We start from the raw sequence: 72,089 nt of genomic DNA, 5'->3' as shown, positions 1-72,089 counted from the left end.
GGTCCTTCTGGCCCTCACAAAAGTAGACCTACTTGGCAGAGCAATACACAGAACAGCCTAACAGGGGTACTCAATAAGGGTATTCTAGGTCTGCTCCACAGGGAGGACCCTGATAACAGAGTCTCAGGGACTTGGCAGGTCAGGAGGACTCATGTATAGGAGAGACAGAGACTTAAAGGAGGACCAATTCCAGGAAGAATGGCCTTCTGGGGCATCCACATTTTTCTGGCTGACTGTCCATGGTGGCAATGGTTAACTGGCAATCAATGCACAATCGTTGGTGGGTCACTGAAGGGCATTTCCATGTGACTACTGGGACAATGGTTCCCAATTGCCTACCAGACTGGCCTGGTTTTAGAGAGCCTGACACAATCTGAACCCTAAGCAAACTAGTAAGAGTTCCAGGCTAACTCTGGGCACAGGGTAAATACTTCCTCTGTGAAAATGGGTCCTTGGTGTATACTGGAAAGGCAGTTGTGTCACACCATCCTTCTTCTTGCTGGAAGTCAGTGTGCTCAAGCTCACATTTCCTGGCTCCTCTCCTCTGCGGGAGGAATTGGAGAGGAACGACCTCTCACTGACTCAACTGTAAAACAACAACAACAAAAAAGTAAAGAAAGATAGAAAGAAAGAAAGAAGGAAGGAAGGAAGGAAGGAAGAAAGAAAGGAAGAAAGGAAGAAAGGAAGTGTCCCTGCCCTGGTGGGAGCTGCATTTGTAGCTTTAGGAGTAGATTCAGAGATAATGGTCTGATTACACATGCTTGATCCAACTTATTCTTTGTGCATTAGTTTTACCTTAGTCCCATAAACACTTTGGGTGGGCTCTGCCCATCACTGTTACAGACACAGACGTGAATAGTTCCAGCAGATGTACAGATCTTATCCTCATGGAGTTGTGCAGTGGCCACTTACTTCATAAGTCAGTATCAAGCATTTTCATAATGATACCTGATAAGAGAAATCACACCAAGGCTAGTTTGAGGAAAAGAAATTGTAGGGACAATATTCTTTTCAGAGGAACACAGTGCCCAGGAACTTCCTCATGGAGCCTTCAGGCTGAGAATGAAAAGGTGAAGGTAGTGAGACGGGCCCTTTAGCATCAGTCATGAGAATGTACATTCCAGGTAGTGTGATGACAGTTGCTGAAGCTCAGTGATCAGAGAATATCTGTCATGTGTGAGGAGAAGCAGCTAGGAGGGCAACATGGTTGGAGCTGATGGAGGGAGGGAGAGAACTGTGGGAAGTCACAGGGTAGTGGAGGGGATGGACATGGGCTGTCTTACCCTGACATGGCAAGTTTAAGCAGTCTTCTATATTTGTCTCCATATATATATGGAGTATGGGTTTTTCCTCCTGCCGCCTGGTCTTGTCCCGCTGCCGCGCCAGCCCCAATAACACACAGAGACTCTGTATTTGATATTATGCTATTGGCCAGGTACTAGTTTCTTATCAGCTAGCTCTGCCTTAGTTATTAACCCATTTGTGTTAATCTATGTATGTCCACGTGTTCTTCTTACCGGGAGCCAGCTGCTGCATACTGCTCTCTCCAGACCCTCCATCTTGACTCCTCCTTACTACTTTCTCTTTCCTCCTTGTCTCCTAGTCCTTCCTATCTTCCTTTCCTATTGTCCAACAGTGCTTTAATATTAACCAGTATGAGAAACATATATACATAATGGCATCTCCCATCATCTCCTCTTTTCTGTCTAAATAAAAAGAAGGGTTTTAAGCTTAACATAGCAAAATATATAACACAACAGTTATCAAATAAGAATCACAGTTAACAATATTTAGTCCATTAACATTTAGCAAGATTTAAGAAAATATTCCATCATCTATTTTATCTTGTGAGTCTAAAGTCCTATATGTACCTTATCATTGAATCCTAACTAAGGAAAACTACAACCATAACTATCTGTCTTTAACTCCTTCAAAGACCACAGAAGGATAGTATATAAACTCTAGGTATGACAGAGACATCTCATAGCCTGGTTACCCGAAGTTTTTTTGTAATCTTTCATCTTTAGCCCATAGGCCATAGTGTGTCTGGCAGACTCTTTAGCAAAGTAGGAGACTTTAAACTGTCTTCTTGTATTGGCAGTTTGTCCATCATTTTTTTCTGTGTCCTGCAGACTGTCTGGAAGACTCTTCAATGAAGCAGGAACTCTATAGCAATGTCCATCTTGAATCAGCAATCACTTTTCTGTGGGTCCTGCATGTCCAGTTTATATAGCACAAAGAAAAACAGTCCAGACAAGAGCAGTATCTTGTCCAAATGGCTAGTCTTGCCATATTGGAAGTAAACTCCATAACGAGTTTCTTCAATGTCCATCTTCCTCTTCCTTTTTGATGTAGGTGGTGTTGCCAAGAGCACTTATGTCTCACTGTCACGAAAACCCTAAACCATTTTAAATGTCATATTCTGTAGGTCTTTGAAATGTTTGAAGAATGTCTATTCATCTCAAATACGTCTCTGTATATCTAGAAAACTTAACTAACTTAACTATAATATCTGACTATCATAGATACTATCTATAATCTGTATTGAATTATACATTACATTTCTAAACAATACATATCACAAAATTGACCTTAAATTGTATCAATAAATGAAAATTCATTCCAAAACAAAGTAATCATATCTATACCACAATCCCCTTTTTACCTTTAAAAAGAATATTGGCTGTGATCATTAAACATTTATAACCAAGCCCATTTAAATGAAAACAAACATTTATAAACAATATTTGGGAATTGGGGCGTTGTTCTTTCCAAACCACTTTCTGCTGATAGGGGACATTGTCATGGGGGATCCTGAGAAGATGCAGAAATCTTGGCTGTAGCCTGCAAGGCTGCTTTGTCCAAGCTGTTTTGAATGTTGGATCATCAGAAACTCTGTTACAGGGGGTCTGGCTTGATCAAACCACATTAGTCTGGAAGGAATCCACAGCTTTTTATTTCCTGTTGAAACAAAAATAGAAATCCTTTTTTCCAGTAACTTGTCCTTAGACTTAAATTTTTGAGTCAAAGCATTTTTAAAATATAAAAATTGAATTAATTAAGCAGCATTTTTTAACAGTTATTTCCTCAACAGTCAAACAATACAAAGACAATATAATGCCATACAGTATCCATATTCTCTCTGAGCTTTTCATCTATACGTGGCTTTATTATTACTCCGTTTCGTTTACTTTTTATTTTTTATTTTTTGACATAGGTTTTCACTGTGTAACTCTTATCTGTCCTGGAATTTACTCTGCATACCAGGTTTACTTTGCAAATCACAGGGATCTGCATGCCTGTCTCTTGAGTGCTGGGATTAAAGGCGTGTGCCAACACACCCAGCTCCCCTCTGTCTTTTTAAAACCATTTTTTTTCGAAGCCTACGTATTTTTTTTTAAAAACACATCTCAGATCATATATATATATATATATATATATATATATATATATATATACACATATATATATATATACACACACAAACAAACACACACACACACACATATATATATATATATATATATATATATATATTCCATAAAATAGATATAGAGTTGAAATGTCTAGACAAGAGTTAGAACTATAAAGACATCATGATATATATCCCCAAATGTATCAATATACAAAATGTCTTGAATACAAGAAAAGTATACATACATAGAATATGGCAAGAATAAATATGCATAAAGTGTATCAATATATGAAATGTCTTGAACATAAGTAAAAGTATACATACATCGAATATGGTAAGAATAATGTGCATTAAAACATCATAATTGGAAAGATTTCACACAATATAACAAAATATAATATACAATTCTTCTGGGAAGGGAATATAAACTTAATTTTACATGGCTTATCACAAATAAGAACATATAACTATGTAAGCCATACAATAATATTATCTCACTCTTACTCAATAATTCACAGGAAGATAGGCTAATCTACCTATATCCCATCTAAACCATATATTTCCCAAACATACCCTATTCCTGCCTAAAAGATAAATCAGAGTCTAAGCATCATCTTCATCTTCTATACCCAACACTAAGTAACTAAAATCAACGCAAAGAAGATGAATATTATCCCCAAATTCTAAGAGTAGTAAAACAGGGTGTCGTTATTTTAAGGTTACTTCCTGATGAAATGGTACTCTGTTTGCTCCATGGCAACCTGTGGGAAGAAAATTTTTAGCAACAAAATTTCTCAACAGAACTGGTTGTGACACATGTAGCTAGTAACTAGTTACTGTGTAGCAGAAAATGCTTGATTGTAGTTCTATCTGAAATTCATGACAGAGGTGCACCATTACAGCTAGCTAGTCATGAGGTGTCTCAAGCAAAACAGTCTCAAACCAGTTTTAGGGTGATATTTGTAGTTCAGATGCATCAGTTTGAGTCAAGTGGAAATGACGACGTGGGGGCCCAACTTCTTTCCGGAGAGTTCAAAGATTGCAGTAAGGAATTGTTAGTATTCCTTGTGTAAATCTTAAACATCAATATTACAGTACAATTTTTAAGTTTTTAAGATATGCATTAGGGAAAGGCAACATTAAGCTTTAAAATGTATATGAGAATATTAGGATTTCAGAGAGAAAATTGCATATAAGAAATGAGTCCACAGATTTTGTTTTCTTCTCCCTTACACCAACTGGCTTCTTGATTTAAGGCAGAAACTGAATTTTTTCTTTACAACATGCTTGAATGTAGAGAAAGAAAGCCAAATCCAACTCCAAAGCCAGCATTAGTTTACATGAATTGGTAATACAGGAAAACTAGATCGTAAAGAGAAATAGATTTCTGTATACAAACAGTTTACTAGAATTAAATATTTTTACCATAAAACAGATTCGTCTTTATTAAGTGATTGTTTCTGGAGAGCTCTCTTCTCTTCTGTGGGTAACTACATGTTCAGTGTCTTTTAGCTCTTTGAAGATAGGTTTTCTCTGTTTTCCTGTAAGAACAAGAACATAACACTTCTACCATTGAGAGGTCTCTGCACATTTCATTGAACCTATTTTGTTGGAGTCATTTCACTTCATTAGGAAAGAAGCCTCAGATGAAGAGTGCCAGTTTCCAGTGAGATCCAACTATCCTGCAGAAACTTTACAAGTTTCAGCTCAGCCTTTGTCCTCTTCCGCCAGCCATTGGCTAGAGGTGAGTCTGGGCTCAATTGGGGCAGCTACTCACCTACAACCTCTCCTCGGACCCCCGAGCTCCCTAGGCTAGCCCCTGATCCCACTGTTTCTGTGTCCTGCCCCCATTGAGAGCACCCTTGGAACTCTGCCCACTCATCCCCACCGTGCCTGTCCCTCCTACCCTGTGCCCTACCCTGACAGTGTCCTGCTGCTCTGGTTGAGCACTGGGACAGTGGGTGGAGCCAACAGTTGACCCTACTTGGGGGACTTCTTAGAGCAAATCTGAACAAAGGAGACCTGCCTATCCATGCAGGACCACCCACAATCTCCACCTTGGTTTCTGACACCAACTCCAGTCCTCTGCTGGAGTCCCAGGCCCCTGCCAGAGATCCGCCTATCTCTGCAAGTGCACTCTGAGTACCTACCAGCAAGATCCTTGACCCTCAAAGCAGGGTATCTGCTAAAGAAAGAGGCCTCAGATGGAGAGTGCCAGTTTCCAGGGAGATCAGACTATTCTGCAGAAACTTCCCAAGTTTCAGCTCAGCCTTTGTACTCTTCCTCCAGCCATTGGCTAGAGCCATTGTCTATAGGCATCTTCTAATGGATCCACATCCCTGACCCCACCCCTGGGTCACTGTCTGCAGAGAGACCTCCTATAAAGCTTGGACCACCCAGAGCTACAGATATTGAATCTCTGACCCAAGTAAGCCCATCAGAGAAGTACCATAGAGAGAGGGGGAGACGCCACCAACACCTACAGGAAGAAGCTATGGGAAGACGGCAATACATGAAAACACCTAACAACAGAAAGACCAGCATGACATCACCAGAATCTAGGGAATCACCACCAACTAGAATGGAACACAACAACAAGAGGAAGCGAAGGGAACGACTTAAAAATTACCATCATAAATATTATAGAGGTCCTCAAAGAAGATGTGAGAAAATCTCTTAAAGAAATGGAGGAAAAAAAAAAACAAGAACAAAAAAGTGGACAAAATCCTTAAGGAAAGTAAAGAAAGTACAGAAAGCCAAGAAAAAACAATTAAGCAGGTGGAGGAAACAGTTCAAGACTTGAAAACTAAAATAGAGAAAATAAAGGCAACACAAACCGAAGGAATACTGGGAATAGAAAAACTGGGCAAAAAATCAGGAACTACAGATGCAAGCATAATCAACAGAATTCAAGAGATGGAAGAGAGAATCTCAGGCGCAGAAGATAAACTAGAAGAAATAGATTCATCGACCAAAGAAAATCATAAATCCAACAAATCCTTAACACAATACATCCAGGAAATGTGGGACACCATGAAAAGGCCAAACCTAAGAATAGTAGGCATAGAGGAAGGTGAGGAAACCCAGCTCAAAGGTGCCGAAAACATATTTAACAAAATCATCTAAGAAAACTTTCCGAATCTGAGGAAGGACATGCCCATGAAAATACAAGAAGCATACCGAACACCAAATAGGCTACACAACAGAAAAAAAGACTACTGGCTACTATATCCAGAAAAACTCTAAATCACTATAGATGTAGAAAACAAGATATTTAATGACAAAATCAGATTTTCCCAAAATGTATGTACAAATCCAGCCCTAAAGAAAGTATTGGAAGGAAAACGCCAACCCAAGGAAGGTAACTATGCCCACAAAAATGTAGGCAACAGTTAATCCAACTACACCAGAAACCAAGGGTAAAGCTGAAGAAATATATTCATAATACCACTGCCAACAACAAACCTAAATCAAACGAGCATCAATAATCAATGGTCTCTACTCACCTTCAACATTAATGGTCTTAACTCATCTATAAAAAGACTCAGGCTAACAGAATAGATACGAAGACAGGATCCATCCTTTTGCTGCATACAAGAAACACACCTAAGCTTCAAAGATAGACATTACCACAGGGTAAAGGGTTGGGAAAAGATTTTCCAATCAAATGGAACCAAGAAGCAAGCAGCCCTGGCTATCCTAATATCTAACAATTTAGACTTCAAACCAAAATTAATCAAAACAGATGAAGATGGTCATTTTGACTTCATCGCAGGAGAAATCCATCAACACAAATTCTCAGGTCTGAACATCTATGCCCCTAATACAAAGGCACCCACATTTGTAAAAGAAACGCTACTAAAACTCAAAGCTCATATAAAACTTCACACACTTATGGTGGGAGACTTCAATACAGCACTCTCAACACTAGACAGGACCACAAATCAGAAACTCAACAAAGAAACAAAAGAACTAACCAAAGTTATGTCTCAACTGGGGTTAACAGACATGTATAGAACATTCCAAACACAAAAGAATAAACCTTCTCTGCTCCACATGGAAACTTCTCTAAAATCGACCACATACTAGGTGGCATAACAAACCTCAACGGATACAAGAGAATAGGAAAAGTTCCCTGTACCTTATCGGACAACCATGCTTTAAAATTGGAATTCAACAACAACACAAATAGCAGAAAAATCATGCTGCAAAATCATGGAAACTGAAAAATGTGCAATTGCACCACACCTGAATAAAAGAAGAAATAAACAAAGGAATTAAGCACTTTCAATGAGAATGAGGACACAACATACCCGAACTTATGGGACACCTTGAAAGCAGTGCTACAAGGGAAGTTCATTGCACTAAGTGCCCATATGAAGAAAACAGATATAGTCACATAAGAGAATTAATTGTGCAACTAAAAGCCTTAAAACAGAGAGAAGTAGACTCACCCCATAGGAGTAGACACCAGGAAATAATCAACTTGAGGACTTGAATCAACTAAATAGAAACCAGGAAAACAATACAATAAAATCAATGCAACAAAAAGTTGGTTTTTTTGAGAAAATAAACAATATAGACAAAACTTTATCCATATTAATGAAAAAGCAGAGAGAGAACATGCAAATTAACAAAATCAGAAAGGAAAAGGGGAATATAACAATGGACACAGAGGAAATCCAGACAATTGTCAGGTCATACTTTGAAAACCTGTATTCCACAAAAAATGTAAATTCAAACGAAATGGACAAATTTCTGGATAACTATCACTTACCAAAATTAAATCAAGAACAGACAAACAGCTTAAAGAGACCTATAACTTACAATAAAATAGAAGTAGTCATCGAAAGCCTTTCAACCAAAAAAAGTCCAGGGCCAGATGGATTCAGTGCAGAATTCTACCAGACATTCAAGGAAGAACTAATACCACTACTCCTCAAACTGTTCCACAAGATAGAAACAGAAGGTTCTTTGCCAAACTCTTTATGAGGCCACAATAACCTTGATATCAAGCCTCACGAAGACACAACTAAGAAAGAAAACTACAGACCAATAACGCTGATGAATATCGATGCAAAAATACTCAATAAAATGCTGGCAAACCGAATTTAAGAATACATCAGAGAAATCATCCACCATGACCAAGTAGGCTTCATCCCTGGATTGCAGGGATGGTTTAACATACGAAAATCTATCAACGTGATCCACCATATAAACAAACAGAAAAAGAAAAACCATATGATTATCTCCATAGATGCTGAAAAATCCTTCGAAAAAATTCAACACCCTTTCATGATAAAGATCTTTGAAAAGTCAGGGATAACAGGAACATACCTAAAGATACTAAGAGCAATATACAGCAAACCAACTGGCAACATCAAATTTAATGGAGAGAAACTTAGGCCAATTCCTCTAAAATAAGGAACAAGATAAGGATGCTCTCTCTCTTTCTCTCTCTCTCTCTCTCTCTCTCTCTCTCTCTCTCTCTCTCTCTCTCGCTCTCTCTCTCTCTCTCTCTCTTCATTTCTCTTCAATATGGTACTTGAAGTTCTAGCTATTGCTATAAGAAAATAAAAGGAGAAAAAGCAGACCCAAACTGAAAAGGAAGAAGTGAAACTGCCTCTATTTGCAGATGCTATGATAGTTTACATAAGCGACCCAATAAACTCTACCAGGGAACTCCGACAGCTGATAAACACCTTCAGCAACCTAGCAGGATACAAGATAACCTCAAAAAATTCAGTAGGACTACTTTTTTTCAGAGGACAAAGAGACAGAGAAAGAAATAAGAGAATCATCACCCTTTACAATAGCCACAAGCAACATAAAGTATCTTGGTGTAATGCTTACCAAACAATTAAAAGACCTATATAATAAGAACTTTGTGGCTCTAAGGAAAGAAATTTAAGAAGATACCAGAAAATGGAAAGCATCTTATGCTCTTGGATAGGTAGGATAAACATAGTAAAAATGGCAATCTTGACAAAAGCAATCTACAGACTCAATGAAATCCCCATTAAAATCCCACCACAATTCTTTACTGACCTTGAAAGGATAATAATCAACTTTTATGGAAAAACAAAGGACCCAGGATAGCCAAGACAACCCTATAAAATAAAAGAACTTCAGGAGGCCTCACCATTCCTGACTTAAAGCTCTACTACAGAGCTATAGTTCTGAAAACAGCCTGGTATTGGCATAAAAATAGACAGGTAGACCAATGGAATCAAATTGAAAATCCTGATATTAACCCACACACCTATGTACACCTGATTTTCGACAAAACAGCTAAATTTTTACAATGGGGGAGAAGACAGCATCTTCAACAAATGGTGCTGGCACAAGTGGATGAGGGTGTGTAGAAGACTGCAGACAGACTTATGTCTCTCACCATGCACAAAACTCAATGTATCCAAATGTATCAAAGACCTCAACATCAATCCAGCCACATTGAACCTCTTAGAAGAGAAAGGAGGAGGTACCCTTGAACAAATTGATATAGGAGACTGCTTCCTGAACAAAAGTCCAGGGGCACAGACACTGAGAGCAACAATTAATAAATGGGACATCTTCAAACTTAGAAGCTTCTGTAAGGCAAAGGACACAGTGGACAAAACAAAAGGCAGCCCACAGACTGGGAAAAGATTTTCACCACTCCTATATCCGACAATGGGCTGGTTTCCAAAATATACAAAGAACGCAAGAAACTAGTCAAAAAAACACCAAATAACCCTATTAAAAATGGGGTATAGAACTGAAGAATGAATTCTCAATAGAGGAAATCAAAAAAGCTGAAAGACACCCAAGAAAGTGCTCCACATCCTTAGCTATCAGGGAAATGCAAATCAAAACAACTTTGAGATACCATCTTCCTCCTGCCAGAATGGCTAAAATTAGAAACACCAATAATGACTCATGTTGGAGAGGATGTGGAGAAATGGGAACACTCCTCCACTGCTGGTGGGATTGCACACTCATACAGCCATTTTGGAGATCAGTATAGCGGTTCCTCAGGAAAATGGGAATTAGTTTACCACAGGACCCTGCAATCCCCCTCTTAGGCATATACCCAAATGATTCACACCCATGCGTCAAAGACATCTGTTCAACTGAGTTCATAGAAGCACTATTTGTAATAGCAAGACCCCGGAAGCAACCAAGATGCCACTCAATGGAATACTACTCTGCAGAAAAATATAATGGTATCTTGAAATTCGCAGGCAAGTTGATGGCACTTGAAGAAACCATCCTGAGTGAGGTATCCCAGTCAAAAAAAGAGGAACATAGTATGTACTCACTCATATATGGATTTTAGATCTAGATCAAAGGATCACCAGCCTATAATTCACAACACCAGAACACAAGGTGTATTCTACGAGATTCTTATAAAGTCCCTCACAGAACCGGGAAGGGACATGTCCCCCAGAGCACAGGGGAAGTGGGGGTCCCAGTGAATGGAGAGAGAAGTAGGAGAAAATGAGGGGGAGAAAAGGAAAACACATGGGACCAGGAAGATTGAGCCCAGTTAGGATAGAAGACAGGAAAGAGAGGGAGAGAGAGGGAGAGAGAGTGATAGAGAGACAGAGAGAGAGAGAGAGAGAGAGAGAGAGAGAGAACATAAAAGAGGTAGCCAATATTGGTTTGAAGATAAAACTGAACTCAAAGAAAGGTCTAGAGAGCTACAAGTCTGCCGCCACCTAACAATTTGAGCTTCCGTGGAAAGGTTACAATGAATGCCCTTCCTGGGTAGTGAGCTCAACAACTAACTAATCCATGAAAACTTCAAATAATGCCTGTTGGAATTAGGAGCAAACACCACACATAAACACTGAGTTGAACTATAACCCAGATGCAGATGGAAAGTAAAAGTAAAGACCAGGTGGCAGAAAGACATAGAGACTGCTTACCTGAAAAAGGAGGTGCTAACGTGCCACCAGACTGATAGCTGGGAAACCAGCATTGGTCTGACTCAGCCCCCCCCCCCGAATATGGGTCTCAGCCAGAAGGACTGAGCAGTCTAAGGGACCTCACACAGTGGAGCCAGGATGTATCCCTGGTGCACAAAAGGACCTTGCGAACACATCCCCCATGGAGGGATAACTGCCTTAATCTAGAAACAGGAGAGTAGCCCTAGTCCCTACTTAACATGACCTGTCAGATCTACATGACCCCAACTAGATGGCATTCCCCTACATATGGAATTGGGGTGGTGAGGGTGGCTAGGCTGCATGTGAGAGGGCAGAGAGGGTATAAGGGAGGGAGGAAAGGAGATAGGGAGGGAAGGAGGGAGGGAGGGAGAGGGAACTGGGATCGATATGTAAAATAATAAATTAAATAAAAAAATGCTTTGACTCCAAAATTTAAGTTCAAGGACAAGTTAATGGGGAAAAGGATTTCTATTTTTGTTTCCACAGAAAATGAAAAGCTGTGGATTCCTTCCATACTAATATGGCAAGCAGATCTCTGTGATTTCCAAGTAAGCATGTTATACAGAATAAATTCCAGGACACATAAAAGTTACACAGATAAACCCTGTCTGAAAAAATAAAAAAAAAATACAGAGTAATAATAAAGCCACTCTGATTACTGTATGGTGTTATATTGTCTTTGTATCCTTTGACTGCTGAGGAAATAACAACTGTTAAAACAAATGCTGCTGAATCAATTCAATTTATATATTTTGAAAATACTTTGAGTCCAAAATTTAAGTTCAAGTTACTGGGGAAAAGCATTTCTACTTTTGTTTCCACAGAAAATAAAAAGCTGTGGATTCCTTCCAGACTAATGTGGTTTGAGCAAGCCAGAATCTCTGAAGCAGAGTTCCTGTTGATCCAACATTCAAAACAGCTTGGACAAAGCAGCCTTGCAGACTACAACCAGGATTTCTGTGTATTCTTAGTATTCCCCCATGACAGTGCCCTTTACCACCAGGAAGTAGTTTGGAAAGAATGACACCCAAATTCATAAATATTGTATATAAATGTTTGTTTTCATTTAAATGGGGTTGGTTATAAATGGTTAATGATCACAGCCAGATCTTTTTAAAGGTAAAAAGGGGATTATGGTATAGATATGAATACTTTGTTTTGGAATAGATTTTCATTTATTGATACAATTTAAGTTCAATCTTATGATGTGTATATTTCTCCTTTTGTTTAGGTATTGTGTTTATATAGCTCATTTAGAAATGTAATGTATAATTCAATACAGATTATAGATAGTACGTATGATAGTCAGATATTATAGTTAAGTTAGTTAAGATTTCTAGATATACAGACATGTATTTGAGATGTAGTCCTCAAACCTTTCAACAACCTACAGAATATGGCATTTAAAATGGTTTAGCGTTTTTCTTGTCAGTGAGACATAATTGCTCCTGGCAATACCACCTGCACCAGAAAGAAAGATGGAAGATGGACATCAAAAAGCGCATTAGGAAGTTTGCTTTCAATAGAGCAAGACTAGCCATTTGGACAAGATACTGCTCTTGTCTGGACTGTTTGACTTTGTGATGTATAAACTGGACATGCAGGACCCACAGAAAAGTGACTGCTGATTCAAGATGGACATTGCTACATAGTTCCTGCTTCATGGAAGAGTCTGCCAGACAGTCTGGAGGACACAGAAAATAGTGACTAACAAACTGCCAATACAAGAAGACAGTTTAAAGTTTCCTACTTTACTGAAGAGTCTGCCAGACACACTATGGCCCATGGGCTGAGGATGGAAAATTACAGAAGAACTTCAGGTGACTGACAAAGCAAGATGTCTCTGTCATTTCTAGAGTTTATATACTATTCTTCTGTGGTCTTTGAAAGAGTTGAAGACAGATAGTTATGGTTATACTTTTCCTTAGTTAGGCTTAAAGATAAGTTACATGTAGGACTTTGGACTCACAAATATATGATATATGATACAATGGTTTCTTTTAATCTTGCTAAATGTTAATGAACTAAATATTGTTAACTGTGATTCTTACTTGATAACTGTTATGTTACACATTTTGCTATCTTAAAGTTAAAACCCTTCTTTTTATTTAGACAGAAAAGAGGAGATGTTGGGAAATGCCATTATGTATATATGTTTCTTATACTGGTTAATGAATAAAGCACTGTTGGCCAATAGGAAAGAAAGATAGGAGGGACTAGGAGACAAGGAGGAAAGAGGATGTAAGAAGGAGGATTCAGCATGGAGAGACCAGGGAGATCAGATGCCTGCCCCACTCCCCAGTAGGTGAAACCACGAGGAAATACATAGAAATGGGTTAATAATTAAGACAGAGCTAGTCGATAAGAAACTAGCACCTGGCCAACAGCATAATATCAAATACAGAGTCTCTGTGTGTTATTTGGGGATGGTGGCATGGTGGCAGGACAAGACCAGGCAGAGGGAAGAAAATCTGTATTCCTTACACTTCCTTCTGCATCAGGTGGTAAAAATACAGAGGCTCACACCAGGAGAACAAGTTCCAGTAATCAATATGAACAAAGCTTATATGAACCCATAGGAACTAAAGCAGCATGTCCAGGGCTTACACAGGTCTGCACCAAGTCCACACACCAAGTCCATTTATGTGAGCGTGTGTGTGTGTGTGTGTGTGTGTGTGTGTGTGTGTATGCATGTATGTATCCTGAACCCTTCCCCCCACACACACACTTATTATTAATTCCAATTTAGTGTTGTTATGACATTCCTGAGTTTTCAAGCAAGGAGATTCTATTTCTAGTGCTTTCTCTTCGGATTTATTCCTTCTCTCTCCTTTTTGCTTTGTCCATCCCTAATCGATTTGTTTCTGTTTTGTCTTATTATAGTTTTATATTGTATGTATACATGTATATTATACTGTATTAATCACTCAGATTATTATTTGTATGTAATGAAAGACATACAAGTGTGGATCCAGATTGTAGTTTCGGTGGAGAAGAATTGAGAAGAGTGGAAGTAGGAGAAATTAAATCTTAACGTATAATGTGAATAAAGAATCTATTTTTATTAAAAGGGTAAAAAAGGGACATAGCCTACTCACTTGTTGCAATAGTCACTGACAGTGAAAACAGGATGATGTATTTAAAATGTAACACCTAATTACCTATTTAGTTATGAAATTCAGATTCACATGGTTCCAACTTGGGCTCATTGTTCCAAAATTATTATCTTTATTGTTTGATTTCCTAATTTATTATAATATGACCTGTCAAAAATATTCCTTAAAATGATTTGGAATTTATAATTATCTATATTAATGTTGGTAACAGATTTCTAATTTTATATGCTTCGGTCTTCTGTATGTTCATTTTGTTAGTAAGACTAAGAGTTTGTCAATATTTTTGCATTTCTGTTAGTTCGTTTGCTCATGCCTGATGTGTTCAAATGAGTGAATGCAAAGTTGTGTGCTTAATTTCTACAAAACATGTGCACTTTGAAATACCTCATGTTATTATGAAATAGATAGTGAGAGAAATGCTTTCCAACTAATTCTTTTACCCTTAACTATGATTTGCTATTTCTCTTTTGAGATTTTAATATTCTGTCACTGAAGTGCAATTTTTATCATAACATGCTGTAAAAAGGTTCACTCTTGGTCAGATCCATTGAAACAAACACTCGTGTATTGCATATTCATGGTTTTCATAAAATATGGGAAATTTTGTGCTATATTCCACTGAACTGGTTTAATATTCTCTTTGCCTTTAGCTTACTCTCCCCATGTATGCCAATGATCCAGATGTTTGGTCTTATAATGGTCTCATAAAGATCTTATGTCTTGAGTCTTCTCATTTCACTATTCTTGTGAGAAAATGTGATCACATAGTCATGTTCACGTTAAGATATTCTTTTCTCTGTTTAATCCAGCAAAGTTAGGCTTTCAATATTTTTAATGTACATTAAATAAACCATATAATGGATTCATTGAAACGGTTTCATGTATATGCAAAGTACAACGTTAATATCTAACATCCATTGTTGTCTGTTGGTCCTATTCTCATACAGTAATTACTTTTCAATATTTCTGTCTTTTTAAACCTTAGTTCGCCATGTGACAGAAAACACTATGCTTATCTAAAGTGTCTTATTTTGTTCAGCATTACAATCTTCATTTTCATACCGATAATATAGCTCCATTCATTGTTTGGCTCTGTTAGCTCCTCCTTATTCAGGTCAGCTGTCTCTATGTGTTTCTTCAGCCTGGTCTTTTCCTCTCCATCTGCATCTGGGTTCTAGATTGACTCAGTGTTTATTTATGGGTGTTGCCCTGTTTCCAACAGGCATTAGATGAGGGCTACATGGATAAGTAATTTGTTGATCTCACTATCCTGGAAGGGCATTTATGGTAGCCTATGGACAGAAGATCAAATTGTTAGTGGGCAGCAGTCTTGTAGTTATCTAGCCCTTTCTTTGTGTTCAATTTTATCTTCTAACCAATATTGTCTTCCTCTTTTATATTCTCTCTCTCTCTCTCTCTCTCTCTCTCTCTCTCTGTCTGTCTGTCTGTCTCTCTCTCTCCTGTCTTCTATTCCTACCCAGACTCAATCTTCCTAGGCACATGAGTTTTCCTCTCCTCCCCCTGGCTTTCTCCTACTTCTCCCTCCATTCATTGCCCCCCCCCCACTTCCCCTGTGCTCTGAGAGACTTGTCCCTTCCCGTTTTTGTGAGGGACTTTATATGAATCTCTTAGAATACACATTGTATTTTAGTTCCTCTGGTGGTGTGAATTATAGGCTTGTGATCGGTTGATCGAGGTCTAAAATCCATATATGAATGAGTACATACTATGTTCCTCTTTTTGTGACTGGGTTACCTCATTCAGGATGGTTTCTTCAAGTGTCATCCACTTGCCTGCATTACTGTTGAAAGTGTAATTAGTGTTCATTGGTGAAATCTTGCTTGTACAAATAAAGCCTGCCTGAGATTCAGAGAATGGAACTTTCCACTAGCTAACCATAGAGATATGGATGTCAGTAAAGAGAGGCGGGAAGTGATTTATCTGGGCAGGATCAGACTATAAGCTGGGAGAAACAGGAATTTGTTATTTTCTCCTGGGACATGAAGGAATTAAGGTATGGTGGATGCTTGCTCCTTCTCTTTGATCTCTCAGCATTTTGCTCTATATATGATGCCAGATTTTTATTATCTAGGCCAATTAAGAACTCCATTTACAGTGTTCTGTGACGGGTATGGATGTATACCCTTCTCTACTTCTTGGGAAGCATCTGTTAAATATATTGGCCCATGTGTTGATAGAATTGCTTATTTTTCTGTCAATGTTTAAATCTTTTACCTCTTTACATGTTATTGACAGTTACATATTTTGTTGGAAGTACAGTTGGCCGACATTTCTCTCACTTTGAAGGTTATCTATAGATTTGTAAATTAGTTGCTCTGTTTTGAGTTGATTGAGTCATACAGAAACATTCTGTTGGAGAATTATTCAGAAAGTTGTTACCTATGTATGTATCTTAATGTATTTTCCTATTCTACTTTTCAAAATTTCTATACACATATTAAAGACATTCATCATGTTGAATAAAATTATATATAAAATAAGAGAGAAGTGTTCCACATATGACTTTTTTCACAGCATTTCATTGTTATAGAGGCTATGTTTATGAAATTTTGTCAAAAAGGTTTCTATAGCTGTATAGGTTTCTTTATTGAATCTATTCAGTTAGTCTATATGCTTGCTTTTGTGAAAGTATCATGAAATTTTTCCTACTATGACTCTGTAGTATGATTTCAAACCAGCTTTTGTGATATAGTCAACATTGCATTTTTTTTTCCTTCAGGATAACACTGGCTTCACAGTCTTCTGTGCTTTTATACCAATTTTAGGAATTTTGGAGTTTTATTTTTAGTTGTTTATATCTTCTCTTTCTGTGAAGAAAGCACACTCACACACACACACACACACACATACACACACACACACACAGATCATGGCTTCCAGTTTAATGTGTTGTGATATTCCTGTGTTTTGAACAAGTGTGTCTCTGTTTCTTGTGCATTTCTTCATATTTTTATGCATCTCTCTTAACCTGACCTGTTAGTTTTTATTTCATCTCATTATAGTTTCATGTTACATATATGCATTTTTATTATACTATATTAATCACTCAGAAACTCATTTGTTTCTAATGCAAGACAGAAAATTGTGGATCCAGATTGTAGAGGATAAGTTGGATAAGAACTGAGAATAGTGGAGGAGGAGAAAATATGTGAGTAAAGAATCTCTTTCTATTAAAAGGGTAAAAATATAATATGTCCTACTCAATTGCACTAGTCACTGACAGTGAAATAACTATAATGCACTTAGCATAATCCCTAACTACATACCTACTCATTGGTGGGCTCATTGTTCCAAAAAATATTATCTTTACTTTCTGATTTTCTAATTTATCATCAAAACTTATGGAAGCTAGGGAGTCAAGGAAATCATGGCAGCAAGCAGTCAGCAATAGTGGCAAGCTGAGAGATCACATCTTCTACAACAAACATAAAGCAGAGAAGGCAAACTGGAAGTTAGGTAAGGCTGTGAGCTATATCAAAGCCAGCTCCCAGTGATGTTATTCCTATAGTAAAGCTGTACTTCCAGAAACTTACATAAGCTTTCCAAGTAATACGACGAAGTGGGTACTAACTATTCAAAAACCAGGCCTTGCAAGGGACATTTCTCATTCAAGCTACCACTGTCTGTGTTAGTTTGAATAACAACAACAAAAAAAGCAGAAAACAACAAAACAAACAAATAACACATTGATAATAGACACATCAGAGAGCAAATCATCATCATGTCAGACACTTAAACCATCAAATAGTGTGCTATTTAGATTTTTGTCAACTTGACATGAACTAGTCATCTTGGAAGATGACAATTAAGAAAATGCCTCTTTCACATTGCCAGCATGCAAGTGTTTGAGGGATTTCTTTTACTTAATATGGGAGACCCCAGCTCACTATGTGTAGTGCCATCCCTGGGGAGGGGTTCTTGCATTGTGTAAAAAAGTAAGTTGAGCAAGCCATGAAGACCAAGCCAGTAAACAGTGTTTCCCTATGGTCTCTGCTTCAGATCCTGCCTCCAGATTCTTTTCCTGCTTGACTTTGTACCTTGAATTCCTTCTGATAGATTTTGTCCTGGGAGGAGTAAGCTGAATAAACAGTATCCTCCCTCTTTCAGTTATTGTTTCTGTTACTGTGAAAATGCACCATGACCACCACAACTGTTACAAAGGGAATAGTTAAGTAGGGTTTCTCACATTTTCAGAGGTTCTGCCAGCTCTGTCTAATCTATACAACCAGGGTAAGCTGTCCAGCACCACCTTGGTTTGCTCACACTATCCAGTACACAGTTAAGGTGGGGTCAGTTCTACTAATCTAATACCCTCATGGCTGAGTCACCCACAATTACAGCACCAGAGTCAGCTATATCAGGTAAATTATCAAGGCCACGCAGCCAAGTGCTGCATCTGGTGATAGGCAGGGACAGTTCTGGTGAACTCAGGGCCAATTCTCCCACCTGCCACAGACACAAGGGATGAATGAGGGGTTTCTCTCCCTTACCCACACAACTGTATGGCAGATGAGGATTGAGACCCAATCTCTCATGCTCATGAACTCAGTACCAACTCATACCCCCACTCATGAATGTGGTTAGCTCTCCTGAGCTGCTCAGGTAATGTGCATTCACCACTCCCCTGAGTGGTGCAGCTGGTGGTGGCAGGGTCAGCTCTTCTGCCTACAGCAGGAGGCTGAGGACATCTTTCTCACATCATTAGCACTGCATCCCAGACAAAGTTGGTGGGTGCAGCTCTCCTCTCACACGTTTAGGGCTAGCTCATTATTGCCCCCACCTAGAGGATCAGCTCTACTGTGCTTTCTGGGATAGTTACAATGCCCTATCCTAAGAACTGAGGATGGTAGAGGGTGTCATCTCCTGCCCTCCACTTGAAGTGATTCAGTAACAGTGGGAGAGGGCATCTTTCCTTCTTCCATGCCACCACATGGTAGTCAGGGATTTAAAGCCATCTCTCCAAATCTCAGAAGTGCAGGGCAGGCTGACCACACCCCAGTCAACAATGTCATCTCTGTCATGCTGCTCAAATGAGTTACAAGGTATTTTTTCCCAAGCTCATGACCTCAGGACAAGCTCTCCTTTGGGGGGGATGAGGGAGCATCTATCCCTCACTCATACTACCATAGTGCAGATGAGGGGCAAGGCCAGATCTGGTATGCTTAAGTTCTTGCAGCCAGTTCATATGGGAGGTATGTTGCAATCTCTCTCTCTCTCTCTCTCTCATTCACTCTCTCTGACCCTGCCTCTGTCTCTCTCATTCCCTCCCTCTTTCTCTCTCCCTTTTCCTCTTTCTGTTTATGTCTTTTGTCTGATTGTCTGTTACCATTTGGCATATTTAGGAAACACTAAAGAGAAAAATGGTGCTTACCATCATGAAATTCCTTAAGATCCTACTTCCTTTGGCAAACCATCTTTAATCATTCTCTCTTCAGAAAATTATTTTACTGCTTGGTTTAGGGACTTTTACTTGTAAGAGGGATTATCTGGGAGCAATGAGGGTACGTTTTCTGTCAGAATTCTGTGGACCTTTTTAATACTCAGAGTGAAACCTTACAGCTTATGATATAGGTCCTCAGCATGAGAGTCATATGGGCAATATAGGACACTAAGGTATTTCCACGATATGGAATGATGTACTTTCTCTATTCTAAAGAACATGAATTAAATGATGAACACACATAGACTGGCAAAATATAAAGTTTTCTAGAAACCAATATATAATATATATAAGCAATAGAATGATACTTATATAAGGAATGATACTACCACATTATTCAATCAGAAATAGAAGTCAGTCAATAAATTAAATTTAAGAGCACACATTAAATTTTGCATAAGAAAAGCGATAGCTCCATTGGTCAAGTGTTTGCTTTGCAAGCACAAGAACTCATATTTGCCCAATAAACCTACATTTTGCTTTGTTTTTTAGTATGAAAGTCTTGGTACACATTCATAATTTCAAAATTAAGGATCTGTGGTGCCTTACTGTCAACCTACCCCAAGATATTAAGCCAGTTCAAGATTGTGAGAAATCCTATCTCAGAAAAAGGTAAATACACACATCCTATTTGCAACATGTAAGTAAATTAGACTAGAATGTGCTAGAAGCTTCCTTGCTCTTGGCTAGCTTTTCTTAATGTGTAAAGGTACAACATAGGCTACTGAGGGACAGAAATTATTGCGGTTGTACTCAACTGTGAACAGAGGCAGGCAAGATGGGCCTACTGGTAGAATAGTTGCATGGGTACTACATATGTCAACATCTGTTTTATTTTAGGCATGCAATTGTTCGTTGTCTGTGGGTGTGGGGGGGTGTTAAATAGCTCTTTCACAGAGGCCACTTGATGATAATTGAAAATACAGATATTCACATTATGATTTATAACTAGCAAAATTACTCTTATGGAGTACCAACAAGAATAATTATATGGTTGGGGGTCACCACAACACAAGTGTTGCAGCATTAAAAGCTGAGAAACACTTCCCTAAAGAATTCATGATAGGTACTTTAAAACTGGTTAAAACCCCATGGCTGGGAAAGTCATAGTTGCTAGTGGGCAACTATATTGCTTTGTAATATAGGCATTTTGCCTCAGTGCCTTGTAAATATTTTTGGCTGACCCCATAGAACAGTGCTTTTCTTTGCTTTGGTAAGAGAAGCTTCTGTTTGCAGTGGTGACAGCTAATGGCAGAGGCTTGTAATTCTCAAAAGACTGAAGCTTAGTAGCTCCAAATATCTCAGCCATAGATAGGGCACCTATATCAACATACTGAAGGTAAGTTCCGTTTAGTGCTCATCTCTAAATAAGACATCCATGCCAGCCTCTCCAAAGCTCTGGGAACATCTGGAAAGAGGGATGATAAAGAATATAATAGGCAGAATTTGGAAGAATGCTGTGAAAATCCATCTGCTGAAAATGGTATTGTTAATAGCACTTTCCACCAACCTTGGTCCCATACCTGCATAAGCCCAAAATAAGACAGAGAGATGCTATATGTTATATAAAGGTTTTGGCCTATTACTAGTGCTTCTTATTTTCTAGCTCTGTCTTAAATACTAACTCATATTTACCAATATATGTATTTCTATGCAAGACTCTCTTTTCCTCCTCCTGAGGTCATATTGAGACTCCTCTCTACTACATCTCCCTTGTATCCTAGTCACACCTATGTTGTTCCCTATAGGCTAACAATGCTTTATTCACTGACCCATAAGAGAAACATATTTATAGAATGAAATCTCCCATCATGAAATGGTTTTTGTGTCTGTTAATTAACAGAAATGGTGATCAATTGCACAAGACCTCCACAAAACTGTATCTGTCAGCAGTCTATCGTGGTTGGGACTGCTATAGGCTGTTAATGATAATTAGTGTGTGTGTGTGTGTGTGTGTGTGTGTGTGTGTGTGTGTGTGTGTTAGTGTGTTAGTGTGTGTGTGTGTATGTGTGTGTGTGTGTGTGGCTGTATTATTCATATTCATGTGTGCAGTAACTACCAGGAAATTGGCTTTCTTTGAGTAAATAACCTCACATCCATCCATGCTCATGCAAGCAATCTTTATTAAGTACATTGAGCTGAAGGTATAGAAAAAAATGTATTTATGATCATAGGAGACTTTTTGGGGAAAGGATTTAATGTTATATAGAAGAAAATGGAAGAAAGCTGTTGCTATGTGGGAGAAGACCTATAAGAGGATATGTGGAGAGAACTAGGCGAATAAAACTCGTATGAATGGCCGGCTAGTTACATCAGGGTAGATACGATTCATTTCAATATAGGAGAAATTGACTTAATTTAATAAAAGCACATGAAACTAATAGAATTTAGAGACTTCAATAATCTTATATATTTTAACAACTGAATTTATTGTAAGTTTTCCATAGTTACTGTTAAAAGAACAGAAGTGTGCAAAATTGTAAATATTATTACCAAATCCAGTACACATGAAAGAAGAAGTTCATGTGCAAAGCTATTTCCTTTCTCTAGAATGGACTTTAAGACGTTCCACAACCAATACTATCTACTTTTGGCAAGTGGTATCTATAGAGAAAATTATCCATGTTTTTTTGATTTTGATTTTGGAGTAATAAAGATTTTTTGTTTTGTTTTGATTTGGTTGAGTTGGTTTGGTGTCGTTTGGTTGTGGTTTTATGAGACAGAGTTTCTCTGTGTAACTTTTAAGCCTGTCTTGGTACTGGCTCTGTAGACCAGGCTGGCCTCCAACACAAGATCCACACACCTCTGCTTCCTGAGTGCTGGGATTAAAGGAATGTGCCACAACTGCCTGGCACAAAACAATTTAGAAATATTTGAGACAGCACGGTTGAATTATGTTACATGTATAAAGTTAGCTTATATGTTTAAACAGTAGCTACATGTACACATACACATAGCAGCAAACAGACTGGACATATAAAGAGACAGAGTATACTTAAAACTGAGAGTGACAAGAAAGCATTTCCAGTGTGGATTGAGCATGCAAGGTTTTAGTGAGCCCTACCAGGCCCTGGATAGACACACCATTACACAAACAAGCAATTTGAAACAGAAGAAATTAGAGAAAAAGAAATAAAATGCAAAAGTAAATAAATTATATCTGGCAGCTGGATTTGTTGGCATAAGCAGGCTAGACCATCCCTCTGCTTAGGCATGTAGTGGACCGACCTAAGTCTAGGCCACATGATCAAGATGGCAGTTGCCATAAACACATTGCTGTCTGTCAGAAGTGAGAACATTTTGAGATATAAATTTGCAGGATTGTTTCTAAACTAGTGAGGCAGAAAGATGTGTGAAACGAACAGTACACTTGAATCCAAGAGGAACAACATCTAAAAGAGACCACTGTAAGTCTGAGCAATAAATGTACTAATCTAGGAACAGTGCTACTACACAAAACAGGAGAGAACCCCCGCTTCAGTCTGAGCAACGAATGCACCAGTCATTATGAGTGGTGCTAGGGTACAACACCCAAAATCCTCACTCTTGGGATGAAAACAAAACTTGCAAACCACAATGAAATATGCAGAGAAGAAACAGGGTGTTAGCACAGCAGCATGAAAAGGAGGAACCCACCATTCTAGGATGAATGGCTTCTCAGAGATAGGACAAAGAGCAGAGAGAGATATTTTGAACACTTGCTTAAGATGTCCACTGGAAGAGGACTTTAACAAGTAGACAGAGGATACTTCCCATAACGACAAGAGGAGGGAAACAGACATGGGAAAAGAGCAGAGGCCACACTTCCTACTATGAATCACTGGGAGGGTGCCAGTAAGGAAGCACATGGTTTGATATGGGGAGGGGGGATTCAGCTTCCATGAGAGAGGCAGAGAAAATCTAAAGCCTATAATTTCTAGTATCCTAGAGACTACGAGAGGATCAGATAGGCACAGGCTGATTGCGTGGTCCCTTAAGCACAAATCAGGGGCCAGGGCTCACCAAGCAAGAGATACATGGTTACCTAGTATTGGGATTTTGACCGGGCCTAAAGGCTGCAGACCATAGTCTTGATATGGATCCTGATTCATGGAACCATGGGCAGAGGTACAGAATGAGGGACAGGCTCACCAGACATGGCAGTTGTAGATGGAAGAATCCAGAGATCCTTCATGGGAAAGGTGACCAAGTTGAAGGTTACAGGGTCCTAGCATACCTCAGATTGCCACAAACACGAGCAAATGCAAGGAAAACCTTCAGAGTCACAGGCACCAATGTTAGGATAAAGCTTCAAGGGAAACTTAGAGGACCTGGAGTGGGTTTTATTTTTTAGATATTGTTTGTGTGTAGGTGCATGTACACCCCTCTCTCTAAACACACACTGTGGTATTTGTTTGTGGAGGTTAGAGGAGAACTTGAAGAAATCAAGAGTCAGTTCTCTCCTTCCACAGGCCAACAAGGTTGTCAGGTGTGGCAGCTATTGTTTTTACTCACTGAGACATTTTGTTGTCCCCTCCATTTTCAATAAAATGTGAGAGTTAAGAAATTACCTTGAATTTCCATAAGACATGGACTTTAAATTTTAAAATAAAGTTGGAACTGCTGAAGAGTATGAGAACTTATGTAGTGGGACTGAACAAATGCATTTTTTAATATTGAGAGCCATGAAATTATGGGAATGAAGGTGAAAGGTAATGTTTAAAGTGCTAGATAGTTGTCTTACTGGCTAAAAGCACTAGCTTCACTTCTAGAGCACCTTCGTTCACTTCCTAGCATCCAAGAGGCAGTTTGCCACCATCTGTAAATCCAGTTCTAGAAAATCTGATGTATTTTTCTGGACTACAAACACACTGCATGTGCATGGTACACAGGCACCCATGAAGAAAATCCACTCGACACATTACTGTTTTTGTTTTTGTTTTTGAAACAGGCTTTCTCTGTATTGCTTTGGAGGCTGTCCTGGAACTACCTCTTGTAGAGCAGGCTGTATTCCTATCCCAGAGATCCACCTGCCTCGGCCTCCCTTGTGCTGGGGAAAGGTTGTGTGCCACCAATGCCTGACCAACAACTAATATTTCTAAGCAATAGGTGTGTATATCTAGTCTATAAGTGGTGGACTTGTAATAACTTCTATTGATGTCTAACATGACAGGATCTAGAAGCATTGAGAGGAAAATTCTCTGGGCATGTCTTTAGAGAATTAATTGATTTGGTTAAAGGAGGCAAGAGTCCATTCTTACTGCCTGACTGAATCAAACACAGAAAATCAACTATTGAGGTGCATCTCCTGCTGCTTCCTAATATTCAGATGTAATGTTACCATCTACCCCCCTGCCTCTTAGTTTTCTTCTTTGTTGTTCTTTGTGTTTGTTTGTTTTTGTTTTTTTTGTACAGGGTTTCTCCTTGTAGCTCTGGCTGTCCTGGGACTGAATTTATAAACCAGTCTAGCAACAAATTCACAGATTGTCCTGCCTCTGCTTCTTGGGTGCTGGGATTATACATGTGTGCCACCACTGCCCAGATGTTTCTTCCATTTCTCCTGCCATGTCTTTCCTGCTGTGATGGAATGTTTTCCCTAGAACTATCAGTCAAAATAATCTCCTTACATTGCTTCTTGTCAGTTATATTCATACAGCTATGAGAAAAGTAATTAATGTTTTGTGGACAAGGTGGTGACTCGGAAAAATTGTGGAGTTTGATGTGATGACCGTGGGATAACCACGAGGTGATAGGTACAGAGAGTCCCAGTATCTTAGAATAAAAGAGTAAACAGATGTGTCTTGGAGAACCTAGATTGTACGGAGTAATGTTTTTCCTCCCGCCGCCGCGCCAGCCCCAAATAACACACAGAGACTCTGTATTTGATACAATTCTGTTGGCCAGGTGCTAGTTTCTTATCGGCTAGCTCTGTCTTAATTATTAACCCATTTCTATGTATTTCCACGGAGAGCGGGGCCGGCGATTCTGTTCTCTCCCTTCTCTCCATCTTGACTCCTCCTTACTACTTTCTCTTTCCTCATTCTCTCCTAGTCCCTCCTATCTTCTTTTCCTATTGGCCAACAGTGCTTTATTTATTAACCAGTATGAGAAACATATACAGAAAGACATCTCCCATCATCTCCTCTTTTCTGTCTAAAATAAAAAGAAGGGTTTTAACCTTAGCATAGCAAAATATATCACACAACAGTTATCAATAAGAATCACAGTTAACAATATTTAGTCCATAAATATTTAGTGAGATTTAAGAAAATATTCCATCATCTATCCTATCTTTGTGTGTCTAAAGTTTATGTAACTTATCTTTAATCCTAACTAAGGAAAACTATAATCAATAACTATCTGTCTTCAACTCCTTCAAAGGCCATAGAAGGATAGTATATAAACTCTAGAAATGACAGAGACAACTCACTGCCTGGTAAGTCATCGGAAGTTTTGTAATCTTCCATCTTCAGCCCATAGGCCATAGTGTGTCTAGCAGAGTCTTCAGCAAAGTAGGACACCTTAAACTGTCTTCTTGTATTGGCAGAAAATTGACACAATTTTCTCTGTGTCCTGCAAACAGTCTGGCCTACTCTTCCATGAAGCAGGAACTCTGTAGCAATGTCCATCTTGAATCAGCAGTCACTTTTCTGTGGGTCCTGCATGTCCAGTTTGTGTAGCATAAAGTCAAACAGTCCAGACAAGAGCAGTATCTTGTCCACTGGCTTGTTTTTCCATATTAGAAGTAAACTTCATGACGCATTTCTTCAATGTCCATCTCCCTTTCTCCTTTCTGGTGCAGGTGGTGTTGCCAGGAGCAGTTATGTCTCATTGTCAATAAAAACCCTAAACCATTTTAAATGTTCTTTGAAAGGTTTGAAGAATGCCTATTCATCTCAAATACATCTCTGTATATCTACAAAACCTAACTCATCTAACTATTTTTGACTATTATAGGTAAAAGCTAACTTAAGTTTTGACTATTTTAGGTAGCAATCTATAATCTGTACTAAATTATACATTACATTTCTAAATGAGCTATGCAAACACAACACCTAAACAAAAGGAGAACTATACATATCACAAAATTGACCTCAATTGTATCAATAAATGAAAATCCATTCCAAAACAAAGTAGTCATATCTATACCATAATTCCCTTTTTACCTTTAAAAATAATTGGCTGTGATCATTAACCATTTATAACCAACCCATTTAAATGAAAATAATCATTTATAAACAATATTTGGGAACTGGGGCACCGTTCTTTCCAAACTACTTCCTGCTGATAGGGAGCACTGTCATTGGGGATTCTAACAAGATGCAGAAATCCTGGCTGTAGTCCGCTACAAAGCTGCCTTGTTCAAGCTGTTTTGAATGTTGGATCACCAGGAACGCTGTTTCAGGGGGTCTGGCTTGCTCAAACCACATTAGTCTGGAAGGAATCCACAGCTTTTTATTTTCTGTGGAAACAAAAATAGAAATCCTTTTCCCCAGTAACTTGTCCTTAGACTTAAATTTTTGAATCAAAGCATTTTTAAAATATATAAATTGAATTAATCCAGCAGCATTTCCTTTGACAGTCAAACAATACAAAGACAATAGAATACCGTACAGTGTCCAGATTCTCTCTGAGCTTTTCATCTTTACATGGCTTTATTATTACTCTGTTTCTTTTACTTTTTATTCTTTATTGTTTGAGACAGGGTTTCTCTGGGTAACTTTTAGCTGTCCTGGAATTCACTCTGCATACCAGGTTTACTTTGAAATCACAGAGTTCTGCATGCCTCTGTCTCCTGAGTGCTGGGATTAAGGCATGTGCCACCACAGCCAGCTGTTCTCTGTCTTTTTAAAACCATTTTATTTCTTTTCTCTCCCAACCTACATATATTTTAGAATACACTGTATACCTTTAGAGGTTTTATTAATGTGAATCTGTATTTACTGTAAATCTTTATCTTTTTGTAGCCACGAGTCTTTTATCAGGTAAACAACAACATTGCTAAAATGAAAGTCATAGTTGTTCCTGCCACGGTTTACCAAAAATGGCGATGGGTATCTTAAGTTTTAATGAAGTACGAGTGTGAAGGCAGGAAATGGATAGCTTAGATTAGTAATTAAACATTAACATTAGTAGTGGTGATGAACAGAAGGAAGACAATTGTCAGTAAGTTGATCATTTAAAGGGAGAAATCACTTGATATTTGAGGATGGACGCGAATTAAAATGTGGACACCAGATTTGATGATGCGGTTGAGGACAAGACAGGCAGGGAGACTAGCAAATAAACTTATTGGTGATAGAAAATGAGAATCCCTGGGTTTTAAATGGACCACTTTATATTCATACCTTTTTAAATGGGATCCCCAATAGGTCTTTCTGTTCTTAGCTAGGTATTCTGTCATGTGACATCCTTCCTTAGTAGAATAGCTTAGTTCTTGCTTTGTTGTGCCTGTCTCCAAGACTTCTAAAAGACATAAATGGACTGTCCATTTCTATCTCCAAAGAGACCTAAATTTGGATAGTCAACCTACTGATTGACTTGCCTTAGATATGCTTGTGTCACAAGGGCCCAGATCTCTTAAAAAAAAAAAAAAAAAAAAAAAAACAGCTTTGGCAATCATTTCAATTCCTGTCTGTCCCTGGCAAGGCCTGAGAATTTCATTTACCATGTGTATCTGTTAAAGCTGTGTCATAACTTCTTAACTTTTTTTTCTTCAATGTATACTTATTGAACACAGCAACCGGCTTCAAAAATCAGTTTTTGTTTAAATATATCACTTATTTTGACTATATTCACCTCCATTAAATTTTTGTTTCTCTCGGGGACCTTTTCTACATTTAATAAATTTTTTAAGATTGCATATCTCCATTCCAACCCATAGTGTCCTAAATGCAAGCACATCACATATATTTTAAATTTTCACATCCTATAGGTATGGTCAAAAAGTAGATTGACAATATTGTGTGGATCAACATTTTGTTGGCCTACAAATCTATCTCATGATCCAAAAGCATACAATCCCACTAGACTTTAAGTAAGTTAAAAATGTAGCCGAGTGACATCTTTACCTCTTCTAACCATGTTCAGATACCTTTAGAATGACACAATTAAAATATTTTAAAAAGCACTACCATTTTCCAAGATTTACTCAATGTCAGTATTTTATGTTGACACAAATTTATCAAATCTTGATTGTGGACATGGACACAATATGTCAGTTTAATGACAAGCCTGCTTTAGATCTAACCACATTTTTACTTTTCTGGGTTGATTAGATGAATCTTTGTGTGAATTTTCATGATATAGATTTATTGTATAGTTTTCACCTCATATACATGCAATCAAAAGAAAACATTTCTCCTCGTTCTGGAAAGCTCTGATTAAAACTGGAATGATTTCTTCAAGTATTTCACAAACCTGAACAGTGAAATAATAAGTGCTACATTATTTTACGTCTGAAAGTATTAAACTACAATTTGAAATTACTTAATAATCAAACTACTGTTCATGTTACACATTGTTTCTTTGCATCGTTGTGATTTTTTTTTTTTGAATTCTTAAACATAATTTCCAAGTACTTGTTGTATCACATATTGAAGTGTTTTTGTGAACACATATTGATGTGTTTTGGTTCCCATTCATAATGGTAGAATTATCTAGTTCAATATTTATTAATCTTGAATATTTTATATAATGTAATTTGAAGCTTTGTTATTTATTAAACAGATATTGAACACATGCTAATAACTGTTTCACATTCCTGGGGAAGTAGTGTTTAATATAATTTTACAATCATTGTCTTTGTCTCCAGAATTTTTACTTAAAATATAACATGTAGTTCTAATGTAAAATTATAGCTTTATTGTGTTCTATTATTTAGCATTTTTGTATTAATTTTGAAGTAAACACATAAAAAATGGTTTTGTTAAGGAATTACTATACATATGTCAGTATATTGTATTCCCATTCATCCCCCTCCTACCTGTTCTTTTTTATTTATTTCCACAGTCGCCCACCTCCTTCTTGTTGTTCTCATTATTCCTCATTGTTTTCTATTTGTCATACCTACAGTTTGTATCTAAAGTCAGTTTTCTATAAACAGAACACATATAGGCAACATTTGTGATGGTTTTTGTCCATTTTGAAAATGTCTTTCAAAATGGAAAGCTCAGGTGTTAAAGGAACATCTATGCATCTTTCCAGTAAGTGGAGCATTCAGTGTACACCTATGTGAGAACCAAAGCCTCATCTGAACAGACTCTTGCCACCCTAGGAAAAAAAGCCTGAGATTTTGTTTCTAAAGGTGGAATATTAGATCACTGTATATATGTAGTAAATTTTAACCCATTCATCTGTTTTTGAATATCTAGCCTGATTACATGACTTGAGATTCCATCACATGTCACTTAGGATGGCTGCTAGAAAGAAAGTCAAAAAACATCAATAATTGCAAAAAATGTTGGGTTGGCTGATGTTAAATAATAATCCCTACATACTTCTGATGGAAATGCTAGTGTAGCCACTATGGACACCAATATATAGGTCATTCAACAGACTGAAATAGAACTACTGTATATTGCAGCTACATCACCTCTTTGTATATATTTCTAGAGGAACCAAAGACTGCATACAATAGAGACAACTATAACCCAGGTTTTGTGCTGCATATTCACGACAGCTAGTTTGTAGATGACTCATTTGGGAATAATAATAGTAAAAATTAATAATAGTGACTCATTTAGGGATCTCCTATACATTTTTTCACATGAATTTTTTTCCTGATAGTATTGTTATTGTACTGTTATTAGTCTCTTCGCTGTATTGATCATTCCCTTTGTTATCCAGATATATATTAGTTCAATTTAATGAAATTTGATTTGGTTGATTTTATTACTTATATTAACATATTAAAGAGTTTCCTTTGTATATACTTCTAGTGTGTTCCTGCTTCATCAGAGAAAGGCCATGATTCTGGAGTGTTCAAATTAGATCAAAGCCTCCAAGGATCAGGGAACATCTAGAAAGAATAGAAGAATGTAAGTGAGAGGAAGGTACAATATAGAGCAAAGCTATGTTTTCTAGACACCATGAAACCATTGCACTTATGTACTATTCACAAGATCTGTATAATGCCAGATACATTACTATATCCTCATGGATGGAGAAGGTATTCAGATGCCCCATCCCTGTCTCTAAGTTAACTATTGACAGTTAACTGTTGTTATAGAAGGGATTAATTAATGTTTTATTTAGTGTTATAGCCACAGGTATATTATCCATGCTGTATTAAGTTGACTCCCACCCATGTTTGGACAAGGAATTATAATTAAACTTACTTGTCTGCAAACAAATATAATTCAAGAAAGTATTTGGGGTACTTGAGAGAGGTTCTAGTGGAAGAAAGTGATTCAGAGAAGGGAATGGTGGGTGAAAATGACCAAACGTTATTATATAAGTTACAAACTCAATGAAAAAGTCTGTTGTTCTATTGCATGCTAAAGATAAATCAACAAGAACATATTTATTATGTGCAGTTATGTACTATATAATTGTTTGTCAGCAGTGAGCTACATATATGGAAATGAATCCACATACTAAAATAGATAGTTTATGTGAAGTTTGAATAAGAATGGCCTCCATAGGCTCTTACATCAGAATGCCTAGGCAATGGCATACTTTCATGTAGACATGGCCTTGTTGGGATAGGTATGGATTTACTGGAAGAAATGTGTAACTGGGATTGGGCCTTGGAGTTTTAGAAGCTCAAGCTAGGTCTCGTGGCTCTCTCTCTGTCTGATGCCTTCATATCCAGATGAAAGAAATCTCAGCTACCATGTCCGCCTGCAGGCCACCCTGCTCCCAGGTATGAGGATAGTGGACCGAATCTCTAAAACTGTAAAAGAGCTCCAGTTGTCATGATTATCATATCTCTTATCAGCAATAGAACATTGACTAATAGAGACTGTCTCTATAAATAGCTCTGTAGAGAGAAGTAACCTTGCAAGGAAATTTACACACAAGGTGAGAAGCTCCACAAACACATTATCAACTGACTAATCTTTCTGTCTTTTGTGCTATTGAGCTATCTACATCCAGGCCAGTCATCACAACACAAGTCTTTCTTGAGGCAGATTACTAGGAATCAAGCATGGTGATCAAGGTTTGCTATCTTTCCAGGACAACAAACCTATTAATGTGATAGACATGGTATGAAGTAATGGGTTAATTTCAGGGATACTTTCAGTAACATTACCTTCCCTCCATTCTTAAAATCACTTTAAATGTATCTCCTGATAACTGTGCTTTGGGATGGAATGGCTACACCAGTAACCAATAGATATAGATGTTTTCTTCCAGAGTAAGTTGATAGTACAATCCTTGTGCTGGGTTACAGATTAAGTTTATATTACAAATCCACACTATACCATTGTTGTGCTTTTGCTGCAGGGGCAGGCAATGACACACAAACCACAGGACTCAACACACCCAGTTGCTGTTTATTTGTGGAAGGAAATAAGAGGGGTGATAGTTGTTGTCCAGCAAGGAACAGAGAAAAAGTGAGAGAAAGAAAAAGAGAGAAATCGAAAGAGAAAGAGAGAGAGGGGGAGAGGAAGAAAGAGAGAGAGAGAGAGAGAGAGAGAGAGAGAGAGAGAGAGTTGGTGAGGGGTGCTTGGTTAAAGTGGAAAGGTTTCACATGCACACTGAGTCCTTAGCCAGCCATGTAAGGAATGCTTTAGGCATTATGTGGCCACACCACTTATGTGTGTCCTGCCCATTTTCATGGCCAGGGTCACTATATGCCGAGGTTCCAAAAAGCCCACCAATTACTATTAAATAGGTGGGGAGTTAGGCATGGCAGGTTATGGGGTAAGGACATTATGTTCTCAAGACTACTTTCATATGATCTGCGTGAATACAACATCTTCGGGGAACCTAAGAAACATTGGGTCTTGCCAAATCCTGGGGTAGCTGGTTGTTCTATCACAATTCTGGCTGTATGTCACTCTGGTACCTCTGTAGACCTTGAAAGATATTGTCAGAGTGGAAGACAAAATTAGGTTCAGAAACAAAATTTTTTCCTAGGTCCTGGTACTTGAGGGGAAGACTGTAAGATAGGGGTGGGGGGTTTTCTCAGGAGATGAGGGAAGAGAGTCAGTGATGAGGGAGCAATTGAGTAGTATTTATCTGGAGTGAATCTGACCTGTTTGTGTAGGTCCAATTTGGCTCCCTTGAAACTTACAAGAACCCTCTTAGTTTGTGAAAACTTAAATACTAGACACATTGGCAGCTTACTCAATGTTAGAGATGATTTGTCAGGAAGCATTAACATTTTCAAAACTGGCAGATATCTTTGTCAGGTTAATTTTGAGATTGCAGTTATGATCATATAGTGGTATAGTTTGCTTTTCAGTACACAACCAGAGTTGGGCTAACAGCTCATTAGTTGGATGTTCCATTGTAGTCTACGCTGGATGGAATATTTCTGGTTACCTTTACTCAGGAGGTCTTTGTGTTTCCAGACCCGTGGCTTCTGGCTGGCCTTCCTGTAACAACAGCTAGTTGGCTGGATTAGAAGTTTTGAATGAGTTTTTGAGGGCTAGGTAGAGAGGAGAATGATGATCAGCATGTAATTAAAAGGGGAAGAGTTCAGATCAGCCTGAGGAGGGGAAGGAATGCATACTCCGGTGGAGTATGGTTGTAGGAGTGAATCCTTAATCTTCTGAAATAGGAGACATGATAGTTGATATTGATGTGCTCTGAAGCTTTAGGGAACAATGTTCCATTGCAGTAGCTGTATATGAGGGGTGAGATTCAAGTGGAGAAGTACCGGGTTTGAGGTGGAATAGTTGAATCCATTGGGGAAGGCCCTCAAGCAGAGCAGCTTTTGGAGTGGCAAGGATTTCCTAGAAGGTGCCACTTCTCACAATGGGAGAACTGGTGCCAGGTCAGCTTTGGTAGGTTGAGGGCATGTAGCAGCATGAGCACGGGGAACTAGGGTGAAAGTAGGTGAGAGAGTTTGTCATTGAGAAGAAGAAGCTGGGGTGGAAGAAACTGGAGGTCAAGAAGCTGGAGAGGAAGAAGGACAAGGAGTAGGAGGAGAAAGAGCCAAAGGGGGTAGTTGGACGTTGAGGATGAAGTGTTGGAGGTTCATCAGCGGGGTCTGAGTTAGCGGAGGTTTCCTCAGATTTAGATTTCATGGCTAGAAGCACATGAGATGGAGAAGAGGAAGATGGAAGAGAATGTTTAGCAGAGAAGTAATAGAAAGCTTGGACATGTGGTAACTCCTTCCGTCTACCTGTCCGCTGGCAGTAATTGCAAAGGTTCTGTGAAATGTCGAGATCTAAAGAGCCATCAGGTTGCCAATTTGACTTATTATGTATGTGGTTTACTAGGCCATTACTTAGTACAGACATTAGTGATTCTGTGTGCCTTAAAGAATGGCATTAAGTGAAAGGGGTTTACATTTACTAGCAGACATCCCAGTGGAGTGGATGTGCTTTTGTCTTTTGTTGGTTTATTTCCCATGGATGAAACAAAAATTTCAACGTTTTCTCTTGGAGCTTGTCAGCCTGAGAATGAGGTCAAGGGAAAGACCACACAGGACTACACAGTTTTAAGTGTGGTAATCAGTAACCACCAGATGCTTAGATCTGAAAGTTGAATGTATTGGTCAGCGAGGGCACTACTGGACTTCACCCATGGGAAATGTACCAGAGGTAATGGTCAGCAAGAGGAATCCTCCGTGTCCTTAAAGACTGAGGCTGGGGGCTCCCATGCTTCCAAGAAGACCAGAAGGGTACTGGAAGATCAGCAGCCTCGCATTCAAGGATATGTTTCCCCTGACCAGGACAAGGTGTACCTTACTGAATTGTAGCCGCTGTTGGATGGTGATCTCAGCAAATGAGTAGATGATGAGTGGGATGTTATTTGGGATCAGGATCCCCAAGTGTTTCGGCTGACCACCAGCAAGTGACGGGAGCATTATAGAGAGAGCATGTGTCAGTTTCAAGGCACCAAATATTTTTCTTTGGCTACAGCGGCAGACAATGAAACACAAGACTCAACATACCCATGTGGAGTTTTTTGATGAAGGGAAACAAAAGGGGTGGAATTAGGTGTTGGCCAACCAGGTAGAGAGAAGAGAGGAGGGGTGAAGGGCACGTGCTTAAAAGGGGATGCTTCCACATGCATACTGAGTCCTTACCAAGCCCTGTTTGTTACAAAGCTATGACATGGCCACACAGCTGTGTGTGTGTCCCACTCTTTGTCAAGGTGCAGGGCCAGCATAATTCCAAAGTTCCAATAAGCTTCATATATACTTAGTCTGTAGAATGTAACTAAATATCTATCAGATGTATGGCCAATTTAGAAGATGGAGCATAAAGGAACAGCTGTAGAATTATGAGGCTTATGGCCTGGCAGAGGTACAAGAACTGTTTCAAAGAAAGACAATAAGCATATAATTGTAGACAGTGGAAAGCAAAGAACAGTGCTGGTAAGATGATGTCAGTTAACTTGAGAAAGAGATAAAGAAGGGCAAGAAAAAGGAACAAGAGCATAATTTGATTGACCTTAAAACCTATATGGTTTGGTGAAATTAAAAATTGGGATAAGAGAAAAATTTGGGAAAGTGGTCTTTTTGTGGTTAGTGTCTATGAGGACATCGTTGGGCAATAAATAGATTTATAGGTATGATGGTAATAGAAGAAATACTTTATAATATAAAATCAAAGTTGTTATGTCAGTAGATAAACGGCATGTAGGCTTGTACTCATCAGTTATTCCAGAATATGTTTATACAAAAGTTCCAAAGCTTCTGCAGCACAGAACTCTCTGATCGTCTAAACCAAATATGAGCTTTGATATCCTGACTACTCACCATGCTAGACTCTCTCTAGTAATTACCTTTATGAGGTTTGACAACTCAAACTTGTGGATATGTAGGAACAGTCATAAATGGAGCTGGAGACCTCAGAATTGAATTCTTCAAAAGACACATCACGACAAATCCTATAAGTAAAAACAATAGCTTGAAAATGAGGCATTGAAAAGTTTTAAGTAAGGAAATTGTTAGAAATTGTAAAAGAGAAACAAATTTTGCAAGAGTAATAGAAAAATTTTCAATTGCCTTTTAAAATAATGACTCAGGGATGTTATGGATATTGTCAGTGACCTCAATTGCCCCCGTATGAATCCCCCCCCTTTTTTTGTTCTTTAATACCCACACAATTTGTGTGGGTTGATTGCCTCCAAGTTTAGTGTGGGCTTTTATTGTGACAAACATATTAACTAACTGAATCTATATTATTAGCTAAATGTGCTTAGTTCTTAAATCAGCAGATAAAATGGATCTAAAATAACTGGGTACAGCATTGGGGTGCTGTATTAATATGGGAGGTAAATGCCTTGAGTTGATACAAAATAATTTTAAAAGAAAAAATTTCTTAAGATTTTACAATGAAGTGACTCTTTGTCCCAGTGTCTGTGAATGAGAGAGAACTGATCTGCAAAATTTTAGACAGCTCTAGGTTTCTAGGGTGAATGTGACAACACAAAATAGAAGCCAGGAAAATTTAGGTTTTGAGGACATAAAAGTGTATTTGCATGCCAGGACTGCTTAACAAAATAGTATAGACTTATTAGCTTAGACAAAAAATAACTTATTTTCTCAAAATTGTGAAATTCCTAAATCTGAACAAAAGGTTTAATTATTTTTGGGTGTTTCTCTTGGATTCTAAGTGTTGGTATCTACTTCTGACTTCAGATGGTGTGATCTGAATGTCCCTGTATTATAATTTCTTATAATAACTCCAAATATATAGGTTTGGAACATATATATTTGACAGAATTTGCCTTAATTACATGTACAAAGGCCCTATCTTCATAAAATGTCACAGGCAAAAAAAAAAAAAATGTCACAGTCTTAGGGGCTGTATGCTGAGATTAAAATATGACTTGATGGGGATATAATTCAGTCCTTAACCCTGAGTACCTAGGTTAATACCTGCTGCATTAGTCAGACAATTCCAATGAAAAATATCCCATTAATATAAAAAAATGAAACCTTCTCCAACATCTAATATTGTTTCCAGAATGTAGGCTATATACCACAAAATATACATGAACAGAAAGGACAGAAATATGAATCACACCCATTGCAGTGTATGAGTAACTAACACAATTAATTTAAAAATTAAAATCACAATGACAATAATTTAAAGGGAAAACAAGCTAGTACTTTTTTTCCACAAACAGGTCTTCAAATCTAATATTTACATACTGTTTTAAAGAGACAGGGAACACAGCGGGGAGGTCATAGGTGCATAGGTGATGGCACACCAACATTGGTGAGGCAGAGGCAGGCAGATCTCTATGAGTCAGAGGCCTGCCTGGTCTGCAGAGCTAGTTCCCAGTCAGCCCTGGTTATACAGAGACACCCTATTAGAATAAAAAAAAAAAAAAAAAAAAAAAAAAAAAAGGAAGAAAGTCAACAACTGTATTTGTTAGAATATAATACAAAGAATTATGCCTGTGCCTAATGTAAATGAACTGAGCTGCAAGTTGGAATTATGTGACACTGGATATCCACATCATCGGAGGGAAAAACTCATTATTGGTATGTAAGGAGTATGTTTTTTCTATCTGCCACCTAGTCTTGTCCCGCTGCCGCGCCAGCCACAAGTAACACACAGAGACTCTGTGTTTGATATAATTTTGTTGGCCTGTTTTTTGTTTTTTATCGGCTAGCTCTGTCTTAATTATTAACCCATTTTTATTTATTTTCACGTGGTCTTACCAGTGAGAGGCGGCTGGCGGTTCTAGTCTCTCCAGACTCTCCATCTTGACTTCCTCTTTTCTCCTTGTCTCCTAGTCCCTCCTATCTTCCTTTCCGATTGGCCAGCAGTGCTTTATTCGTTAACCAGAATGAGAAACAGATATACAGAATGACATCTCCCATCATTGGTATATATTAATTAATGTATATTCATAAATATGCATACTGTATACACAAAATGATCTATTACCAATGTGTATATATGACTAAACATGGTGAATTTTGTGTTTTTATGTGAATTTGACAGTGTAAGCAATGGGCACAGTAAAGAGATCACTGAGGTGGCTGCTCCAGGGTAGAGATCGCAGGTTTTTATTTTAGGTAAGAGAAAAAGAATATCCAGAGTCATTTGGAGTGGTGAGAGAATGAAATTAGACTGGACACAGCCAAGGCCTAATGCAGGGAATGGAAAAAAAACATGCGGGTTATACGGAAAATACATAGCTGAGGGTAGGGAAGCCCATTATCTGGAGCAGCCTGGGTCTTTAAGACAGAAGAGCAAGTGAGAAGGGCTAGGATCCAGGCCTGGGCTTTAAGGGGTTTAATACATTTGTGTGAAAAGAAAAGTGAAGTAGCCTGAAGGGCAACAAGGGTTTGATATGCAATCAGAGGTATATGTCAATAGCAAGCCATTTGACCCTTTAGGCAGAGACAAAGGAACTGACTCCTTTTGGCTGACAACCCAGCTTCACTAGTTTCTGCGGAATGCATCTTTTATCTAACCATCAGAAATGCTACTACAGTTCAGTTTGAGGTAACCTTTGAGTAATTTGGAGCAAGTAAATGCTCCTGCCTTTTGAGGAGGAAATACACTATGCATTGTAACTTACTATATGAAAACGAAATTACAGAATTTAAAAAAAAAAAAATGTACCTGAAGCAAGAATATGAGAAAGCCAAGAGAAGAATTAAAAGGACATTACAGGACTCACAGTGATGAACATTGGAAATAAAAGAAATGCAAAAGGGTCACCAGACTAAAAAGAAACAATACAAACAAACAAACAAACATAAAACATCAAAACCCAACACCACCACCAGCCCAAAAGAAAAAAAAACTGTAAAATTAAGCACAAAAAGGAGGAATCCATTTATAAGAAAATGAGACTCAATCATATAGAATGAGAATGAGAGAGTAGCACACTTGATGGAATCTATGGTTGCAGTGCAGCTGCCTCCGAGAGAGGAAGGCAGAAGAACCCACTAACCCACCAGCAGCAGGACACCAGCAGGACTCAGCTCGCATCTCCTGTCCTGTCACAATTCCAGACATCCATGGCTACAGACTAGCATGCATGCAAGCTCGTGGCTCTTCTCTTTGTGCTCTAGTGAGCACTACCTAGTCTGAGTGCCTTCTCTGCTCACTTTTGATGAGGGCAAAAGCAAAGTGGCCAATCCCTGCTGCAGAGCCCTGGACAGGACACCCAAAGAAACTAGTATCTAAGTGGATGCTAGGCAAGAGCAGTGTGATAGGGCACTGGCCGGATTTCCTCTGGACCTGCCTCTTGTACAGAATTGAAAGGGCTTTGAACCACTTTGCTTATTTTTCCTAATTTATATCCTGCCTTACCTGATTTGTTTCCAACAGTGTAGAATGTAGGAACTCTTTATAAATTTGATTCTTTCACTTTTGGGATTATTGCTGCTAATCATTCCTAAAAATTTAAACAGTCCTTTATTCATTTTAACTATCAATCTTGGCCCATGACTACTTATTTATAGAGGTCTGTGAAAATATACTTTTTTTATTTCCTTCTTTCATGTTTGATTCAACTTCCTTCACTAGTTTATCATCCAGAGCAGTATGAGTTTTTACAATAGGCACACAATTTTCTAATTGTCCTGTGGGAGATTGTCCTCCACTGTAACTGGCAATGTTCGACAACCTTAGACCTAATATTGACACTCCTCATGAGCTTATGGGGGCCCAATCCCTTCAGAGTATCACACTTGGAGTAGCAAGCTAGGATCATTAATCTTTTCACAGGCTTTAGACCCTAGGGTTAGCAGGGTATTCACAAAGGTAATACTGGTCCACAGAATTCATATTGAGTTGGCTTAGCTTTTCATTCCTCCATGGGTGTATTGCCAGCATGAAATGCTCCCCTGGGTAAGGAAGCATCTAAATACAAGTATGTGACTCATTTCCAGTGCACACAGGATTGTATTTGACACAAAGCCTCACTGAGTGTGCCAAGAATCCTTAAAGACAATGAGAAAAAACACCTTTGTGTAATTGTTTTCTTCAAAAATACCCAAAGTCTACTATGGCACAGGATTCTTGTGTGTAGCATGCATTCTCAACTACTCACCACTTGGAACTGGTAAGCTTATGTTTGTGCTCCAGTTTTCAGGAGCTGAGAGAAGACTATCTAGAGGTGCCAGAGTGTGTCTGCTATAATATAACATGAGCCACGCTATACTTCTGCTTTATATGTACAACAATCTCCCCCACTCAGTCAAGGGAAAATCACAATTCCGTTGTAGAGGTTATAACCTGTAGACTTTAGGCCGTCTAATGCCCCTGTGATTTTTTTTTAGCATTTATTAATTTATTATGTACATAGAGCTCTGCCTGCATGTAGGCCTGCATGGCAGAAGAGGGTACCAGACCGCATTACAGATGATTGTGAGCCACCATGGTGGTACTTGGAATTGAACCTCTGGTAGACCAGGCAGTGCTCTTAACCTCTCAGCCAACTCTCTAGCTGCACCATCCCCAAGCCAAACACCTCCCCCACCCCCACTCCCATGACTTCCCACAGTTCTCTACCTTTCTCTATCAGCTACAACCATGTTGCCCTCCCAGCTGCTTCTCCTCACACATGACAGATCCACGAGGCCCTTCCTGGGCACAGTGGTTCTCTGAAAATAACAATCTCCCTGTAATTACATTTCCTCAAACTAGCTTTGGTATGCCTTCTCTTATCACTTATCATTTGAAAATGTTTCATACTGACTTATGAAGTACTTGGCCACTGAACATCCCTGCACTACAAAGAAAGCTCCATGAGGATAAGATCTGTTCATTTGCTGGATCTGCTCACATCTGTGTCTGTAATAGTGAAGTGCAGAGCCCATCCAAAGTGCTTATGAGAATAAGGTAAAACTAGTGAACAGAGAAAGTTGGATCAAGCATGTGCAATCAGACCAGTATCTCTGCGACTAGTCCTAAAACTACAAATGAAGCTCCCGCCAGGGCATGGACTTCATTCCTTCCTTCCTTCCTTCCTTCCTTCCTTCCTTCCTTCCTTCCTTCCTTTCTTCCTTCCTTCCTTCCTTTCTTCCTTTCTTTCCTTTTATTTTACACATGAGGCGGTGAGAGCTCGTTCCTCTGCAATTACTCCCTACAAGGAGAGGAGCCAGGAAATGTGACCTTGAGCTTGTAGTCTGCCTGTTCCTCAGTCCTTGCCCACCACAAGGACAATGAGATGCTACAGGGTGCCTAGTCAGGAGCAGGAACTCAGTTTTATTGCATCAAGAAGTGACTTTTATTGGGTTGAGGTGAGTGATAGGACTCTTAGGAAGGGGAAAAGTGACATGAAGAGAAAGGACCAATATTAATCCACCAAACTAGCAATTAGCTAGACAAACTTACTAGCAGTCTTATATCAGGCCTTGATGAGTCACTCCCACGTGGAGTTTACAGGCCAAAGACAGGTTGCCAAAACTTGAGCTAAGCTCAGGCAGTCCCACGAGACCTCATGGCCAGGCCTGTTTAGGCCCAACAAGGCAGGGCAACTGGAGGCATGGCCTAGTGAAACCTTTCCAAGATTAAAATGATATGAACACTTGCTCACACCACGATACTGGTATCCTTGTTGGGACATGAGTCCTATGCCAAGGTATTTATGTTATAGGAACTGACCAAAAGTCTAATTGTGTGCGGAACACAACAAAAAGATAAACATCAAAGAAAACATGGGAGTTAGCATAAATGGTCCCTGGAGGCCCTGCTGGTTTTGGCTGAGAAAAACCATATGATGTAGGAAGGAAAAGTAAAGCTGCTGGTGAGGGGTGCTTGTCCTGTGCCATTCTTGAGGTCATCAGCCTACAGAGTCACTGCTTGCTAGGTGGGGTGCATCAAAGAGATTTGACACCTTCTTTCAATGTCTAGGAGGTCCTTAAGTCCTCCATGAGTGGCCTTGGGAAGACCTCAGCAGCAGGAAGCAGAAACACTCTTTTCTTCTGAGGCAACAGCTGAAGGAGGAGGCCAAACACACACAGTGCTGCTCTCAGAGGGACTTCAGAAGGATGGGTACTGGGAATAACAAGAGAGAGCAGAAGAGGAGGACATGGACCCATGTCCAGGACTCCACAGTTGTGAGGACCTTTATTGCCATTGCTATTCCTCTTCCCACAAATGACAGCCCTTCCACATGGCAGTGTACAGCCTAAGGAACTACTTAGGCAAAGCCACAATTCCCAAACCTACTCAGTCCCTTGTTGGTTGTACCACCCACTCCCCAAAAAGAGATACACACAACACATCTCCATCAGGGTTGGCTTTGAGTTTAAGAAGGAAGTGGGAGCTAGTTTGGTTAGTAGGGACCTAGAAGGTGTGAGTTGCTACAGGCTTTGCAGGGAATCTAACTGGAATGAATGACCTAAAAAAGGGCATATTCTCTTTGCCTGGACACTGAATGGAGCCACCTGTAGCTTCAGGCAGCTGGGACAGAGCATGGAATGCCAAGGTCTCTCTATAGCATGGAGACATGAGGCACAATCATCAGATGCCCCCTCCCCCTAGGAACACAAGGACTTCCAGCAAGAGGAAGGGTGGTGTGACACGGCTGCCATTCCAGGATTCACCAAGGATCCATTTTCCCAAAGGAAGTGTTTACCCTGTGCCCAGAGTTAGCCTGGAACTCTTACTAGTTTGCTTAGGGCTCAGATTGTGTCAGACTCTCTGAAACCAGGCCAGTCTGATGGGCAATTGGGTTCCACTGTCCCAGTAGTTCCATGGAAAGGCCCTTCAGTGACCCTCCAACACTTGTGTCTTGTTTACCAGGTAACCATTGCCACCAAGGACAGCAAGCCAGAAAAATGTGGATGCCCCGAAGGCCATTCTTCCTGGAATTGCTCCTCCTACATCTACCTCCTTTAAGTATCTGTCTCTCCTATACTTGAGTCCTCCTGGCCTCCCAAGTCCCAGAGGCTCTGTCATCAGGGCCCTCCCTGCAGAGCAGACCTTGAGTACCCTTATTGAGTACGACGTTTAGGCTGTTCTGTGTATTCTTCTACAGACTAGGTCTGGTTTTGTGAGGGCCAGAATGGACCAGATGGCTTCATTCTGTTTCCCCTCCCTTCCTTTCATCCCAATCCATGTTTCTTCCTTCACTCTGTCCCTCCCCTCATTGTGGCCTCTCTCTCATTCTGGCTACCCACCACCTGTCCCTAGGCAGTCAACTCCTCCTGCCTGCTCCTCCACAGCCCATCTGCAGTTCCTTCTCCTCCTCCCCCAAGACCTGACCAGCTAAGACCATTCCATTTTTAGATGACTGACTTTGATACAAGCATACTTCTCTCATGGGCTGAATTGACAGCTGTTCCATCCTTCCCTGTTCCACCCACCAAGACACACCCAGTCTTTTCCACAAACCAAAGTGCTCAGACAGCACGGCTTGCCCACAGAAATGTGTCTTTCTCAGCACAACCAACCGTTAAGGTCACTGTGAGAGGCCAACACACTCATATGCCTCTGCATATCTAGAAATTACAACTTTATTTCCACTGACTTTATCAATCAATCAATCAGATATTGTTCACCATATCATAGACATAGATGTGGAAATCATCCTAAAATTTGATAAAATATACAGATGGTTTAGATTCAACTTGGTGAATCACCTTCCCAATTCTAGAAGTCCCATCTTCTTTTTTATATTCTATATATTTGCCTATTAGACCACCTGCAATTCCCAGATCTATGTCTTGTGGCAGAGGCTCATCCAAGCGTGGAATGACACGGAGGTTTCCTTCTTTATAATCATCCAGAAGCTGGTACATATACAGTATTGGGTATTTTTCTTAGGTAATGTAGAAAAAGAATGTTAAGACTGGGGCTTGGCCCAGGACCATCCCCCTTCTGTGAGTCTTAAGGCCATGCTCTCCCTCAAAGAGGTGTGCTACCTCTTTTCCAATGATGTCATCTTCAAGCATGGGATCAGGGCCTTCGGAAATTTCCACCATTTCAGAAAGAACTTCAAGGAATATTATTCTCTTGTCGTTGTGAAGTTCTAATCCATACACACAGTTGATGTGGTCATATTTTACCAGATAGAGAGACGGTATTACAGCAATCTGCTTCAGGACAGTAGCCTTCCAATGAGTGACGTTCCCGTTATCTTCCTTCCAGAAGTGGGAAATTCTGAGGCCCACGATGTTATTTTGGGTGGGGGAGGAAGCTATGCTCTTAGGCATCTCCTGCCCAGCATTTTTCTCCATTGGACCAGCATCCTTAACAGTTTCATGGCCATTGTCTCCTTGTCCTTTAGCGGGGCTGTTGGGCTGCCCTTCGGGCTCCTGGGTCCTAGAATCCTGGGCGCAGGTGCTGGGTCCTGGGACCATGGCTGAGGAGGGGGAAAAAGGAAGAGCCTGTTAGCTAAGGGGACAAATGACCAACTTCTCCTGGTTGGAAGCCTCAGCACCAGTTGCTGGTCTCTAACCACCCCCACGAAGCCTGAGGACAAACCTGGCTGGGCACCTGCTGCAGAGTTGTGTGCTTCTAGCTTCCCTGGTGCCCTTGGGATGGGCTGGAGAGTGGCAGTGGGGCAGTGAATAACCACCAGGTTTAGGAAGTGTGAGTCACCAGAGTTGGCCACTTTTAAGCTGAGCTCCCAGAGCCTAGCACTCCAGTGCCATGGGAGCTAACCTGTTTTGAGGCAGAGAGAAGTGCTGCAAAGTAACTCTCTTTCTCGACTTTGCCTTTAACCTCAGTGCCTTAAGTGACCCAGCCTGGGCCTCAGGGTCCTGGCTGTAGACCCAGGTCTCCTCCAGGTATTCATCCCCTCTCCCCCTCCTCCATGCTCCACTGTGCTCATTTCCGAATCTGTGCCTGGCTTGGCTCCTTATGCAGCCCTGGTCCTCCTCCCCATGCTTGGCACATGCCCACTGCAATTCTGTTTCTCCCTCAGGCCAGTGCCTTGCCACACCGCTCTTGCCTGGCGCCCACTTAGGAACTAGTTTCTTTGGCTGTACTGTCCAGGGCTCTGCAGCAGGGATTGGCCACTTTGCTTTTGCCCTCATCAAAAGTGAGCAGAGAAGGCACTCAGACTAGGTAGTGCACACTAGAGCACAAAGAGAAGAGCCACGAGCTTGCATGCATGCTAGTCTGTAGCCATGGATGTCTGGAATTGTGACAGGACAGGAGATGCGAGCTGAGTCCTGCTGGTGTCCTGCTGCTGGTGGGTTAGTGGGTTCTTCTGCCTTCCTCTCTCGGAGGCAGCTGCACTGCAACCATAGATTCCATCAAGTGTGCTACTCTCTCATTCTCATTCTATATGATTGAGTCTCATTTTCTTATAAATGGATTCCTCCTTTTTGTGCTTAATTTTACAGTTTTTTTTTTTCTTTTGGGCTGGTGGTGGTGTTGGGTTTTGATGTTTTATGTTTGTTTGTTTGTTTGTATTGTTTCTTTTTAGTCTGGTGACCCTTTTGCATTTCTTTTATTTCCAATGTTCATCACTGTGAGTCCTGTAATGTCCTTTTAATTCTTCTCTTGGCTTTCTCATATTCTTGCTTCAGGTACATTTTTTTTTTTTTTTAAATTCTGTAATTTCGTTTTCATATAGTAAGTTACAATGCATAGTGTATTTCCTCCTCAAAAGGCAGGAGCATTTACTTGCTCCAAATTACTCAAAGGTTACCTCAAACTGAACTGTAGTAGCATTTCTGATGGTTAGATAAAAGATGCATTCCGCAGAAACTAGTGAAGCTGGGTTGTCAGCCAAAAGGAGTCAGTTCCTTTGTCTCTGCCTAAAGGGTCAAATGGCTTGCTATTGACATATACCTCTGATTGCATATCAAACCCTTGTTGCCCTTCAGGCTACTTCACTTTCCTTTTCACACAAATGTATTAAACCCCTTAAAGCCCAGGCCTGGATCCTAGCCCTTCTCACTTGCTCTTCTGTCTTAAAGACCCAGGCTGCTCCAGATAATGGGCTTCCCTACCCTCAGCTATGCATTTTCCGTATAACCCGCATGTTTTTTTTCCATTCCCTGCATTAGGCCTTGGCTGTGTCCAGTCTAATTTCATTCTCTCACCACTCCAGATGACTCTGGATATTCTTTTTCTCTTACCTAAAATAAAAACCTGCGATCTCTACCCTGGAGCAGCCACCTCAGTGATCTCTTTACTGTGCCCATTGCTTACACTGTCAAATTCACATAAAAACACAAAATTCACCATGTTTAGTCATATATACACATTGGTAATAGATCATTTTGTGTATACAGTATGCATATTTATGAATATACATTAATTAATATATACCAATGATGGGAGATGTCATTCTGTATATCTGTTTCTCATTCTGGTTAACGAATAAAGCACTGCTGGCCAATCGGAAAGGAAGATAGGAGGGACTAGGAGACAAGGAGAAAAGAGGAAGTCAAGATGGAGAGTCTGGAGAGACTAGAACCGCCAGCCGCCTCTCACTGGTAAGACCACGTGAAAATAAATAAAAATGGGTTAATAATTAAGACAGAGCTAGCCGATAAAAAACAAAAAACAGGCCAACAAAATTATATCAAACACAGAGTCTCTGTGTGTTACTTGTGGCTTGCGCGGCAGCGGGACAAGACTAGGTGGCAGATAGAAAAAACATACTCCTTACATACCAATAATGAGTTTTTCCCTCCGATGATGTGGATATCCAGTGTCACATAATTCCAACTTGCAGCTCAGTTCATTTACATTAGGCACAGGCATAATTCTTTGTATTATATTCTAACAAATACAGTTGTTGACTTTCTTCCTTTTTTTTTTTTTTTTTTTTTTTTTTTTATTCTAATAGGGTGTCTCTGTATAACCAGGGCTGACTGGGAACTAGCTCTGCAGACCAGGCAGGCCTCTGACTCATAGAGATCTGCCTGCCTCTGCCTCACCAATGTTGGTATGCCATCACCTATGCACCTATGACCTCCCCGCTGTGTTCCCTGTCTCTTTAAAACAGTATGTAAATATTAGATTTGAAGACCTGTTTGTGGAAAAAAGTACTAGCTTGTTTTCCCTTTAAATTATTGTCATTGTGATTTTAATTTTTAAATTAATTGTGTTAGTTACTCATACACTGCAATGGGTGTGATTCATATTTCTGTCCTTTCTGTTCATGTATATTTTGTGGTATATAGCCTACATTCTGGAAACAATATTAGATGTTGGAGAAGGTTTCATTTTTTTATATTAATGGGATATTTTTCATTGGAATTGTCTGACTAATGCAGCAGGTATTAACCTAGGTACTCAGGGTTAAGGACTGAATTATATCCCCATCAAGTCATATTTTAATCTCAGCATACAGCCCCTAAGACTGTGACATTTTTTTTTTTTTTTGCCTGTGACATTTTATGAAGATAGGGCCTTTGTACATGTAATTAAGGCAAATTCTGTCAAATATATATGTTCCAAACCTATATATTTGGAGTTATTATAAGAAATTATAATACAGGGACATTCAGATCACACCATCTGAAGTCAGAAGTAGATACCAACACTTAGAATCCAAGAGAAACACCCAAAAATAATTAAACCTTTTGTTCAGATTTAGGAATTTCACAATTTTGAGAAAATAAGTTATTTTTTGTCTAAGCTAATAAGTCTATACTATTTTGTTAAGCAGTCCTGGCATGCAAATACACTTTTATGTCCTCAAAACCTAAATTTTCCTGGCTTCTATTTTGTGTTGTCACATTCACCCTAGAAACCTAGAGCTGTCTAAAATTTTGCAGATCAGTTCTCTCTCATTCACAGACACTGGGACAAAGAGTCACTTCATTGTAAAATCTTAAGAAATTTTTTTCTTTTAAAATTATTTTGTATCAACTCAAGGCATTTACCTCCCATATTAATACAGCACCCCAATGCTGTACCCAGTTATTTTAGATCCATTTTATCTGCTGATTTAAGAACTAAGCACATTTAGCTAATAATATAGATTCAGTTAGTTAATATGTTTGTCACAATAAAAGCCCACACTAAACTTGGAGGCAATCAACCCACACAAATTGTGTGGGTATTAAAGAACAAAAAAAGGGGGGGATTCATACGGGGGCAATTGAGGTCACTGACAATATCCATAACATCCCTGAGTCATTATTTTAAAAGGCAATTGAAAATTTTTCTATTACTCTTGCAAAATTTGTTTCTCTTTTACAATTTCTAACAATTTCCTTACTTAAAACTTTTCAATGCCTCATTTTCAAGCTATTGTTTTTACTTATAGGATTTGTCGTGATGTGTCTTTTGAAGAATTCAATTCTGAGGTCTCCAGCTCCATTTATGACTGTTCCTACATATCCACAAGTTTGAGTTGTCAAACCTCATAAAGGTAATTACTAGAGAGAGTCTAGCATGGTGAGTAGTCAGGATATCAAAGCTCATATTTGGTTTAGACGATCAGAGAGTTCTGTGCTGCAGAAGCTTTGGAACTTTTGTATAAACATATTCTGGAATAACTGATGAGTACAAGCCTACATGCCGTTTATCTACTGACATAACAACTTTGATTTTATATTATAAAGTATTTCTTCTATTACCATCATACCTATAAATCTATTTATTGCCCAACGATGTCCTCATAGACACTAACCACAAAAAGACCACTTTCCCAAATTTTTCTCTTATCCCAATTTTTAATTTCACCAAACCATATAGGTTTTAAGGTCAATCAAATTATGCTCTTGTTCCTTTTTCTTGCCCTTCTTTATCTCTTTCTCAAGTTAACTGACATCATCTTACCAGCACTGTTCTTTGCTTTCCACTGTCTACAATTATATGCTTATTGTCTTTCTTTGAAACAGTTCTTGTACCTCTGCCAGGCCATAAGCCTCATAATTCTACAGCTGTTCCTTTATGCTCCATCTTCTAAATTGGCCATACATCTGATAGATATTTAGTTACATTCTACAGACTAAGTATATATGAAGCTTATTGGAACTTTGGAATTATGCTGGCCCTGCACCTTGACAAAGAGTGGGACACACACACAGCTGTGTGGCCATGTCATAGCTTTGTAACAAACAGGGCTTGGTAAGGACTCAGTATGCATGTGGAAGCATCCCCTTTTAAGCACGTGCCCTTCACCCCTCCTCTCTTCTCTCTACCTGGTTGGCCAACACCTAATTCCACCCCTTTTGTTTCCCTTCATCAAAAAACTCCACATGGGTATGTTGAGTCTTGTGTTTCATTGTCTGCCGCTGTAGCCAAAGAAAAATATTTGGTGCCTTGAAACTGACACATGCTCTCTCTATAATGCTCCCGTCACTTGCTGGTGGTCAGCCGAAACACTTGGGGATCCTGATCCCAAATAACATCCCACTCATCATCTACTCATTTGCTGAGATCACCATCCAACAGCGGCTACAATTCAGTAAGGTACACCTTGTCCTGGTCAGGGGAAACATATCCTTGAATGCGAGGCTGCTGATCTTCCAGTACCCTTCTGGTCTTCTTGGAAGCATGGGAGCCCCCAGCCTCAGTCTTTAAGGACACGGAGGATTCCTCTTGCTGACCATTACCTCTGGTACATTTCCCATGGGTGAAGTCCAGTAGTGCCCTCGCTGACCAATACATTCAACTTTCAGATCTAAGCATCTGGTGGTTACTGATTACCACACTTAAAACTGTGTAGTCCTGTGTGGTCTTTCCCTTGACCTCATTCTCAGGCTGACAAGCTCCAAGAGAAAACGTTGAAATTTTTGTTTCATCCATGGGAAATAAACCAACAAAAGACAAAAGCACATCCACTCCACTGGGATGTCTGCTAGTAAATGTAAACCCCTTTCACTTAATGCCATTCTTTAAGGCACACAGAATCACTAATGTCTGTACTAAGTAATGGCCTAGTAAACCACATACATAATAAGTCAAATTGGCAACCTGATGGCTCTTTAGATCTCGACATTTCACAGAACCTTTGCAATTACTGCCAGCGGACAGGTAGACGGAAGGAGTTACCACATGTCCAAGCTTTCTATTACTTCTCTGCTAAACATTCTCTTCCATCTTCCTCTTCTCCATCTCATGTGCTTCTAGCCATGAAATCTAAATCTGAGGAAACCTCCGCTAACTCAGACCCCGCTGATGAACCTCCAACACTTCATCCTCAACGTCCAACTACCCCCTTTGGCTCTTTCTCCTCCTACTCCTTGTCCTTCTTCCTCTCCAGCTTCTTGACCTCCAGTTTCTTCCACCCCAGCTTCTTCTTCTCAATGACAAACTCTCTCACCTACTTTCACCCTAGTTCCCCGTGCTCATGCTGCTACATGCCCTCAACCTACCAAAGCTGACCTGGCACCAGTTCTCCCATTGTGAGAAGTGGCACCTTCTAGGAAATCCTTGCCACTCCAAAAGCTGCTCTGCTTGAGGGCCTTCCCCAATGGATTCAACTATTCCACCTCAAACCCGGTACTTCTCCACTTGAATCTCACCCCTCATATACAGCTACTGCAATGGAACATTGTTCCCTAAAGCTTCAGAGCACATCAATATCAACTATCATGTCTCCTATTTCAGAAGATTAAGGATTCACTCCTACAACCATACTCCACCGGAGTATGCATTCCTTCCCCTCCTCAGGCTGATCTGAACTCTTCCCTTTTTAATTACATGCTGATCATCATTCTCCTCTCTACCTAGCCCTCAAAAACTCATTCAAAACTTCTAATCCAGCCAACTAGCTGTTGTTACAGGAAGGCCAGCCAGAAGCCACGGGTCTGGAAACACAAAGACCTCCTGAGTAAAGGTAACCAGAAATATTCCATCCAGCGTAGACTACAATGGAACATCCAACTAATGAGCTGTTAGCCCAACTCTGGTTGTGTACTGAAAAGCAAACTATACCACTATATGATCATAACTGCAATCTCAAAATTAACCTGACAAAGATATCTGCCAGTTTTGAAAATGTTAATGCTTCCTGACAAATCATCTCTAACATTGAGTAAGCTGCCAATGTGTCTAGTATTTAAGTTTTCACAAACTAAGAGGGTTCTTGTAAGTTTCAAGGGAGCCAAATTGGACCTACACAAACAGGTCAGATTCACTCCAGATAAATACTACTCAATTGCTCCCTCATCACTGACTCTCTTCCCTCATCTCCTGAGAAAACCCCCACCCCTATCTTACAGTCTTCCCCTCAAGTACCAGGACCTAGGAAAAAATTTTGTTTCTGAACCTAATTTTGTCTTCCACTCTGACAATATCTTTCAAGGTCTACAGAGGTACCAGAGTGACATACAGCCAGAATTGTGATAGAACAACCAGCTACCCCAGGATTTGGCAAGACCCAATGTTTCTTAGGTTCCCCGAAGATGTTGTATTCACGCAGATCATATGAAAGTAGTCTTGAGAACATAATGTCCTTACCCCATAACCTGCCATGCCTAACTCCCCACCTATTTAATAGTAATTGGTGGGCTTTTTGGAACCTCGGCATATAGTGACCCTGGCCATGAAAATGGGCAGGACACACATAAGTGGTGTGGCCACATAATGCCTAAAGCATTCCTTACATGGCTGGCTAAGGACTCAGTGTGCATGTGAAACCTTTCCACTTTAACCAAGCACCCCTCACCAACTCTCTCTCTCTCTCTCTCTCTCTCTCTCTCTCTCTCTCTCTCTCTCTTTCTTCCTCTCCCCCTCTCTCTCTTTCTCTTTCGATTTCTCTCTTTTTCTTTCTCTCACTTTTTCTCTGTTCCTTGCTGGACAACAACTATCACCCCTCTTATTTCCTTCCACAAATAAACAGCAACTGGGTGTGTTGAGTCCTGTGGTTTGTGTGTCATTGCCTGCCCCTGCAGCAAAAGCACAACAATGGTATAGTGTGGATTTGTAATATAAACTTAATCTGTAACCCAGCACAAGGATTGTACTATCAACTTACTCTGGAAGAAAACATCTATATCTATTGGTTACTGGTGTAGCCATTCCATCCCAAAGCACAGTTATCAGGAGATACATTTAAAGTGATTTTAAGAATGGAGGGAAGGTAATGTTACTGAAAGTATCCCTGAAATTAACCCATTACTTCATACCATGTCTATCACATTAATAGGTTTGTTGTCCTGGAAAGATAGCAAACCTTGATCACCATGCTTGATTCCTAGTAATCTGCCTCAAGAAAGACTTGTGTTGTGATGACTGGCCTGGATGTAGATAGCTCAATAGCACAAAAGACAGAAAGATTAGTCAGTTGATAATGTGTTTGTGGAGCTTCTCACCTTGTGTGTAAATTTCCTTGCAAGGTTACTTCTCTCTACAGAGCTATTTATAGAGACAGTCTCTATTAGTCAATGTTCTATTGCTGATAAGAGATATGATAATCATGACAACTGGAGCTCTTTTACAGTTTTAGAGATTCGGTCCACTATCCTCATACCTGGGAGCAGGGTGGCCTGCAGGCGGACATGGTAGCTGAGATTTCTTTCATCTGGATATGAAGGCATCAGACAGAGAGAGAGCCACGAGACCTAGCTTGAGCTTCTAAAACTCCAAGGCCCAATCCCAGTTACACATTTCTTCCAGTAAATCCATACCTATCCCAACAAGGCCATGTCTACATGAAAGTATGCCATTGCCTAGGCATTCTGATGTAAGAGCCTATGGAGGCCATTCTTATTCAAACTTCACATAAACTATCTATTTTAGTATGTGGATTCATTTCCATATATGTAGCTCACTGCTGACAAACAATTATATAGTACATAACTGCACATAATAAATATGTTCTTGTTGATTTATCTTTAGCATGCAATAGAACAACAGACTTTTTCATTGAGTTTGTAACTTATATAATAACGTTTGGTCATTTTCACCCACCATTCCCTTCTCTGAATCACTTTCTTCCACTAGAACCTCTCTCAAGTACCCCAAATACTTTCTTGAATTATATTTGTTTGCAGACAAGTAAGTTTAATTATAATTCCTTGTCCAAACATGGGTGGGAGTCAACTTAATACAGCATGGATAATATACCTGTGGCTATAACACTAAATAAAACATTAATTAATCCCTTCTATAACAACAGTTAACTGTCAATAGTTAACTTAGAGACAGGGATGGGGCATCTGAATACCTTCTCCATCCATGAGGATATAGTAATGTATCTGGCATTATACAGATCTTGTGAATAGTACATAAGTGCAATGGTTTCATGGTGTCTAGAAAACATAGCTTTGCTCTATATTGTACCTTCCTCTCACTTACATTCTTCTATTCTTTCTAGATGTTCCCTGATCCTTGGAGGCTTTGATCTAATTTGAACACTCCAGAATCATGGCCTTTCTCTGATGAAGCAGGAACACACTAGAAGTATATACAAAGGAAACTCTTTAATATGTTAATATAAGTAATAAAATCAACCAAATCAAATTTCATTAAATTGAACTAATATATATCTGGATAACAAAGGGAATGATCAATACAGCGAAGAGACTAATAACAGTACAATAACAATACTATCAGGAAAAAATTCATGTGAAAAAATGTATAGGAGATCCCTAAATGAGTCACTATTATTAATTTTTACTATTATTATTCCCAAATGAGTCATCTACAAACTAGCTGTCGTGAATATGCAGCACAAAACCTGGGTTATAGTTGTCTCTATTGTATGCAGTCTTTGGTTCCTCTAGAAATATATACAAAGAGGTGATGTAGCTGCAATATACAGTAGTTCTATTTCAGTCTGTTGAATGACCTATATATTGGTGTCCATAGTGGCTACACTAGCATTTCCATCAGAAGTATGTAGGGATTATTATTTAACATCAGCCAACCCAACATTTTTTGCAATTATTGATGTTTTTTGACTTTCTTTCTAGCAGCCATCCTAAGTGACATGTGATGGAATCTCAAGTCATGTAATCAGGCTAGATATTCAAAAACAGATGAATGGGTTAAAATTTACTACATATATACAGTGATCTAATATTCCACCTTTAGAAACAAAATCTCAGGCTTTTTTCCTAGGGTGGCAAGAGTCTGTTCAGATGAGGCTTTGGTTCTCACATAGGTGTACACTGAATGCTCCACTTACTGGAAAGATGCATAGATGTTCCTTTAACACCTGAGCTTTCCATTTTGAAAGACATTTTCAAAATGGACAAAAACCATCACAAATGTTGCCTATATGTGTTCTGTTTATAGAAAACTGACTTTAGATACAAACTGTAGGTATGACAAATAGAAAACAATGAGGAATAATGAGAACAACAAGAAGGAGGTGGGCGACTGTGGAAATAAATAAAAAAGAACAGGTAGGAGGGGGATGAATGGGAATACAATATACTGACATATGTATAGTAATTCCTTAACAAAACCATTTTTTATGTGTTTACTTCAAAATTAATACAAAAATGCTAAATAATAGAACACAATAAAGCTATAATTTTACATTAGAACTACATGTTATATTTTAAGTAAAAATTCTGGAGACAAAGACAATGATTGTAAAATTATATTAAACACTACTTCCCCAGGAATGTGAAACAGTTATTAGCATGTGTTCAATATCTGTTTAATAAATAACAAAGCTTCAAATTACATTATATAAAATATTCAAGATTAATAAATATTGAACTAGATAATTCTACCATTATGAATGGGAACCAAAACACATCAATATGTGTTCACAAAAACACTTCAATATGTGATACAACAAGTACTTGGAAATTATGTTTAAGAATTCAAAAAAAAAAATCACAACGATGCAAAGAAACAATGTGTAACATGAACAGTAGTTTGATTATTAAGTAATTTCAAATTGTAGTTTAATACTTTCAGACGTAAAATAATGTAGCACTTATTATTTCACTGTTCAGGTTTGTGAAATACTTGAAGAAATCATTCCAGTTTTAATCAGAGCTTTCCAGAACGAGGAGAAATGTTTTCTTTTGATTGCATGTATATGAGGTGAAAACTATACAATAAATCTATATCATGAAAATTCACACAAAGATTCATCTAATCAACCCGCAAAAGTAAAAATGTGGTTAGATCTAAAGCAGGCTTGTCATTAAACTGACATATTGTGTCCATGTCCACAATCAAGATTTGATAAATTTGTGTCAACATAAAATACTGACATTGAGTAAATCTTGGAAAATGGTAGTGCTTTTTAAAATATTTTAATTGTGTCATTCTAAAGGTATCTGAACATGGTTAGAAGAGGTAAAGATGTCACTCGGCTACATTTTTAACTTACTTAAAGTCTAGTGGGATTGTATGCTTTTGGATCATGAGATAGATTTGTAGGCCAACAAAATGTTGATCCACACAATATTGTCAATCTACTTTTTGACCATACCTATAGGATGTGAAAATTTAAAATATATGTGATGTGCTTGCATTTAGGACACTATGGGTTGGAATGGAGATATGCAATCTTAAAAAATTTATTAAATGTAGAAAAGGTCCCCGAGAGAAACAAAAATTTAATGGAGGTGAATATAGTCAAAATAAGTGATATATTTAAACAAAAACTGATTTTTGAAGCCGGTTGCTGTGTTCAATAAGTATACATTGAAGAAAAAAAAAGTTAAGAAGTTATGACACAGCTTTAACAGATACACATGGTAAATGAAATTCTCAGGCCTTGCCAGGGACAGACAGGAATTGAAATGATTGCCAAAGCTGTTTTTTTTTTTTTTTTTTTTTTTTTTAAGAGATCTGGGCCCTTGTGACACAAGCATATCTAAGGCAAGTCAATCAGTAGGTTGACTATCCAAATTTAGGTCTCTTTGGAGATAGAAATGGACAGTCCATTTATGTCTTTTAGAAGTCTTGGAGACAGGCACAACAAAGCAAGAACTAAGCTATTCTACTAAGGAAGGATGTCACATGACAGAATACCTAGCTAAGAACAGAAAGACCTATTGGGGATCCCATTTAAAAAGGTATGAATATAAAGTGGTCCATTTAAAACCCAGGGATTCTCATTTTCTATCACCAATAAGTTTATTTGCTAGTCTCCCTGCCTGTCTTGTCCTCAACCGCATCATCAAATCTGGTGTCCACATTTTAATTCGCGTCCATCCTCAAATATCAAGTGATTTCTCCCTTTAAATGATCAACTTACTGACAATTGTCTTCCTTCTGTTCATCACCACTACTAATGTTAATGTTTAATTACTAATCTAAGCTATCCATTTCCTGCCTTCACACTCGTACTTCATTAAAACTTAAGATACCCATCGCCATTTTTGGTAAACCGTGGCAGGAACAACTATGACTTTCATTTTAGCAATGTTGTTGTTTACCTGATAAAAGACTCGTGGCTACAAAAAAGATAAAGATTTACAGTAAATACAGATTCACATTAATAAAACCTCTAAAGGTATACAGTGTATTCTAAAATATATGTAGGTTGGGAGAGAAAAGAAATAAAATGGTTTTAAAAAGACAGAGAACAGCTGGCTGTGGTGGCACATGCCTTAATCCCAGCACTCAGGAGACAGAGGCATGCAGAACTCTGTGATTTCAAAGTAAACCTGGTATGCAGAGTGAATTCCAGGACAGCTAAAAGTTACCCAGAGAAACCCTGTCTCAAACAATAAAGAATAAAAAGTAAAAGAAACAGAGTAATAATAAAGCCATGTAAAGATGAAAAGCTCAGAGAGAATCTGGACACTGTACGGTATTCTATTGTCTTTGTATTGTTTGACTGTCAAAGGAAATGCTGCTGGATTAATTCAATTTATATATTTTAAAAATGCTTTGATTCAAAAATTTAAGTCTAAGGACAAGTTACTGGGGAAAAGGATTTCTATTTTTGTTTCCACAGAAAATAAAAAGCTGTGGATTCCTTCCAGACTAATGTGGTTTGAGCAAGCCAGACCCCCTGAAACAGCGTTCCTGGTGATCCAACATTCAAAACAGCTTGAACAAGGCAGCTTTGTAGCGGACTACAGCCAGGATTTCTGCATCTTGTTAGAATCCCCAATGACAGTGCTCCCTATCAGCAGGAAGTAGTTTGGAAAGAACGGTGCCCCAGTTCCCAAATATTGTTTATAAATGATTATTTTCATTTAAATGGGTTGGTTATAAATGGTTAATGATCACAGCCAATTATTTTTAAAGGTAAAAAGGGAATTATGGTATAGATATGACTACTTTGTTTTGGAATGGATTTTCATTTATTGATACAATTGAGGTCAATTTTGTGATATGTATAGTTCTCCTTTTGTTTAGGTGTTGTGTTTGCATAGCTCATTTAGAAATGTAATGTATAATTTAGTACAGATTATAGATTGCTACCTAAAATAGTCAAAACTTAAGTTAGCTTTTACCTATAATAGTCAAAAATAGTTAGATGAGTTAGGTTTTGTAGATATACAGAGATGTATTTGAGATGAATAGGCATTCTTCAAACCTTTCAAAGAACATTTAAAATGGTTTAGGGTTTTTATTGACAATGAGACATAACTGCTCCTGGCAACACCACCTGCACCAGAAAGGAGAAAGGGAGATGGACATTGAAGAAATGCGTCATGAAGTTTACTTCTAATATGGAAAAACAAGCCAGTGGACAAGATACTGCTCTTGTCTGGACTGTTTGACTTTATGCTACACAAACTGGACATGCAGGACCCACAGAAAAGTGACTGCTGATTCAAGATGGACATTGCTACAGAGTTCCTGCTTCATGGAAGAGTAGGCCAGACTGTTTGCAGGACACAGAGAAAATTGTGTCAATTTTCTGCCAATACAAGAAGACAGTTTAAGGTGTCCTACTTTGCTGAAGACTCTGCTAGACACACTATGGCCTATGGGCTGAAGATGGAAGATTACAAAACTTCCGATGACTTACCAGGCAGTGAGTTGTCTCTGTCATTTCTAGAGTTTATATACTATCCTTCTATGGCCTTTGAAGGAGTTGAAGACAGATAGTTATTGATTATAGTTTTCCTTAGTTAGGATTAAAGATAAGTTACATAAACTTTAGACACACAAAGATAGGATAGATGATGGAATATTTTCTTAAATCTCACTAAATATTTATGGACTAAATATTGTTAACTGTGATTCTTATTGATAACTGTTGTGTGATATATTTTGCTATGCTAAGGTTAAAACCCTTCTTTTTATTTTAGACAGAAAAGAGGAGATGATGGGAGATGTCTTTCTGTATATGTTTCTCATACTGGTTAATAAATAAAGCACTGTTGGCCAATAGGAAAAGAAGATAGGAGGGACTAGGAGAGAATGAGGAAAGAGAAAGTAGTAAGGAGGAGTCAAGATGGAGAGAAGGGAGAGAACAGAATCGCCGGCCCCGCTCTCCGTGGAAATACATAGAAATGGGTTAATAATTAAGACAGAGCTAGCCGATAAGAAACTAGCACCTGGCCAACAGAATTGTATCAAATACAGAGTCTCTGTGTGTTATTTGGGGCTCATGCGCGGCGGCGGGAGGAAAAACATTACTCCGTACAATCTAGGTTCTCCAAGACACATCTGTTTACTCTTTTATTCTAAGATACTGGGACTCTCTGTACCTATCACCTCGTGGTTATCCCACGGTCATCACATCAAACTCCACAATTTTTCCGAGTCACCACCTTGTCCACAAAACATTAATTACTTTTCTCATAGCTGTATGAATATAACTGACAAGAAGCAATGTAAGGAGATTATTTTGACTGATAGTTCTAGGGAAAACATTCCATCACAGCAGGAAAGACATGGCAGGAGAAATGGAAGAAACATCTGGGCAGTGGTGGCACACATGTATAATCCCAGCACCCAAGAAGCAGAGGCAGGACAATCTGTGAATTTGTTGCTAGACTGGTTTATAAATTCAGTCCCAGGACAGCCAGAGCTACAAGGAGAAACCCTGTACAAAAAAAAAAAAAAACAAACAAACACAAAGAACAACAAAGAAGAAAACTAAGAGGCAGGGGGGTAGATGGTAACATTACATCTGAATATTAGGAAGCAGCAGGAGATGCACCTCAATAGTTGATTTTCTGTGTTTGATTCAGTCAGGCAGTAAGAATGGACTCTTGCCTCCTTTAACCAAATCAATTAATTCTCTAAAGACATGCCCAGAGAATTTTCCTCTCAATGCTTCTAGATCCTGTCATGTTAGACATCAATAGAAGTTATTACAAGTCCACCACTTATAGACTAGATATACACACCTATTGCTTAGAAATATTAGTTGTTGGTCAGGCATTGGTGGCACACAACCTTTCCCCAGCACAAGGGAGGCCGAGGCAGGTGGATCTCTGGGATAGGAATACAGCCTGCTCTACAAGAGGTAGTTCCAGGACAGCCTCCAAAGCAATACAGAGAAAGCCTGTTTCAAAAACAAAAACAAAAACAGTAATGTGTCGAGTGGATTTTCTTCATGGGTGCCTGTGTACCATGCACATGCAGTGTGTTTGTAGTCCAGAAAAATACATCAGATTTTCTAGAACTGGATTTACAGATGGTGGCAAACTGCCTCTTGGATGCTAGGAAGTGAACGAAGGTGCTCTAGAAGTGAAGCTAGTGCTTTTAGCCAGTAAGACAACTATCTAGCACTTTAAACATTACCTTTCACCTTCATTCCCATAATTTCATGGCTCTCAATATTAAAAAATGCATTTGTTCAGTTAAGTTCTCATACTCTTCAGCAGTTCCAACTTTATTTTAAAATTTAAAGTCCATGTCTTATGGAAATTCAAGGTAATTTCTTAACTCTCACATTTTATTGAAAATGGAGGGGACAACAAAATGTCTCAGTGAGTAAAAACAATAGCTGCCACACCTGACAACCTTGTTGGCCTGTGGAAGGAGAGAACTGACTCTTGATTTCTTCAAGTTCTCCTCTAACCTCCACAAACAGATACCACAGTGTGTGTTTAGTGGGAGGGGTATACATGCACCTACACACAAAAAAATCTAAAAATGTAAAATAGAAATACAATACTTCAAAAACAAAGCCATAGGAACATGTTGTTATTTCAAAGGGAAGAAAGGGAACATAGAAAATCATGATCCCACCAAACCAATATAGGAATTCAGAAATTTTACACCCAACTCTGCAGCTCCATGTTTGTTATGTGGGACTAATGTTGAAGTCATGTGCATTAGAAAGGCCTTATTTAGGTAGTCCAACTGCTCTACCTCTGCTTCTAAATGTACACACAGCTTCTCTATAAAGCTAGATTCATTCTATGTCCACAGCTTTCCTTTCCACATATCCATGGTTTGACATCTCCAACATCCTGAGCTCTACTAATAAAGATGTTTAACCTTCACAGCTTCATACAACTGACTCAAAGAACCTTCCAGGACTCCCAAACTTTCATACATTGACCTCAGAAGCTTTCTGGAATCATGGTGCAAAACCCCACAATCCCTTCATTGTTTCTATATATCATGTGCACAAAACCAGAACCACATGGCTAACACTGCCAAGTTTTGTTGCAATGTCTAGTTGGTGTCTGAACCCTGGGAACTACAGTTGAAACAACGTCCGTGTACTGATTTCAGGGAAACATTTTCTGAAGGAATAATTGTCTAAATTATGGAATGCTTTCTGTAACATACTCAGTTTTGGTCCTGTCCTTACAAATGAATTTTCATTTCTGTAAGTTGGAGCCTTTGACGGGTGGGTTATTGATGACAGGGTATCTTATTATACTGATTCAGAGAAAGAGCTTTCTCTTCAACATAAAGCCTCTTTCTGAACATCTGTGAATTTACACATTACTTCTATTTTAGTGGCCCAATTGTGGTGGGTTTTTTTGGATTGCTGTTTGTGTGTGTGGAGACCTCAATAAGAATAGAGCAATAGCCATGCTGTTCTGTCTTGGTACATTACCTCTGTGAAACAAATTAGTTCATTATTCTTGTATTCAACTTCTTAAAAATTCTCAGGGCATGAGCAGAATATAGACAGAGTAAGGGCAAAGACATTACACAAATGGCTGCTAGGCTGGTTCTCAATACAGTCTTTGATTCTTTCTGAAATCCCATGAGCTGTGTCTCCTCTGTTAATATTTCTGTTAGACTTCTGGTATTTGAACCTCCTACCAGAATAGACCATTAAGGACTTCTTACACAATTTGAGGGATTTTCTAATCTATAGTTACAAAGCCTCCCATTGAGGCTCATCACATAAACAAACCTATTTCTGCCTACCAGTTTTCTGTATTAGTTATTGTTCTAATTTCTGTGACACAATCCCTAACACGAAGCAATTTAAGGGAGGAAGCATTCATCACAGCTTACAGTTTTAGAGGATAATTCCTTTCTAACAGTGAAGAGATAGCAGTATGCAAGGAAGGAAGAAGAAATCAGCTGGTCATAGGGCATCTGCATTCAGGAGGCAATGGCAAATGAATACTTATATGCACTTTACTTTCTCTTTTTATTCACTTGAAGTTAGAAGGGATCACACCTCCATTCATGTCCTGTGAAAAATCCTTCACATATATGCACAGACATTTGCCTTCCAGTTAATTCTCGATCCAGTCACTCTGACAAGCAAGCAATCATCATACTTACTGTATATGAATGTCAGATTTTTATCTTATGTCAATTCGAACCTTTGTAGTTTTGCTTAATTTATCTACAACACTTTTTTCTTACCTTTCTGCAGAGGAAAAGGAATATACTTATATAAGGGGATTTGTAAAAAAAATTATCTATGTCCATTCTCATTCTGCAGCCCATTATCATAGTAAGAACTTATAACTCATAAGGGTTAGTACTGTTCTACATTTTGAGATTTGAAAGGATGTTATATTTTCAAATGTCTACCATTTCATTTGTCTCATCATCACCCAAAAAGGGTTTGTACCTTAAACAGGCTCAAAGTTTCAGAAATGTCTACTGAACTCTCATCTTTCAGCCACCTATATTTAACTGGATTTCCACACAAATATGACATTTCAACAACACTTTTTGAGTCCTCCCACTTCTTATTTTTTTCACATTATCTTGCCAATTTCTTGGCATTCTATGCCACTGAAAGACTCAGTTGAAAACTTTGTAAATTTTAGTGAAGAACAGTCAAAGAAAATAAAACAGTATCTTGAATTTAGCACTAAGTCCAGGGATTTATTGTGAAAAACTATGAATCATTTAAAAAGGCTGAATCCTTATTTATTTAAATATTTTCTGTGTCATTCTATTTGCCCTATAATCTGAGATTCCTATTCACACTCATGTTATGCTTACATCTGTGTTTGGTATTTTTACATTTATTTTCTATTCCTCTTAATTTCCTGTTCAATTATTTCCAAACATAATTAATGAACTATTAAACTCATCCATTTAACTTTTAAATACCTTTTTGACCCCTTGATGTGGTATTTTTCTTATTGGTATATACTTTATTGTGTTTTAAATTCTTTGCTCAATTTCTGGCTTGGAATTTATTTCATTGAACAAACTAAGCACTGTTGTTTTATAACCTAGTCTAACAATATTTTCTGATTTTTGTGTTTTTATTTCTTTTCTAAAAATTTATTTATTCTGTGAAAACTGTTTTTGGCTTTTTCAAGACAGGGTTTCTCTGTATTGCTTTGGAGCCTGTCCTGGAACTAGCTCTATAGACAAGAATGAACTAAAACTCACAGAGATCCTCCTGTCTCTGCCTCCTGAGTTCTGGGACTAAAGGCATATAACATCACTACCCAGCTCTCTGAAAGCATTCATGCATGGAACCTGCTTAAGTCTATCTCCCTACTGCCTGTTGTAACTCTCCCTATTGCATCCTTGCAACTCTTCCTGAACATCTTTTCCAAATTCATGTCCTATATTTTATACCTATAACCCAGTAAGGGCAATAGGTGCTGCCCATATTTGGGTAGTTTAAGTCATCCTTGCAACATGGAAATATTTCCCAAAGACAAAAAGAAAAGAGATCTTTTCTGTTGTGAAATATTAAAGATGTGTTACATTTGTTTATGCTTGAAACATTTGTTTAATGATTCAAAGATGTGTAGCATTTTTTCATGTTGCATTTGTTTGCCCATGTTAACATGTGTTAGTTGGCCTGTCCTAAGCTCCTGAATGGCCAATAGCAAGGCAGGAGAAAGGACAAAATTGAGAAGGGGTTGTAAGGCTCAGAGCATAAATAAAAGCTGAAGAGAGGCAAAAGGAGCCTTTCTGAGAGTAGGATTGCTTAATTTATGTCTTCTATACTTCCTCTTCTGGCTACATGTTATTGTTCTTTGAAGTGTGTCAACTCAGGACATGGTTTCTCTGCTGAAAACCCCCCTTGAGAATGGCTTAGGCTACAATATGATCCCAAACACACAGTGTAGTCAGTGAACTGCTGCAGAGTAAAGACTTTGTATTGGCTTAAATCCATGTCTCAGCAGTCTTCTCTGATGGAAACCTCACAAAAGTCTGAGACCTCCACCATCATAGAATAAACAATTATGAGATTATTTTGCCTTTCCACAGAGACACAGCATTGTTAGGCTAGCCTTAACTACAGTCTTTACGCAATCTAATGAATCCATATTTAACGTATATAATGGAAAATATATATCCAATCTATAATCCTGTTCCTCCCTGACTGTAAGACACACAAACATAAAAATTACTTTGATAACATTACTTCCTTAGTCATATCCATTATACGATTTACATTAAGCAAGAACTTGTGTCTTCTGCTTTTCATCTCTGTTTCTCGTTGTTTCATTTAATTCTGTTATCCTTTTTTTTTTCTATTAAATGATGGTTCTGGTCAGTGAAGTAGGTGGGATAACTGCAGATATGAAACTCTCCCACTGCACTTCCAAACCCAATTCCTCAGTCCCTAGCTCTGCAGCAGGCCACCTACTGTGGTCCTTCTACCAACATCAGCCTCATGTTCCCATCTTCTCCTAACCTGCCTCCCAATTCATTGCTTCTTCCCAGTCCTTAACTCCATTAGACACTCCCTGGTAATTGTTAATCTCAAAGATTTGAGAAGACAATTGACTGAAATCATCATGGCCACATTGATTAAAGGAAGATTTTTTATTCATGTACACAGGGTGTCTCGCCTTAAGAGGGAGTTAAATAGGACAAGTCTTGGAAATTAGAAGATGAGGTCTTTTATAGCTCAGGGACCGAGAGTTTACAAATAGGACATTTGATAGTTAAATTGGTGAGGATAGAAAACAGAATATAAGTATAAGCATAACAAGTTAGTCATTACATCCTCCTGATACAAAGATATGGTATAGGTGCAAGGCTATAGGATGCCAGGTTATAGGTAGTCATAATAACCTTTTGAAACAAATGCATGGTTGTTAATTTCTAGAGCAGGTAGGACAGTCATATTTGTAGTTAAGGTTATAGATAGGACATAGTCCAATCCTTGAGAAACAGATTTAATTATAAACAGTAATGGGCCTAGTTGTCTACAATAAGAGCGCTTTCAAGCCCAAGAAAGAGGCAGGCTAGATCTTCAACCCAAAGGTCAATCTGACCATGGAAGCAGGTAGGCTAACTGTAGATTTTCTCCTTTCCATTTTCTCCTCCAAAACCAATCTCCCAGTCTTCCCCAGATCTGCATCAAAACACATGCTGCCCCCTTCCTTCCCATTCTCCTCCTACTCTGGCCACCCTGACCCAGTACAAATCACCCTCAGATCTGTAACAAAGCAGACCTTCTGATGTGGCCTCTCCACCATGTCTGCAAAAATTCCCACAAGACTAAGCAGCTGTTGAGGCAACACCCGGCTTTCCTTCTTCCTGTAAATATTCAGCCCCAACTTCAAAGCCAATCTACATTCCTAAGTCTTAGGTTCAAATACCTGGAGTCACATTTTACTTGGAATCCCCAATTGGCACTGTAAGGATTCAGGACTGATGATGGCCCTGTCACCGGGAAGAATTCAATCAGGCCCCCCCAGGATTCCATGAGTAGCAGTGTTCACACAGTTGTGAAGGACCCCTTTAAAAGACAGACCCTGTTCACTTAGGCTCTCTTTCCAGCTCTCTTACTGATTCTTCTTCCTCTCTGCTCTCCTCTCCTTCTGGCTCTCCTGCTCTCTCTTCCCACTGTTCCCCTGGGAGAGACATGACTTTTCTTGTCTCCCTCTTCTCTTCTGTCTTCTATTCATCTCTGTGTCTCTTTTTGTCTTTTCTCTTTCCTCCCCCAACCCATCCACTTTCTAATAAAATTCTCAATTAAGCTCTGTATTCTGCATGGACTCTTTGTTCATCTGCCTCGATCACCAGCCATGGAATCTGCCATGATCCCCCATTCCAGGTCCCCTACGTTTTCCTTGAAGCTTTATGCTCCCATTGGTGCATGTGACTCAGAAGTTTTTCCTGGCATTTGCTTGTGTACGAGGCAATCGGAGGTATGCCAGGACCCTGTAACCTTCAACTTGGTCACTATTCCAACTAAGGATCTTTGGATTCTTCCACCAATGCCATGTGTGGTGAGCCTGTCCCTGATTCTGTACCTCTGCCCATAGTTCCATGAATCAGAACTGATATCAAGACTATGGTCTCCAGCCTTTAGGCCTGGTCAAAATCTCAAAAATGAGTAAACATGTATCTCTCTGGCTCTGTGAGCCCTGGCCCATGATTTGTCCTTGAGGGACCACAGAATCAGCCTGTGCCTATCCGATCCTTGTAGTGAGATAGTCCTTCTGTGACAATGACCACACCCATTGGGGGGGTGGAGCGATGGGCGGAAGTGACCTGTGGAAGGAAGTCGGAGGGAGAGCCGGGAAAAGCTCTCTTGCTTGTGTGACTCGGACAGGAGAGGATCGGGTTGAATTTCCTGGTGTTCATCTGTCTAGGTTGTAAGTTATTTCTCCCTGAATAAACATCAATTCGGCCTATTTGTTTATCCTGAGCCTTATTTACCACAATAGATCCTCTCATAATCTCTAGGATGCTGGAAATTATAGGCTTTAGAAGTTCTCTGACTCTCTCATGGAAGCTGAGCCCCGACTCCCCACATCAAAGCATGTGCTTCCTTACTGGCACCCTCCCAGTGATTCATAGTAGGAAGTGTAGCCTCTGCTCTTTTGACTTTTCTGTTTCCCTCCTCGTCCCATCATGGCTAAGCCTGTCTCAGGATGGGATCCTCCCACACCTGGGAAATTCCTCTTCTACTGGACATCTTAAATTCATGTTCAAAATGTCTCTCTCTGTTTTTGTTTTTTTTTTTTTTTTTTTTTTTGTTTTGTTTGTCCTATCTCTGCCAAGCCATTCAGACTAGGATGGTGGGTTCCTCTTTTTCATGCTGCTGTGCTAACATCCTGTTTCTTCTCTGCACATCACATGATGGTCTGCAAGTTTTGTTTTCATCCCAAGAGTGAGGTGTTTGGGTGTTGTACGCTAGCACCACACATGATGACTGGTGCATTCATTTCTCAGAACCAAGGGGGTTATCTTAGGTTTTGTACAGTAGCACTGTTCATAAATAAGTACATTCATTGCTCAGACTAACAGTGATCTCTTTTTAGATGCTGTTCTTCCTGGATTCTAATGTCCTATTGGTTTCACACATCTTTCTACCTCACTTGCTTAGAAAAAATCCTGCAAATTTATATCTCAAAATGTTCTCACTTCTGACAGACAGCAATGTGTTTAAGGCAACTGCAATCTTGATCATGTGGCCTAGCCTTAGGTTGGTCCACTACATGCCTAAGCAGAGAGATGGTCTAGCCTGTTTATGCCAAAAAAAAACTGGCTGCGGGATATAATTCATTTACTTTTGCCTTTTATTTCTTTTTCTCTAATTTCTTCTAATTTTACTGGCTCTGTTTTAAATGGCTTGTTTGTGTAATGGTGTGCCTTTATAGGGCATGGAAGGGCTCACTGAAACCTTGCCTGTTCAATCCACACTGGATCTGCTTTCTTGTCACTGTCAGTTTTAAGTATACTCTGTCTCTTTAAATGTCCACTCTGTTGGCTGCTATGTGTATGTGTACATGTAGCTACTGTTTAAACATATAAGCTACTGTATAAAAATGTAAATGAACATTCTACATGTAACTTAATTCAACCATGCTTTGTCTCAAATATTTCTAAATTGTTTTGTGCCAGGCAGTTGTGGCACATCCCTTTAATCCCAGAATTCAGGAAGCAGATGCTGATAGATCTTGTGTTGGAGGCTAGCCTGGTCTACAGAGCCAGTTCCAAGATGGGCTTCAAAGCTACACAGAGAAACTCTGTCTCAAAAAAAAAAACACAACCAAAAGACACCAAAACAATTCAATCAAAACAAAACAAAAAATCTTTATTACTCCAAACCCAAAATCCAAAAAGACATGGATAATTTTCTCTATAGATACCACTTACCAAAAGTAGATAGGGTTGTGGAAGGTCTTAATGCCATTCTAGTGAGATGAAAAAGCTTTGCACATGAACTTCTTTCATGTGTACTGGCTTTGATAAAAATGTTTAAAATTTTGCACACTTCTATTCTTTTAACAGTAACTATGGAAAACTCACAATAAATTCAGTTATTAAAACATATAAGATTGGCTCCCTCCCCCGCCTGAACTCCCTGGATTGGCCCCTGTTCCTGCTGTGCCTGTCTCCCGTCCCCATCGAGAGCACCCTTGGAGCTCTGATACACCCCCACCCATCCCCACCTCCAGCCTACACCCCCTACCCTGTGCCCTATCCCACATACAGTCCTGCCGCTCTGGTTGAGCACTGGGACAGAGGGTGGAGCCAACAGTCCACCCTACTTCAAGTTCAAGCTCAGCCCTGGTCCTCTTCTGCCGGCTATTGGCCAGAGCTATTGGCCAGAGCTATTGGCTAGAGGACCACTGTGAGTACCTGCTGGCATCTTCTTCTGGATCCTCATCCTTGACACCATCCCTGGAGCCCTGTCTGCAGAGAAACCTCCTAGAGAGCTTGGACCACACAGAGCTACAGATATTGAATCTCAGATCCACATAAGCCCATTGGGGAAGTAGCATAAAGAGAGGGAAGAGACACCACCAACACCTACTGGAAGAAACTATGGGAAGAAGGCAATACAAGAGAACACCTAACAACAGAAAGACAAACATGACACCACCAGAATCTAGGGAATCTACACCAACTAGAATGGAACACAACAACAAAGCAGAGGAAGCAGAAGGGTATGACTTAAAAGTCATCATCATAAAAATGATAGAGGCACTCAAAGAAGATGTGAGAAAATCCCTTAAAGAAATGGAGGAAAAAACAAATAAAAAAGTGGAAGAAATGAACAAATTCCTTAAGGAAAGTACAGAAAGCCAAGAAAAAACAATTAATCAGGTGAAGGAAACGGTTCAAGACTTGAAAACTGAAATTGAGAAAATAATGACAACACAAACGGAAGGAAGGCTGGAAATTGAAAAGCTGGGCAAAAAATCGGAAACCACGGACACAAGCATAACCAATAGAATTCAAGAGATGGAAGAGAGAATCTCAGGCGTAGAAGATAAACTAGAAGAAATAGATTCATCGACCAAAGAAAATCATAGATCCAACAAATCCTTAACACAAAACATCCAGGAAATGTGGGACACCATGAAAAGGCCAAACCTAAGAATAATAGGCATAGACGAAGGTGAGGAAGCCCAGCTCAAAGGTGCTGAAAACATATTCAACAAAATCATCGAGGAAAACTTTCCAAATCTGAAGAAGGACATGCCCATGAAAGTACAAGAAGCACACCGAACCCCAAATAGGCTGGACCAAAGAAAAAAGACCCCTCGACATATAATAATCAAAACACCTAGCATACAGAATAAAGAAAGAATATTAAGAGCAGCGAAGGAAAAAGGACAGGTAACATATAAAGGCAGACCTATCAAAATTACACCTGACTTCTCCATGGAAACCTTCAAGGACAGAAGGTCCTGGATAGATGTTCTCAAAGTATTAAGAGAACACAGATGCGAATTCACCCCGCAGGAGTAGACGCCAGGAAATAATCAACTTGAGGGCTGAAATCAACAAAATACAAACCAGGAAAAAAATACAAAAAAATCAATGCAACAAAGAGTTGGTTTTTTGAGAAAATCAACAAGATAGACAAACCTTTATCCAAAATAATGAAAAAGCAGAGACAGAACATGCAAATTAACAAAATCAGAAACGAAATGGGGAACATAACAACAGACACAGAGGAAATCTAGTCAATTTTAAGGTCATACTTTGAAAATCTGTATTTCACAAAAATTGAAAATTCAAAGGAAATGGACAAGTTTCTGGATAACTATCACTTACCAAAATTAAATCAAGAACAGACAACTTAAATAGACCTATAACCCGCAACGAAATAGGAGCAGTCATCAAAAGCCTTCCAACGAAAAAAAGTCCAGGGCCAGATGGATTCAGTGCAGAATTCTACCAGACATTCAAGGAAGAACTAATACCAGTACTCCTCAAAATGTTCCACAAGATAGAAACAGAAGGTTTATTGCCAAACTCTTTTTATGAGGCCACAATAACTTTGGTACCCAAACCTCACGAAGACACAACTAAGAAAGAAAACTACAGACCAATATCCCTGATGAACATTGATGCAAAAATACTCAATAAAATAATGGCAAACCGAATTCAAAAATACATCAGAGAAATCATCCACCATGATCAAGTAGGCTTAATCCCTGGATTGCAGGAATGGTTCAACATACGAAAATCTATCAACATGATCCACCATATAAACAAACTGAAAAAGAAAAACCATATGATTATCTCCCTAGATGCGGAAAAAGCCTTCGACAAAATTCAACACCCTTTCATGATAAAGGTATTAGAGAGGTCAGGGATAACATGAACATACCTAACCATAATAAGAGCAATATACAGCAAACCAACTGCCAACATCAAACTGAATGGAGAGAAACTTAAGCCAATACCTCTAAAATCAGGAACAAGACAAGGCTGTCCTCTCTCTCCATATCTCTTCAATATCGTACTAGAAGTTCTAGCTAATGCTATAAGACAACAAAAGGAGATCAAGGGCATCCAAATTGGAAAGGAAGTAGTCAAACTGTCTCTATTTGCAGATGATATGATAGTTTAAATAAGCGACCCAATAAACTCTACCAGGGAACTCCTACAGCTGATAAACACCTTCAGCAAACTAGGAGGATACAAGATAAACTCAAAAAAATCAGTAGCCCTATATTTTCAGAAGACAAAGAGGCAGAGAAAGAAATCAGAGAAACATCACCCTTTACAATAGCCACAAGCAACGTAAAGTATCTTGGTGTAATGCTTACCAAACAAGTAAAAGACCTATATAATAAGAACTTTGTGACTCTAAAGAAAGAAATTAAAGAAGATAACAGAAAATGGGAAGATCTCCCATGCTCTTAGTTAGGTAGGATAAACATAGTAAAAATGGCAATCTTACCAAAAGCAATCTACAGATTCAATGCAATCCCCATTAAAATCCCACCACAATTCTTCACCGACCTTAAAAGGATAATAATCAACTTTATATGGAAAAACAAAAGACCCAGGATAGCCAAAACAACCCTATACAATAAAAGAACATCAGGAGGCATCACCATTCCTGACTTTAAGCTCTACTACAGAGCAATAGTTCTGAAAACAGCCTGGTATTGGCATAAAAATAGACAGGTAGACCAATGGAATCGAATTGAAAATCCTGATATTAATCCACGCACCTATGAACACCTGATTTTGGACAAAACAGCTAAAATTATACAATGGGGCAAAGACAGCATATTCAACAAATGGTGCTGGCACAATTGGTTGAGGATGTGTAGAAGACTGCAGATAGACCCATGTCTGTCGCTATGCACAAAACTCAAGTCCAAATGGATCAAAGACCTCAACATCAATCCAGCCACATTGGACCTCTTAGAAGAGAAAGTAGGAGGTACCCTTGAACAAATTGGTATAGGAGACCGCTTCTTGAACATAACTCCAGGGGCAAGACACTGAAAGAAACAATTAATAAATGGGACCTCTTCAAAATTAGAAGCTTCTGTAAGGCAAAGGACAGAGTTGACAAGACCAAACGGCAGCCCACTGACTGGGAAAAGATTTTCACTAATCATATATCTGACAAAGGGCTGATCTCCAAAATACACAAAGAACTCAGGAAACTAGTCAACAAAACACCCAATAACCCTATTAGAAAATGGGGTACAGAACTGAAGAAAGAATTCTCAATGGAGGAAATCAAAAATGCTGAAAGACACTTAAGAAAATGCTCCACATCCTTAGCTATCAGGGAAATGCAAATCAAAACACCTTTGAGATACCATCTTACCCCTGCCAGAATGGCTAAAATTAGAAACACCAGTGATGACTTATGTTGGAGAGGATGTGGAGAAAGTGGAACACTCCTCCACTGCTGGTGGGAGTGCAAACTCATACAGCCATTTTGGAGATCAGTATGGCGGTTCCTCAGGAAAATGGGAATTAGTTTACCACAGGACCCAACAATCCCCCTCTTAGGCATATAACCAAAGGATTCACATCCATGCAACAAAGACATCTGTTCAACTATGTTTATAGCAGCACTATTTGTAATAGCAAGCACCTGGAAGCAACCTAGATGCCCCTCAATTGAAGAATGGTTAATGAATATGTGCCACATCTAAACAATGGAATACTACTCTTCAGAAAAAAATAATGGTATCTTGAAATTTGTAGGCAAGTGGAAGGCACTTGAAGAAACCATCCTGAATGAGGTACCCCAGTCACAAAAAGAGGAACACAGTATGTACTCACTCATATATGTATTTTAGAATTAGATCAAATGATCACCAGCCTATAATTCAAATCACCAGAGGAACTAGGATACAAGGTGTATTCTAAGAGATTCATATAAAGTCCCTCACAGAACTGGGAAGGGACAAGTCTCCCAGAGCTCAGGTGAAGTGGGGGAGGACAGCAAAAGGAGAGAGAAGTAGGAGAAAGTGAGGGGGAGGAGAGGAAGGCATATGCGACCAGGAGGATTGAGCCTGGTTAGGAATGGAAGACAGGAAAGAGAGACAGAGAGAGAGAACATAAAAGAGGGAGCCAATATTGGTTTGAAGATAAAGTTGAACACAAAGAAAGGTCGAGAGAACTACAAGACTGCTCCCAACTAACAATCTCAGCTTCCATGGAAAGGCTATCATAAATGCCCTTCCCGGAGAGTGAGATCAACAACTAACTTCTCCATGGAGCCCTCAACTAATGCCTGTTGAAAATAGGAGCAAA

General features: G+C 39.1%; 1 pseudogene; it reads right to left on the bottom strand.

The window, feature by feature from the left end:
• Window positions 1-43,495: 43,495 nt before the first annotated feature.
• Window positions 43,496-44,311, bottom strand: LOC127218090 (spindlin-2-like; annotated as a pseudogene).
• Between the last annotated feature and the right edge of the window lie 27,778 nt (window positions 44,312-72,089).

This window comes from Phodopus roborovskii, unplaced genomic scaffold (genome assembly GCF_943737965.1).
Source record: "Phodopus roborovskii unplaced genomic scaffold, PHOROB, whole genome shotgun sequence".
In the NCBI taxonomy this organism is placed as follows: Eukaryota; Metazoa; Chordata; class Mammalia; order Rodentia; family Cricetidae; genus Phodopus; species Phodopus roborovskii.
This window is presented reverse-complemented; position numbering and strand designations above follow the sequence as displayed.